The sequence below is a fragment of the Pseudorasbora parva genome, chromosome 1 (genome assembly GCF_024679245.1).
Source record: "Pseudorasbora parva isolate DD20220531a chromosome 1, ASM2467924v1, whole genome shotgun sequence".
Classification (NCBI taxonomy): Eukaryota; Metazoa; Chordata; class Actinopteri; order Cypriniformes; family Gobionidae; genus Pseudorasbora; species Pseudorasbora parva.
In genome coordinates, this window is record NC_090172.1 from 5476946 (window position 1) to 5540695 (window position 63750).

The 63750-nt window shown below is 38.8% G+C and overlaps 2 protein-coding genes across 2 annotated transcripts; one reads left to right on the top strand and one right to left on the bottom strand.

The window, feature by feature from the left end:
- Positions 1-11244: 11244 nt before the first annotated feature.
- Positions 11245-19601, top strand: LOC137082534 (uncharacterized). Its single transcript, XM_067447780.1, has 8 exons — positions 11245-11308; positions 12657-12864; positions 13476-13641; positions 13728-14996; positions 15144-15209; positions 17053-17123; positions 19175-19218; positions 19464-19601. Exons 2-8 carry the CDS (start codon positions 12661-12663, stop codon positions 19516-19518), a joined length of 1875 nt encoding a protein of 624 aa, XP_067303881.1. The 5' UTR covers positions 11245-11308; positions 12657-12660; the 3' UTR covers positions 19519-19601.
- Positions 19602-23375: 3774 nt separating this feature from the next.
- LOC137082846 (uncharacterized) lies at positions 23376-29972 on the bottom strand. The gene is made up of 13 exons (XM_067448381.1): positions 29631-29972; positions 29438-29540; positions 29114-29345; positions 28558-28736; positions 28381-28477; positions 26703-27059; positions 26498-26615; positions 26323-26414; positions 25844-25958; positions 25657-25761; positions 25343-25519; positions 24309-24476; positions 23376-24229 (listed from the first exon to the last, which is right to left on the bottom strand). The coding sequence occupies exons 1-13, from the start codon at positions 29917-29919 to the stop codon at positions 23994-23996; spliced, it is 2268 nt and encodes a 755-aa protein (XP_067304482.1). The 5' UTR covers positions 29920-29972; the 3' UTR covers positions 23376-23993.
- Positions 29973-63750: the final 33778 nt, after the last annotated feature.

Here is a 63750-nt window from a genome sequence, read left to right on the forward strand (position 1 = left end):
GTTCTCACTGAAGCTCAAACGTGCTGCGTAACACGAGAATGAACCTCATTGGTTCTCACTGAAGCTCAAACGTGCTGCGTAACACGAGAATGAACCTCATTGGTTCTCACTGAAGCTCAAACGTGCTGCGTAACACGAGAATGAACCTCATTGGTTCTCACTGAAGCTCAAACGTGCTGCGTAACACGAGAATGAACCTCATTGGTTTTCCCTGTAGGCTAAACGTGCTGCGTAACACGAGAATGAACCTCATTGGTTCTCACTGAAGCTCAAACATGATGCGTAACATGACAATGAACCTCATTGGTTTTCCCTGTAGGCTAAACGTGCTGCGTAACACGAGAATGAACCTCATTGGTTCTCACTGAAGCTCAAACGTGCTGCGTAACACGAGAATGAACCTCATTGGTTCTCACTGAAGCTCAAACGTGCTGCGTAACACGAGAATGAACCTCATTGGTTTTCCCTGTAGGCTAAACGTGCTGCGTAACACGAGAATGAACCTCATTGGTTCTCACTGAAGCTCAAACGTGCTGCGTAACACGAGAATGAACCTCATTGGTTCTCGCTGAAGCTCAAACGTGATGCGTAACACGAGAAAGAACCTCATTGGTTCTCGCTGAAGCTCAAACGTGATGCGTAACACGAGAAAGAACCTCATTGGTTCTCGCTGAAGCTCAAACGTGCTGCGTAACACGAGAATGAACCTCATTGGTTCTCACTGAAGGTTAAACGTGCTGCGTAACACGAGAAAGAACCTCATTGGTTCTCACTGAAGGTCAAACGTGCTGCGTAACTCGAGAATGAACCTCATTGGTTCTCCCTGTAGGCTAAATGTGATGCGTAACACGAGAATGAACCTCATTGGTTCTCGCTGAAGCTCAAACGTGCTGCGTAACACGAGAATGAACCTCATTGGTTCTCCCTGTAGGCTAAACGTGATGCGTAACACGAGAATGAACCTCATTGGTTCTCACTGTAGGCTAAATGTGCTGCGTAACACGAGAATGAACCTCATTGGTTCTCACTGAAGCTCAAATGTGATGCGTAACATGAGAATGAACCTCATTGGTTCTCACTGAAGCTCAAACGTGCTGCGTAACACGAGAATGAACCTCATTGGTTCTCACTGAAGCTCAAATGTGATGCGTAACATGAGAATGAACCTCATTGGTTCTCGCTGAAGCTCAAACGTGCTGCGGAACACGAGAATGAACCTCATTGGTTCTCACTGTAGGCTAAATGTGCTGCGTAACACGAGAATGAACCTCATTGGCTCTCACTGAAGCTCAAATGTGCTGCGTAACACGAGAATGAACCTCATTGGTTCTCACTGAAGCTCAAATGTGCTGCGTAACACGAGAATGAACCTCATTGGTTCTCCCTGTAGGCTAAACGTGATGCGTAACACGAGAATGAACCTCATTGGTTCTCCCTGTAGGCTAAATGTGCTGCGTAACACGAGAATGAACCTCATTGGTTCTCACTGAAGCTCAAACGCGATGCGGAACACGAGAATGAACCTCATTGGTTCTCACTGAAGCTCAAACGTGATGCGGAACACGAGAATGAACCTCATTGGTTCTCACTGTAGGCTAAACGTGCTGCGTAACACGAGAATGAACCTCATTGGTTCTCCCTGTAGGCTAAACGTGATGCGTAACACGAGAATGAACCTCATTGGTTCTCCCTGTAGGCTAAATGTGCTGCGTAACACGAGAATGAACCTCATTGGTTCTCACTGAAGCTCAAACGCGATGCGGAACACGAGAATGAACCTCATTGGTTCTCCCTGTAGGCTAAACGTGATGCGTAACACGAGAATGAACCTCATTGGTTCTCCCTGTAGGCTAAATGTGCTGCGTAACACGAGAATGAACCTCATTGGTTCTCACTGAAGCTCAAACGTGATGCGGAACACGAGAATGAACCTCATTGGTTCTCACTGTAGGCTAAACGTGCTGCGTAACACGAGAATGAACCTCATTGGTTCTCCCTGTAGGCTAAACGTGATGCGTAACACGAGAATGAACCTCATTGGTTCTCCCTGTAGGCTAAATGTGCTGCGTAACACGAGAATGAACCTCATTGGTTCTCACTGAACCTTAAACGCGATGCGGAACACGAGAATGAACCTCATTGGTTCTCCCTGTAGGCTAAACGTGATGCGTAACACGAGAATGAACCTCATTGGTTCTCCCTGTAGGCTAAATGTGCTGCGTAACACGAGAATGAACCTCATTGGTTCTCACTGAAGCTCAAACGCGATGCGGAACACGAGAATGAACCTCATTGGTTCTCACTGAAGCTCAAACGTGATGCGGAACACGAGAATGAACCTCATTGGTTCTCACTGTAGGCTAAACGTGATGCGTAACACGAGAATGAACCTCATTGGTTCTCCCTGTAGGCTAAATGTGCTGCGTAACACGAGAATGAACCTCATTGGTTCTCACTGAAGCTCAAACGCGATGCGGAACACGAGAATGAACCTCATTGGTTCTCACTGAAGCTTAAACGCGATGCGGAACACGAGAATGAACCTCATTGGTTCTCACTGTAGGCTAAACGTGCTGCGTAACACGAGAATGAACCTCATTGGTTCTCACTGAAGCTCAAATGTGCTGCGTAACACGAGAATGAACCTCATTGGTTCAAGCAAGCACGAATGAGATTCCATTTACTCGTGTCTGATGAATTGATTGTGTCATGGTGGTAGAATGTCAATAGAGGGACCAAAATCTCTTCGATTTCATTCAAATTTCTTAATATGTTCTGTTTTACACTCCTAGTAATCACATATAGAAATGTATTCTAAGGCTGCTCATTTGCATACTATGTGTGATATGCACATGAAGCTAATGTCCTGGGATGATGTTCTTACCTCGGTTAAGTTTTGGAATAACGTTTCCTTTCTCATCCTCATCACTGCACACAAAATGTGGGAATTAAAAGCTTTACTGTCGTTCCATCTCTCTGGGTTTCAGTGGAGTATTTTTATTGCTGTAAAATGTGATCCGCCTGAGAATCCCACAGTTGCTATTGTGGTATCTCGGAGTGTGTTTACTGTAGTTACAGTACCTCTATTAAAAACTATAAGCCATTGGGAGATGAGAGGAGCGGATGTGTCTTTGTGTACTGACCAGTGCTGAGTAACTGCCAATGTGATGCTTAGTTTGCTCAAATCCTGGCAGCAAGTTTGTTGTAACCAGGACAGTCAGGGCCACACATATCCTAACAAGCCTAATCTGTGCCATAATGACCAGCGAAGAGGTTCTTAAGACAAAGAAGCGATGGAAATGGACTGCAGGGTGGAGATGCAGTTATTAATGTTGCGATGGAAACCATCAGCGGGAGGAGGCTTTCTGTCTGTCACCTCTGTGTGCCCGGCTTTCACTGTCTCCATGATGATCTGTGTTCCCCTCATTCAGCTGCATATAATCCTTTAGAAAGGATTGCTCACTCAGCTCTTTCCACATAATCTTAAACAGTGGGTTTAATTTCATGGGACCAACCAGAAATGATTTCAAGCTGTGTGTGACAGCTGAGTATGATTTGGTCACTCCAAAATGTCCAGGGACAGCGGAAGGTCACTTTGATTGTGGTTTCAATGAAACTGCACATGTTAGCGGTGCTATCGCAGAAGACTAGTTGAAAAAATAGCTAAAAATGTCAAAGTGAACATGACCTTATGACATGAGCTTTATGAAGCATCATAAAATAACTGTCAGGCTTGATGCAAGTTCCACATGCAGTGATAGGGACGTAGCATTTTTTCAGATCAAGCAAGTTTGGTTGCGCTTCTGTTTATGTCTGTTGATCAGTGTTTATATGTGACTAAAAACTTAAATTAGGTGATCAAGCCTACGATGGCTTTATGTAATGGCTTTAAGATTGAAAATTTTGGTTTGATGTGTTATTTTATTTGACTTTATAACTCGCAATATCAAGTAAAAAAATAAAATAAAATCTGAGAACAATTTGATGGGAACTGAAATCTTATTAGTAATTAGTTACCGTACACTACTAGTTACTGCAATACATAATATTACTGTAATGTGTTGCTAGTAACACATTACTGCCCAACACTGGGCAAGATTATGTTACATACAGTATATTATTGCAGGTAAATAATTTTTTTTATGATTTTAGTTACACAAAGTAGCGCTGTTTCAAAGTTAAACAAAGACAAAATTATGACAGAATACATTAAAAAAAATAAACAATTAGATAGGATAGAATAAAAATAGTCATGTAAAACTAAATGATGACTCTTCTTTGAGCAAGAAACTTTGACTTATTATAAGTAGACTTTGTTTGATATGGAAGCATGTTTCCGCTGCTAAATAAAAAAAGCTTTATTTCTCACAATTGCAAGTTTATATCTCAGAATTCTGAGAAAAGAACAATTGTGAGATATAAATTTGCAATTGCAAGAAAAATAGTCAGCATTGCGAGAAAGGAGGCACAATTGTAAGATAAAAAAAAGTCATAATTGTGTGATGTAAAAAACAAATCATGCAAAATCATACAACTTCATCAAAATGTAAAATACAGTAATTTAATTTCAATTTAATTGGTTATCCAAGCGCTCATACCACAGGGTTTTCCCCTTTATCTCACAATTGCACGTTTATATATCGCAATTCTGGCTTCCTTCTCGCAATTCTGAATTGTTTCTTCAATCTTGAGTCTAACTCTTGCATTTCTTCTTTTCTCAGAATTGTGAGATGCGTCTCATCACAAGATATAAGTCGTCATCTGATTGGTTGAATTCTACAGGATGTCCACGAGACGTGTGTCGCAGCCCACCTGGAAACAAATGTTGTGATGCCAAACTCTCTCATGGAAGAAGAATGCTGTTGTGTTGACAACTGTGACGATGAACCCTTACCAGGATCAACTAAACAATGGATTTTCAAAAAGCATGTGAAGTTCCCAGCTCCATTGTTGCAGTAAACTTGAAGAACGTTCATGAATTAATCATTTGTAGATGCATGCTGCTATAACAGGGTCATCGATTTTACATTTCCTACCCACGGAACTAAACAAACTTTGATTGGTTGCTTTACATGTCACTCAAACGTCCCCTTGGGCAGTCCTTGGCCAATGAAAGCTGTGATGGAGTCCAGAACTTCTGCCGCGTGAGACCAAATAGGCCTTCAGCCTTAGTTTAATGTCAGAATTTGGTATTTTGTTACATTTATAAGCAGACATTGCATATAACTTTACAGTTTGATGATATTTTTACTTGACACATTAATTCTAAAAGTTCTTCACGGGGTGGTTCTCTGGGGAAAAAATGGTGTTTGGGGGGTAAAATGTGTGTTATTTTGGCAAGGTTGCCTGCTAAAATTCGCACTCATGGGTCTATATATCACATAATAGTCGCTTCAACCCGCGGACATAGAAAACAACCTGCATAAAAAAACGCGGACTTGGCAACACAGTGCAGTTGAGCTCTGTGACAATGCGTCGCTTCATTGCTCTGATTGGTTGTAGGTCTGTCCAATTGAGGTCTTTCCTGGTTGGGTTGAAACACGCCCCATAATCACAGCCCAATGGAGCATCAGACTCATATTCTGACTAGAGCTGAGTATGACCCTGTCAGGCTAATAAAAACATGAAAAGCATGGCATTTAGAGCAAAATTATCCATGGAACTGAACTGAACTGAATTTAATTTAATTTAATTGAACTGAGTTGTAGCTATGAAGCCATTTTGTGAGCTCGTTCTCCTTATGAAGCTGAGGGCAGCGTCTAATGTGTAATTTCAAAGCTGCATGCACCAACCGAGCATCTGCCATTGAAGATGAATGGGAATGCTAACAGATAGCTTTCTCCAGGTATCGCACTTATAGGGGTGGGATTTGTGTGTTCTCATCTCATTCTGAAATAACGGCAGCATATGCGTAATGAAATATTTTACATTCGATGCACAGTATAGAAATAGTAGTATGGTACTATATTAAACACAGCTCAATCTCAGCTAACTCTCTCAATTCCTCTCTGATCTAGCACGTTTGATAAGTTAGCAGAGAGCAAAGGCTGATAAATGTGAATGGATTCCCACAATGCACTGGAGCAGAGCAGAGGGGGAGGGGAAGGTGCTCAGACCACACGGCTCCATTAGCTTGATGGAGTTTTTATGAAATTAGCTAAGGCAGTCCATGGATGCCTCCTCCTTCAGCCGAACACGAGAGAGATAGTGCGAGTGAGAGAGAAAGAGAAAGCGGCTCACTCAATCACATTAGAGTCCTTATTTCATTTGTGAAAGCAGATGGGGAGGGTCACTCCGCCACGGGCGAGAAAAGACAAGGCCTCATAAATAGGGACATATAGAGGAGATGAAGAAAAGCACTGAAGGGACGGGTGGCAAGGACGGCAATTTATCGCCGTGTGGCAGAGTGACAGCATGCTACAGTTTGCTGCCTGCCAAAAGGAATTTCTAAATTGGATGAATTGATTCTGACCTCCATATTGTTGTCAGCAGGTGTGAGTTGTGAGTTGGCTTTGTTTGTAGAATAGCATACACTCTTATGGTGTGTTTACTCCCTTGGTTCATTTGTTCCTGACTAAAAAAAAAAAAGTCCTGGTTCGCTTAGCATTCACACTGCCATTTTTAACACCAAACCTAAAGAGACAAAACCAAAAAAACAGCCTTTTAGAACATATATTTTGTGACAGAACTTACCAAACATCCAAAACAATGCTGTGTGCTGGGTTAAATACACTCGTTGCATGTGCTTAGCCAACACATGATGGTATTTTTACCCGCCGAGATCTCGTGAAGAGCTTACATGTGTCAAAACAGCTAGTGGCAAGAATCATGAACGAAGATCTTCTGACACCTGTACTGAACTGTAATGGGCATCATGTCCTGTTTTTGGTTCGTTTAGATGTCTTTGGTCCGTGTTGTGCCCATAGTGGACCAATGTTTCCACAGGCCACAATCAACAACCTGATTAACTCTATGCAAAGGAGTACTGCGTGATGCAAATGGTGGTCACACCCGATAGGTACTGACAGGTTTTACCGAAGAAGAAACCTTGTGTGTGTGAGTGGGCTGTTTTTATGAGAGCCCTTCTGCACTAACTCGTGCATGCTACTCAGCGACCCAGTTATTTAAAGATGTTGTTTTGAAACGAGATGCTCAACCGGGAAAACCAATATAATGAACATTTTGTAAGCAGAGAGCAAGTAAAGGAGAGACAATTAGTCTGAGAGAAAATGGCTGGCTCAGACACAGGGGCTCTGGAATGTAAGGTTACTTCAGGTAAATCAGGAGACTTTTGACAAGAATTCACCCTATTATTATCATCAGTGTGGTTTACATGAGGCTGTGTAATTCAGGAGAATGAAGTTAGTCTGTGTATCAGACCTCTTCTGGATGACACTATTTCATTAGAGCAGACAACAAAGCAGCAGCAGGAAGAGTAACTTCAGACTAATAATGACACCCAGCTCTCAGACAGTCTGATGTCGGCGTCTGTGGCTGTAAAAGACAAACTTTCTAAACTTCTGTCCAAGTTCACATGGCACATAAAGCCTTATTTACAGACTGCATGCATCATTTTAATATCTCCGCTGATTTTCCTAGACAGCTAAAAGATAAAGACTCTTAAATGCAGCCGTTAGATATTTTAATGAACACCGTTAATGTATGTCTATGTATGTGTACAGATAGTTTTTTTTTTTGAATTGTGATATTGTATCCTGTCATCTTAATTAGATATTAATAGTTTCTTATTTTATCTGTGTTAACTGTGTGTTGATTTTGATGGTTGTATTGTCGAAGTTGGTGGCAAATCAGGTTTCCTAATTGGATTAATAAAGTTTTCCAATAAATGTCCAAAAAGTGGACTTAATTGTATTAAATTAAAAAATGTTGTGTACTTCAAATCTTAATATATATATATATATACACACACACACACACACACACACACATATATACACATTCTCATGTTAACAAATTATTTCAAGGCTATTATTTTTTTCTTCTAAGACAAGACATATCTTTGGCATAAAAGATATTAGCAACCTTTATTCTGTAATTGACTACATTTTGTCAGTTTATGTAGGCTACATTATAATCACTGTATCATTTCAAAAACAGGGAAAAACTGGGTGAGGACTCAAGTGCCGAATATGATGGTGTAATGAAGTTCGTTGATCGTAGGAAGGAGGCGGGAACCGGCAAACGTTCACCAACTTTTTAATTCCAAAATAAATAAACAAAACAAAAGTAAACCGCGGGCAGCCCCTCACGGACGACTGCCCAAACACACATCAATAAAACGTAAACAAAACATAAAAGTCCAGGCCTGGTCCTCTCTTGTCTTCCGCTGCCTTCGCTCCTCCTTTTATCCTCCCGTCCCTTGGCCGCGAGACGAGACCGGTGTGTCACGCAGCTGGCACTCATAACCACTCGCCCCGCTGCTTGCCACACCACAGATGGACATAATACAAAACACTACAAAACAAAAACCCATGAGGGGGAAAAAAATAAAACATGAAATAACAAAACTAACTGCATACACAAAACAAGGATCATGGGGAAAACAGACGAAGGACAACGAACCAACAATGACTACAAAACACAAGGAGACTATAAAGAGGACAAATCAGGCAGGTGATGAGGGAGAACAGGAGGGGCAAATTAATCAATACGAGAAGGCGGGATCAGACAGAAGACAAGAGCACATTGGCCAACAAAACAAATCTTGTGCTGACACAAGACAGGACATACGTGACATACTGCATGAAAAGTAACTTGCGTTACGTAATCAGATTACTTTTTCAAGTAACTAGTAAATTTCTAGTTTACTTTTACAAATTTGCAACACATTTTTACTTTTCAAATAAGTAATGCAGTTTACTTTGTTTTCCAATTTCCCATAAGTGTGCAGTTGCAGTTGCGTGTAAACATGAGGGTTATTGTAGTTCTAGAATAAATGTGAGCATTCATTTACTCATCTCACTTGCACAAAAACAGTTTCAGTACTCCTCAAAATAAATAGAATCAGTGAAATGCAAAATCAGAATACAATGTAAATCTCCAATATGTTAAATAAAAAAAATAAAAAATATATGCATTTAATTTCACTTTATTGACCAATGTCTTGCTGCTGACCTTCGATCATTCAGTTAAACCATAAGCAAAAATGAGCCCAGCCCAAAAGCAACGCAAAAGTAACGTAATAGGCTACATTACTTTCCTTAAAAGTAACAGTTTACTTTTTAAGGAAGTAACGCAATATTGTAATGCAAAGTAACTTTCCCCAACACTGATTATTACAATACAATTGTGATGAGTAATGCGTGTGTCTTAGGTGTTGAGGACTAGTGCATCTTTGAGCCTTTACAGTATGAGTAAAATACTGTGGCAAGGGGGGCGTGGTTCAGCGAGGTCTGCAGCGGGAGAGAGAGCCGCGGGACGAGCATAGACAGTAAAAGAAATGGACCGAGCTATCCCATTGCCTTCTACGGCGTTAAGTGATGTCAGTATAGGAGCACTCACTTCCTGATGGCTGAGCGAACTGCGACGGCTCAGACTGAGCTTGACGACGTAGATGTGACGTGAGCCTCCTGTCTGACAGCTGTAGGTCTTCTAGTAGATGTGGAAAGTGAAATCTGAATCCCGTTGTTTAAATATTTTCTCCCGTTGCTTTTGGCTCACTATGGGCTTCTCCCCATTCTTCTCCCTTGACTTTATCAGACTCTATGTCTCCACGTCCCCCCGACTGTCTCATAGACAGTAAAAGATTGCCTGCGAGCGTCTCCTCAGGTCTATACGGTAATTTCTCAACTGTGCGACAGAGTCGCGTTGGTTATGACGCAATAGTTAGCCTATTTTTACAAAAACAGCTTCTGCGGGGCGATAGTGTAAGATACACGGTAATGGAGCCTTTTATGCATTGTCGTGTTTCTTTAGAAATAAACAGTAGATAAATGGAGTCTTTAAACGCCTCAGATGTAAAGTTATTCACTGTCAAAGTGACTCAAAAATGAATGGGAGTCAATGGGATGCTAACAGCAGGTGATGGCTTGGTTAGCAATGGCAGCCCCTAGGGGTGGAACGCTTTCCGAGCGCTAGATTACAACCCATTCTCACTCCCAGGGCGTCAAAAACCGAAGCATGGTCAAGTGCTTTCCGCGTCCAGATGAAGACGTGAAAAGCACCCCTAGGCGTCACTATATTGACGCCCCGGGAACTCCATTGATTTCAACGGACACCGTTAGGCGTCACTATATTGACGCCCCGGGAACTCCATTGATTTCAACGGACACCGTTAGGCGTCACTATATTGACGCCCCGGGAACTCCATTGATTTCAACGGACACCGTTAGGCGTCACTATATTGACGCCCCGGGAGCTCCATTGATTTCAACGGACACCGTTAGGCGTCAGATTAAGACGCATACGGCAAACGAGCCTATAGTATAGCCTATACGTCATCGCAATTTTCCAAAGCTCTGGTAATAAATAAATATTAAATAGATACATTTTTATAGCTAAGTTTCTAGACATAAATGTATTTATTTTTGTCTATAAATTCCCAATTTAATATTTTCTGTAAAGACTTTTATCTGGATATGTAGGCTACCTTTAGTAACTCCAAAGCTTTAAAATCCATAACATATATGTGTTATATATATCTTTGTGTTTTTTATTTATAATGCATAATTAAATGATTATGTAGGCCTACTGTATACGGCCTGTTTCTTATTGTAAAACTGTTTCAAATTATATTTGTAGATTGGAGATGCCCAAAACGCATGTCTATTATTTTATATGCTTAATGTATTATTTTTTATTTATTTATGACTTCTAGGCTAGTTTTGCATTAGATGCCAGGATCATTAATAAATTAATTATCAGCACGCTATTAATGTAATCTGTAGAATATTACCACGTGTTTTATCAATATTAACTGATGTGGTTCTTATGTTGGCCAATGAAAACACAACATAGCATACACTTACAAAAAAATCAAAAGGATATTTATACGAAGTAAAATTATAAATGTTTGTTTATAATTAAGAAATGTAAAATAGTGTGTTATTAAAAAAAACTAAAATGAAATGAAAAAGCAATGCCACAATAATAAATAAATAAAAAATATCCTTGGCATTTCGCGGTAAATCTTGTCTCGCTTTTGAGAGTCGACACCGCGTGTCGATTCCTGTGCTGGAGTCGACCCCAACTCTGAGGCCATTCAGAGTCAAGGAATCGATTCTTTTGAGTCACTACACACTGCTCTACCCCGCCCCATCACTACACTGCTATTGCTCATCTTTGCACGGTAGGTGGTACAGAAATTAAATAAAATCAGATTCTACACTGGAATCACTGTACTTTTGTTATATAAATAAATATAGCCATACCCCCAAACTGACTGGTGCCAATGATACCTGACACGTGATGCATGCTATAACGTTAAATGTTATATGTTGCTAATAATGGCATGTGGCACCAATATGTCATGGTCAAGTGTTAGCATGTTAGCTAATACTTTATAATTTGGAGTTTATCAGACACTTTATTATGAACTGTTATTTGTGTCAAAATGCCATAATAGACAAGTTCGATAATGTTTTTTTGTTGTTGTTGTTATTTTAAATCGAATATCGACTAAATATACCATTTATAAAAGTTTATGTTCTCTACCAATCAAAAGTTTGAAAAACTACTATTTTTTTTTTAATAAGTCTCTTCTGCTCACCAAGGCTGCATTTGTTATTTTAAATAAAATACAAAATAAAAACTTAATATTATTAAATATTATTAAAAGTAAAATAATTTTCTATTTGAATATATTTTGAAATGTAGCATTATTATACTACTCCATGTTTAGAGTCACATGATCCTTCGGGGGGGGGGGGGGGGGTATTTATTCAGCTAGGATGCATTAAATTGATAGTATAGACACGTATAATGTTGCAAAACCTTTATATTTCAGATAAATGCTGCAAATCATTATATTAGAATGATTAGTGAAGGATCATATGACTCTAAAGATTGGAGTAATGATGATAAATTTAGCTTTGTTCACAGGAATAGCTTGCATTTTAAAATGTATTAAAAAGAAGATTATTTTACATTTAATAATATTTCACAATATTACAGTTTTTTGTATTTTAAATAGCATAAATGCAGCCTTTGGGAGCACAAGATACTTTCAAAAACAAATCAAAATAGTAGTTTCCAAACCTTTGACTGGTAGTGTATATGTAATTTTTTTAGGCCTATACATAATACGTGAATTATATGTGCTTATATGTTACATGCATTTATACACATACTGTAATGTTAAGTAAAAAAAAAAAAAAATACCCGTTTGAATGAATTGTCATTTAAACGATTTATTTCACATGATCTACAATCTGTCATGCATTCAAATAAATATAATTAATTATCTAACTGTCTGTCAACACCACTACAGCACCAAACATCCTCCCTTTTTCTTCTACTGTATATAGCATTCAAACAGAAAGAGTCAGGTAGAAAACTCAAATTGTGCTCTACCAAACGATTGAAAGATCTATTAATAGGTTAAGAGCTTAACATGTTATAAACTGTAGCATTTGCCTGCACTTGTTTTGTTTGCATTTCCAATCTTGCTTAAATTTTGTTTTTCCTTTTTTTTATAGCAAAATGTCAAAACCAAAACAGAAACCATGTCCCCACTGCCAGGCACTCAACAATGCCAGCTGCAAAACATGTAAAACATGTTTTGCTAGTTTAACCCTCAAAGATAAAGTAAAAAAAAAACTAAAGACTATCGAGGAGAGTGCATGGAATTCCCATACAAAAAAACACCGAAATGCTGCTCGTGTGGTGGATTCTGCCCGCATTGCTGTAAGTCTTGTTCTGCAAATGTAGTATTAGTATATATATTTTTCTGTTCATTGTATAACAATTCTTACATTTTGAGAAATGTATTACATTATAAAATCATTCAAAGCATGTCATATTTTAATTTTTATTACAGCTTTTAAAACATAAAATATATTAGTATTCCCTTATAGAACATTTTAAAAAAATCTAAATCCAGTCTTGAACTAACAGCCTAAATTTAAATATTCATGCAATAATGCATAATACTTACTTTTAAGGTTTAAAAGCTATTACAAGAATGAGAATATGTTTTTGTGAGTTTATAATGTAATAATTTTATCATAATGTACATTTTTTTGACATATGAGCTGAAGATTTTATTACATTTTGAGAATAGTATTACATTATGAACATTTTATTTCAATAATGATGTATTATTTATTAAATTATGTGCAGTTTTTTCACATTATGTGCAGTTATTGAGTTGCTACATTACAATTAAACATTTAGTCACCTTTCTTTTTGCTTTGATAATCCAGTTGATTTGCAACATAATTGTCTGCTAAATCCCTGCTTACCATTATGCATAGAGTGATATTTATTTGTCTATCTGTCCATTTCTTTTTTTACAGGTTAAGAAATTGGAGGTACTTGGCTATAAGCCAGTTCTCTTCATTTCGAAAGGGAAAAAAAATGGGTTTGTGGCTGAAGTCATCACTTCAATGGGTCCATTTGCAGCTGGACCACTTCAGAATATCTTTGGAAGGATGACTAGCCTTTATGAATTTTTTATTAAAAGTAAGTATTTTGTTCACATGATCTATATTTCCTCTCATGCATTCAAAGCAATATTTTCTCATTTTATTTCCAAAATGTTCTCATAGATTACCAGAGGATTCAAAACGCTAGTGCAAATGAAACTGTCTGCCAGGACCAGACTTCCCCTCTTCCTACTCCATCTTCTTCCTCCAGCACCCCTCCTTCTTCTTCCACTTTTGACACCCTTCCTCCTCCTCCTCTTCCTCCTCCTCCTCCTCCTCCTCCTTCATCTTTTTCCTCCAGCCTCCCTCCTCCTTCCTCTGGTGACATCCTTCCTCCATCTTCTTTCTCCAGCCTCCCCCCTTCTTCCTCCTCTTTTGAAACCCTTCCTCCTCCTTCTCCTCCTCCTCCTCCTCCTCCTCCTCCTCCTCCTCCTCCTCCTTCATCTTTTTCCTCCAGCCTCCCTCCTCCTTCCTCCTCTTTCTACACCCTTCTTCCTCCTCCTCCTCCTCCTCCTCCATCTTTTTCCTCCATCCTCCCTCCTTCTTCCTCCTCTTTTGAAACCCTTCCTCCTCCTCCTCCTCCATCTTTTTCCTCCAGCCTCCCTCCTCCTTCCTCCTCTTTCTACACCCTTCTTCCTCCTCCTCCTCCATCTTTTTCCTCCATCCTCCCTCCTTCTTCCTCCTCTTTTGAAACCCTTCCTCCTCCTCCTCCTCCATCTTTTTCCTCCAGCCTCCCTCCTCCTTCCTCCTCTTTCTACACCCTTCTTCCTCCTCCTCATCCATCTCCTTCCTCCAGCCTCCCTCCTTCATCCTCCTCTTTTGAAACCCTTCCTCCTCCATCTTCTTCCTCCAGCCTCTCTCCTCCTTCCTCCTCTTTCTACACCCTTCTTCCTCCTCCTCCTCCTCCATCTCCTTCCTCCAGCCTCTTTCCTTCATCCTCCTCTTTTGAAACCCTTCCTCCTCCATCTTCTTCCTCAAGCCTCTCTCCCCCTTCCTCCTCTTTCTACACCCTTCCTCCTCCTCCTCCTCCTCCATCTCCTTCCTCCAGCCTCCATCCTCCTTCCTCTTTTGACATCCATCCTCCATCTTCTTACACCAGCCTCCCTTCTCATTCATCCTCTTTTTACACCCTTCTTCCTCCTCCCTCTTCTTCTTCCAGCATTCCTCTTCCCACCTCCTCTTACATGACCCTTCTTTCTCCTAACTCTTCTGTCTGCACTTATCCTCCTCCACCACCTTCTTTCCCCACTCCTCCTCCTACACAATTTCCCCCCTTCCCTACTCCTACCTCCTCTTGCATCACCCTTCCTCAAATCCCTTTAAATCAGTCTACAAACCCTTCTGTCTCCTGCCAAAACAGCCATGCTGCCCCATCTAACCCCAAAGATGCAGGTGATTTTTTTCACTTCAGAAAAAAAAAACTTCACAACATGCATAACATTCTATTTCAATTTGAACAAAGGTCTATTCCCAAATTTTATAGTGTGTGTGTGTGTGTGTGTGTGTGTGTGTGTGTGTGTGTGTGTGTGTGTTTTACAGATAATTCATCCACAGTAGTCCCAAAGACAGGAGGCAAGCAAGGGAAATGGACGTATAAACAAGAAGGTATTGCATATTAGTACTTTTAATGAAAACTGACTAACTGCAGAGTAGAACACTGCAGAGTGTTCTTTTTTTCAAAGTCTTTTTTTTTTTTAAAAATGCAGTCCGTAATTTTTTGTGCTCTAGCGGTTAATAAACATAACTGCATGCGTCTCGCTGTTTATGTCTATGGCGAGTCACGCAGAGACTGCTCCTCCGCAGCGGTCACTACTGCTGTTAAAAAAAAAGTTACGGATAGCAGCTTTAAAGTTGTAAAATATTGTTAAATTACATAACTAATAATATACAATAATGTCTATGAAGCGGAATGTATGTATGCATGCAACTGAATAGACATAAACTGGAATGATCCCTTTCAATGTTCGACGTTGCATCTTCTTGAATTTAATACAGTGTTTAAAAGCGTACAGGCGTCATAATATTCCCGTGTGCATAGTTGCTGTAAGTATACCGATCTACACATGCTCGTTGCCATTCCAAATATTGACCCACAATTCCACAATGTGCATCTTCTATCAGTGGATCTTCTATCAGTGGATTTTCCAAAGAAGGTGTTTAACATGCAACAAATTTCAGATTAAAACAGGCCTATTCCAGGGGTGTGAATCAAAATTGTATTGAATTATTAATGGCAACATTGGTGTTTACATGACTTATTAGTAATTGGAATATTTCCAAATTCTGATTAATATTAATATGCATGTATTCTGGTGCATACATATTACGTATTTACATGTATGTTCTGCACAGTTTTGGAATGCTTTAAGTAAATGCTATTAAATAATGGGATACAAATTTCAAGTATTCTATTAATGGAACTTATATTTAAGCATTGTTTGAATTCTTGATCGAAACAAACGTGCTATGGGGCCTTGACGATAACAAAAAAGTTATAAAGTTATTGTTTAAACCATTGAACTGATATGGAGAAGGTTGCTGGTTCGATCCCAGCAGACACCACCAATATGTCCTTAGTATGAGCAAGACACTTTACTCCATGTTGCTCCAGGGGGATTGTCCCTGTTATACGGGCACTGTAAGCCGCTTTGGCGACTTAATGTAAAATTATCAAAGGGACAGTTCTACCAAAAATGAAAATTCTGTCATCATTTACTCACCCTCAAGTTGTTCCAAGCCTGTATGAGTTTCTTTGTTCTGCTGAACACAAAAGAAGATATTTTGAAGAATGTTTGTTACCAAGCAGATATAGCAACCATTTGATAAAAAAAATACTATGCTAGTCAATGGTTGCTCTGCTTGATTACAATCATTCTTTAAAATATCTTCTTTTTTGTTCAGCAGAATAAAGAAACTCATACAGGTTTGGAACAACTTGAGGGTGAGTAAATGATGACAAAATTTTCATTTTGGGGTGAACTATCCCTTCAAGAGACCAGTAAGACAAAAGAGAAAACTTTAAATTTGCATGCCACTTAACTGTCAGAATGTGATCTGGGTTAAATAAGATCTTTAGTAAGCGTAGAGTATCTGGTATGCTCTCCATAGTGTATTGACCATACAAAATAAGCAGCTCCTAAAGACTTATTACAGTGCCTTTAATGTTAAAATAAAATATTTGGCATTATGCAAATGTATGAATCATGTCATCCATGCGTGTTTTGGGTTCATAATGTGGACTATTACCAAACCACAGCACCAATTTAAAGCAAACTATACTTCAGATGGCCTAATTTCAGTTCACTTTTAGGGTTTCAGGTGCAAGGACACCCAGTTAAGCTGGAACTTGGAACAGAGATATTATGCATTCTATTTATTAAGAATTGATTACTGAACTACTATATCATGAGTGTAAATATTTCCTAATTGTTATATTTCTCTATTATAGAATGCCAAGTTCATCCAAGATTAAAAACATTTCCCTATGATAAGATCGTAAGGAGGAGGACGTCAAAGGAAGTAAGATTGAACTCATATTTTGTTAATGTTGATCAGAAATGTATTCCTTGGTAAAAATGTTAACATGTAAGAACATTTTTAAGCAGGGTTGCCAACTCTCACGAATTTGGCGTGAGACACATGCTTTCAGGCTCTGTCTCATGGTCTCGCTCTGCCCAACCTAATCTCACGCCATAATGCCAAACCTGCTTTTGGTATTCAAGAAAGTCTAAGGTGTTAGTTTTAATGCAAAATTCAAATGATAAATAACGTTTTGGCGCACTTAATGTCGCATAACAGTTAAAGCCAGAGGGTTGCGACATGCTTTCATTTCCCGGCGACGCGCACGGTCACGTGGTTTATGGAGAGCTCAATACTTCTAGCGCTGTGTCAATTCATTTGAAAGGCTTAAGCGGATACACAACAGCTTCACTATACTAGTATTTGCAGCAAGTTTTGGTAAAAAGTACAGCATAGTGTGCATTGCCATTGATTATTATGTCAAACATATTTACAGTATCATTTTATTATGCAGAGTGGTAGAGATGCAGCATTGTTAACATTAATGTTAATGTTTTTCTTGTATTTAGCCCTCAGGTATTCCTTACTAATTGCTCACACTCATACTCATTGATGACAAATGTGACCAAACACCTGAACTATTTTTCAATTAAATGGTCTATATTTTAGTTCAATAATATTTATTAAATATTTTCAGGAGATATTTTGGTACTATACTATACTTTTGTTACAAATACTATTTGTGCAATAATTATTTAAAAGATTAATGACCACTTAAAATATTTTTCTTCTAATATTTATATTATTTATATTACAGTTAGTGTAGTAATTAAGGTTAAATAGAAAATTCTAATTTAAAGAGGCAAATTAGAGTCATTTTGTGGCTAGAAAAATAAACATTTTGTGTATATTCATTTGTAATGCTATTACCCACTAGGTGCTGTATGGCTCTTTAGTAAATATACATGTATCTAGTCTAGTTGTTCGAAAAATTATTGTAGATCATAACTACTTATTTTTAGGTTTTGCATTTTAATAAATATTTAGATATGATCAAACACAAAATTTCTTTAAATGTGAAATGTTAAAACTAGGGCCGGGACTCGATTAAAAAAAATAATCTAATTAATTAGAGGCTTTGTAATTAATTAATCGAAATTAATCGCATTTTAATCGCATATAAATATTTGACCTGAGAACAATGAGAAGTAATTTTTCACATGTATTTTTAGTAAACCATTGAATAATGACTGAATACATAAGCTTAATCAACAAAATATTGTTTATTTATTTCAGTCCAGCAGACCAGCGCAATGTTTGCCATTAAGTGTAGCAAAAGCGTATTTGTGATATTTGAGGCTCGATGTGCTGCGGTGATACGCTAACTCCTTGTTGTATAGCTTGCACACAACCCTGCTCTTGACGACGCTTCCATTCTTTCGTTTTTTAAAACAAAATTTCCCATCCACGGGGCCGAGCAGAGCGTTCTCATCAGCTTCTTCGTTTATGTTCACTCATGCCCTGCATCTCAATCAGCTCCCTAGTTCACTAGTCAGGGCACTGTCACTGATCAGGACATAAGTCAATGGGCTGACTCCCTGATCAGTGCCCTGACAACTGAACTAAGGAGCTGATTGAGACGCACCCATGGTTTGTTGTTGTCGTGACTCCGGAGCGCTAGTTGGTGTTCCAGTATAATCGGTCCGTCGAAACTGATTCATTGAAAAACGTTCCGCGGTGCAAAAATAAATGCGGTTAATTTTTTTCTTTTTTTTGCGTAATTAATTAACGCGTTAAAGTCACGTAATTAATTAATCTTAATTAACGCGTTAAAGTCCCGGCCCTAGTTAAAACGTTAAAAACTTACATCCAAATTTTTTAATGATACTTCACATTAATTTGTATTAAAAATTTAAGCATGATTTTCTAAGTTGGTGTGTGCGTGTGTGCGTATGGATGGGTTGGTTGGTTGGTTGGTTGTGTGTGTGTGTGTGTGTGTGTGTGTGTGTCTATTTAATACTACCAGTTAATGTTGCTTATGTTTCTTAAAGGGTGTCAAAGAGGTCAAAGTGCGATGGAAGCCGTGTTCAGGATGGTATGTATCGCATATAAACTGTATAAGAATGCACTACGATAATGTTACAAATGAGGTAAACCTGTTGTCCAAATCTAGGTTATTTGTGTTACTTGTATTATAATAAATCTTGCTTACATTTTTGTGCCATTACATTCTTAACTGAATGCAAATCCATTCTATGTTTAACACATGTCACAGCCTGTTCTGTAATTTTGTATATGATCAAATTAATATTTTTTTGTATTTTTGTTACTGATTTGCAGTGGGATGAAATGGGCGGACACCTGGGAGCCAAACAATCTTTTCTTCCCAGAATAGTTCTTGATTGAATGCTGAGTGTAAAATCTATGTACGTGTTCTTGATTAAGTGATTGTTTTTTTTTATTATTATTATTATTTTCTTTTTTTTTAAATCTACTTGTTTGAATATTAATAAATATGTTTAATAAATGATCAATCATTGGTCCCGTGAGTGTCTTTTTTCCCCTGGAATTCCATTTTGTAGTTATATTTTCATCTGGGTGTTAATGGAACAAAGTCTGAAAATTATTGAAACCTTGCATGATGATCTGGTAAATGTTATTGAATTGATAAGTATGGTAACTGGGGCAAAATGGTTGTTCTTGTCTAGTTGTAGGTACACAGCAAAGATAAAGAGGTTATCCACAGATCTCTTGACATAACAGATTGTTTTTGTTTTTTGCCCCGAAGTGGGGCATTGATTGGTAATGGGACCCGAAAATTATATAATATTTTAAACATGTTAATGACTTTTTGCTATTTTAACAATTAGAGAGTTCCCCCGAAAATATTTGATTTCCATAGAGTGATGTGTTTAACGTAAAAACCTCTCATTGGCCATTCCAGCAATGAGCTGAACATGTCTGATTGGCTACACAAAACGCTGTAAAATTACCATGCACGTAGTAAGGTGCGGGAGTCTATCCCATCATCTTGGTTTGAATGAATGGAAACAACCCGACGGGTGGCCAGTAGGACTTTGCAACACAGAAAGACAAGCATTCACTCTATCATTTACGTGGACAATTTGTGTCAGTGTCAAATATTCTACCGACATGTAGAATATGCCTTTGACGTTTTACCCACAGGTCATTGGTCTTTTAAGCCGTAGCCTATTAAAACTGATTCATGGTACAAAATATGTTTTATTGTTATTATTACGTCAGTAATACAATAAGTTATCAATGAGGTGTTGCAATGTTGAGAGAAATTACTAATTTACCGAGATAACCCTAAGCATATGACTACACACTTCAATGAACTACAAATAGCAGCGCCTGTTCCACCGATAGAATCATAAAGGCTTATGGGTAATGAAGTTTAATAAAGAAATTAAATAAATACTATCTTTAATGAACAAAGGGATGTCTAAATAGGTTCATTGTGCAAACCTCGGAAATATTTGAGAGGCAGGCTAAAAGTAGCTGCTTTACTGTGAGCACTGTTTAAAACGCATTTATACCACATTTCAAAGTCTGAAAACTTTGTCCAACATTATTTAGTAAACATAGCGTAATTAGTTAATTAGTTTGCTCTTTCCGGAAGAGCTATGGGTTTCTAGAGGTGTAAAGACAGTAAAAGATATACATACACAAACATCCCCCTTTTACTGCCAAAACAGCCCTGACCCGTCGAGGCATGCACTCCAGACCCCTGAAGGCGTGCTGTGGTATCTGACACCAAGATGTTAGCAGCAGATCCCTAAAGTCCTGTAAGTTGCAAGGTTGGGCTTCCATGGATCGGACTTGTTTGTTCAGCACATCCCACAGATGCTCGATTGAATTGAGATCTGGGGAATTTGGAGGCCGAGTCGACGCCTCAAACTCGTTGTTGTGCTCCTCAAACCATTCCTGAAGCATTTGTGCTTTGTGTCAGGAGCATTATCCTGCTGGAAGAGCCACAGCCACCAGAATACCGTTTCCATGAAAGGCTGAACATGGTCTCAGCAATGCTTAGGTAGGTGGAGCGTGTCAAAGTAACATCCACATGGATGGAGGACCCAAGGTTTCCCAGCAGAACATTGCTCAAAGCATCACACTGCTCTTTCCATAATACATCCTGGGGCCATGTGTTCCCCAGGTAAGCCATGCACACACACCCGGCCATCCACATAATGTAAAAGAACACATGATTCATCAGAGCAGGCCACCTTCTTCCATTGCTCCATGGTCCAGTTCTGATGCTCACGTGCCCACTGTTGGTGCGTTCGGCGGGGTCAGGGGTCAGCATGGGCACCCTGACTGGTCTGTGTCTATTCCGCCCCATACACAACAAACTGAGATGCTTTGTGTATTCTGACACCTTTCTATCAGAAATAGCATTAACTTCTTGGGCAATTTGAGCTCCAGTAGTTCGTCTGTTTGATCGGACCACACGGGCCACACTCAAAAAAAATGATTCTAGCTGTTTGCTGAGTTTATTTAAATAAAATAAGCTGAAACAACACAAATCTTTAGTTTTTTACTTAAGTGTCATTTTAATTGATTTTATTAGGTTAAATGAAATAAAATTTGTTAAATGTTAAGTTAACCTAAAACATTTGTGTTGAGACTACATGAATCATTTATGTTGCGCTGACTGAACTGGGCAGTGTATTTCTATTCCCCCAGCATGCTTTGCATTGGGATGCCTCAGGAGAGTAAATGTTGAAATGAAGTGCTGTTTAATGTGTTTTTTAGTGAAGGGAAAGACCTGTTAATGTTTTGTGATATTTGACAGTTATATTTGACATTTAAAAGTTGTTATGTTGTGTTAATTTTTTTGAGGTTACCATTATCGTGAAGTGTAGATCTTGTGGTTAAGCTATGCTGTTCTGAAACTGTTCTAATGCCAGTGATGAGAGATGCTTAACTTGATTATATACTTGCATGTTACAATTAGCAATTGATCAAGTGTTGTTGACTAATAGTTTTTATAGAAATAAAGAAAACTAATTCATGTGACGCAGCTCCCATAAAATACATATGGGCATCAGTTCTATCCCTCTCTATCCTACTTTATCTAAATGGGTTGACATAAAATAATTTAGTCAAAACTACTAAAAAAAATTAAGTTAATACAACGAGATTACAACAAATGTGTGTAGTTGAGCTGACACTATTAAATTAAGCTGTGCCCAACCATAGTAAATAAGTTGAATCAACCTTAATAAATTAAGTTGACCCAACGTAAGTACATTAAATTGGATTAACAGATTTGCATAATGCTGAAATAAAGCAAGTTAATCATGTGGAAATACTTTCCATGATTTTTTTTATGTTCATTCAAAGAGTCATTTTTTTTGAGTGCAGCCTTCGCTTCCCACGTGCATCATTGAGCCTTGGCTTATGGGTAATGACCCTGTTGTTGGTTCACCACTGACCCAGTTATAGAAGAGTTATATTTAAAATAAAAAATAAAACAAACAACAACAGCAATACCCATTTGGACTGAGCTTCTCAGTTTATTTGTTTAAGGATTTTGGCCTGTGGAACAAGAACATAATGTTCTCCTCAAGTGTTAGGCATCTGTACTGTGCATAATCTTGCTAATAATTGAGTAAAAGATCTATGTTGATTTTCGATGGTTAATCTTCCTAAAAAGTGTCCTGTGTCTTTTTTTATAGAAATATAGCCCACTTAAGCCTCTTGTAATCCACTTTTCAGTCTTTCCTTCATGTTACTGAAATTTGGCATATTTACTCAATTTGTGTAACATTTCTGTAACACATCACTTAATATTTGCAATGATAATATTTTTGCATTATTGTCCCAAATGCCATTAATCTGATTAAAAAAAACAATAGTCTCAGTAAGAGTCATGGTAAGAAATGATATGTAGTTTTTTATTTAATCAATGATTAATAAAAAAAAGAGCTCAGTCAATCAATCAATCAATCAATCCACATTTATTTATATAGCACATTTAAAAACGTGTTGGCCAAAGTGCTTTCCATACATACCAGGACACATTCATACAATATAGAAATATAAAACCATGTATACAGAGAGTTGCACAAAATTAAGTCAAAACGCATGCAAGAAAATAGTTTTTAAAAGGGATATGAAAATGTGTTTATCTGCTAAGTAGAACACAAATTAAGATTTTTAACTCCAACCGTTGCTCGTATAATGCATGTCAAAATGGAGTCTAATTCTAATTAGACTCCATTGACATGCATTATACGAGCAACGGTTGGTGTTAAAAATCTTAATTTGTGTTCTACTGAAAAAACAAACACACCTACATCTTGGATGCCCTGGGGGGAAGCAGATAAACACATTTTCATTTTAAGGTGAACTATCCCTTTAACAGTTTATTGTTTCAGTGACACACTGGCATCAAGCAGTTACAGAATAGTTGACTCAATGAACACCAACAGACAACAAACAAGCCTTCTAATCTTATTGCTTTACGTGACATTTAAAGTCAAAGTCTGTTTCACATTCCCATTCATATGAAAATATTTTTGTGTTTTCCGTTTACAGAATTGTGTAATTTCTTCAAAAGCCGGGTGCACACTGTATGATTTATAATAGTCCTTCATGATTGTTGCTTATCAGAGTTTAAGCCATGTCACACTGTAGGATCTCAGTTGTCATTAATGTCAGACAAACTAAGAAAAACAAAGACAATTTGATGGTCGTCATCAGACGTAGGAGAAGTCACACTGCAGGACTGTGAGTCAAACCTTCTGACACTATCAGAATTTCTTTCAAGGTAAAATTTGATTGCAACTCACACAGACAAATCGTGGCCAAAATCATATAGTGTGCACCTGGCTTGAATGTGCCTTAAGGAAAATCATTGTCATCATCATCTGAGCTGTTGTCGCTTTCTGAGAGCCCTTCATCTTGCACATCGTCTTCCTGTTCAAGCTTCTCTTCTTCAGACATCAAATCTTGTTGGCTGAAAATTTTCACATAGCCTGCCTTTACTAACTGCATTAAATGCTTAAGTTCATAATGTTTCTTTCGAACAATGCAGAGGAGACCTTTGCATGCATTGTCAGACAATGTTGGAAAAAGAGCTGAAAAACAAAGGATACATTAAGAAAAAATGAAATGTTATATGCAAGCGTAAATAAATGAATGTTTAAAGACTCTTACATTTTGAACTTATCTCATTCATCAGGGCTTCGAATTTGGACAGCTTGTGTGTCAGAACTGTCCAGTGCTGTTTCATCTCCTTACAAATTAGACATCTCTCTTCCTGAAGGCGTCTCACTGCCATCACCTTGTCGAACACCTTCCTCTTGGTGAGAAATGGAGCCGATTCTGAAATAAGGTTAACAAAAGATTATATTAAATTATATTATATACAGTGTCTGGTCATAAAAAAACAGTAACACACAGACTTAGTCTTACGGCCGTTTCACACCGTAAGCGTGAGTGGCGCGTGAGCAGCGCATATTTTTTTGGCGCCCATGTTAATCAATGAGTGCATTAACACCGGCAGCAGGAGCAGCACGTTAACGTCAAGCAGGAGAGTTTTTGCTGCGCTGCTGACACTTAATTAAAGTGAAAGCATACTTGCAGACAAGAAGCACGTGTAGTGTGTTTGAACAAGAACTGGAGTATGTCAGAAAAGAAGATAAAGAATAACAAATATTTGTAGAAGATTTACCCATTTAAACTCTTAATTATTTAGTTTGGGTGAAAGTATATATATATATATATATATATATATATATATATATATATATATATATATATATATATATATATGCGTTTTGCAGAGTTTGCTGTCTTGTAAACATATCGAAGTATGAATGAAACCACATGATTGGAGCTGTTTTCATGGTTGTGTTTTTGTCGTTTACCATTTACATGCAAATGCTGTAGTCTAGACCTACCCATGTTAACAAAGTTTCAAGACTATCAAGTTTATAAATGACCAACTTCTAAAAAGCTAGTGTGAATACTCTCGCAGCCACAGTGTAGTTATGCTTACGTGAAGCTTACGCACTGCTCACGCTTGCAGTGTAAAACAACCGTTACAAACTATAGTCTTAAATAATAGGGCTATTACATATTTTGCCTGGACAAGGTCTTCAGGATTGTTTAATTAGGGTTGGAACTGAACTCTGCTGATTGTGGCCCTCAGTGAACATAATTAAATTGTTCTGTTATGTAGAACATACCAGTATTACTAGGGATTTGCCAAGGCCAAGCAACAGTCTCAGCTGTAAAGATGGTTTCGACTGAGCCTAGCTGCTGGGATGGATCTGCAATGCTGTTGTATTCTTCCACTGCAGCAGCTAGCTTCTTCTTCTCCTCAGTCCTTCTGAGACGCAAAGAATGGCGCCGCTTGTTGCTATCTGATTGAAATATATATATATATATATATATATATAGATTTTTTTTTTTTACATTACAGCACTTTTTTAGCAACAAAAAATAAATGCATATACAATGTGACATCTAATGACTAAATAGTTAAAATAACATGTTTCACCTGTTTGACTGTACAGACGCTGTGTACGCCTTTTGATGCTGACTGTTAGACCCTCTATTTCTTCTTGTAACCTTCTCATTTCACCACTCCCATGCAGGTCCCTTTCTACACAAGAAAATGCATAAAAGCAACTTTAAATATTACCTGCTAATTATAAGAATAATAACAAAGCAAATCAAAACATTACCTTCTGCCCATTGCTGTACATCTGACACCCATTGACAAACACCATCATCATGAATTGATAGCTCTGTCTTCAGTGCCTCCAAGATGTGTTGCTGCTCTTGAAGAGCCTTCTGAGTCTGCAAAATTATGAGTCTTAATGAGTCTTGCATTTAAAGGTGCAGTAAGTGATTTCTGAGAAACACTGGATATTTAAAATCAACCTAGCCAAACACACCCGTCCCTTCATTGTTTTTTTTATTTATATATATATTTACCAGTGATATTCACTTTTTTTCTAATTTCTCCCTCCCTCTTCTCCCCCATCATGAGTGGACACACCCCCTACTGCTGACTGACTGAAAGAGTGTTGTGGTGCTCGGTCCAATCCACTTTAATCTGTTTTTTTCAGAAATTGCTTACTACACCTTTAATTTAGATTGGAATCAATTAGTAAAACCTACAAATCCCAACTGCAATATGTGACTAAGAAGAAAGTTATACCTTTGTATATCTGTTTACTAAGGCTTGTCCCAAATTGAGAACCTTCCGCTTATTCCAGGACATGGCTTGCATTGTAATCATGTCTGTTCGGCCTATAACATAAATAAGAACATTTTATGAGAGGCATGTATATAACAAAAGTCATTCTGTATTAATCATACCTACTTCAACAAACCTGATTTTGACATGTATTTGCTTGTAACTGCAATTCTAGATAGGAAGCTGTTAACCTGCTCCACTTCCTCACCAATAGTTGACCCAGCTCCCTCCTGGTAGGCCCCACTATATTTGATCTAACAAGTTTTCAAATCCAACAACATCAATGCACTCAAAATGTATGCGTTTCTTCTTCTTATTACTTTAAACTCATGATAATATACCTCACATTTCCAAGAGTGTGCTTTGGCATGCATCACAGACAGAAAAGGACGCATGTCCAGTAAAGGCTGCAGCTCGGGGCATTGCTTAGACACACGTTGGAGATATGGGAAGTATTTACAGGCTACATCCGAGCAGAAGAATTTGATGCTCCCTTGTGACATATCTGCAAGTTTTTTCTGAAGAAAAAGGGGGTAAGCATAAATTTCCCCTCTAAACATATTTAAGGCCATAAGGAGAACACCATGGCGACAGACAGCAATCTCTAATCCCTCCTCATCCAGTTTGCTGCTTGATTTCTTGGCCAATTCTTTTGCTGCAGTCCAGTGTGATGCACCACACAATCCTCTTCCCGACACCTAGATCATATAAATTATACACATTTTAAAAAAAGCTTAAAAGAGATGGTCACCGCTTAATAGACCACTCTAAATGTGACAGAACTTTACACCTGATCAACAAAAAAGATTAAATATTTTCAGAACATTCACATTAGTTTTTGTATAATGAGTTTAATTTCTCAAAAAATAATTCTCAAAAATTCTTAATCTGTCAAACAAACAAATCCATCACACCATGTATTGTACAAACCAAACCGAAAAACTGTGATACACAACCCACGGTTCGAACCGCAATCCTCTCATGTTGAACCGAGCGTGCCCCACCCCCTGCTGCTCCAGCCCAGCTCTCACTTTACCTTGTACCACAAAATTATTATTTTTCTTCCTTGACATTAGATTAAATAGTAATTAGTATACTTTGAACAACTAATAAGAGTTTTATTTTCACTAAATATTATAACAATAGTATTATTAACTAAATATTCAATAACTTTTGTCTTCCAAGTGCATGTCACATGACTAGGGTAATTGCTCAAGTTGCATGGAGGAAGTACAAATAGAGCCAGTTTCCCCAAAATGCTACCTTGGAGTCCCAGCAGCATTGTCATTTTCGTAGCTTGTTATGACATAAAAATCTCTCTCACCTCAGAAAACCTCTTTCCTGTCCTGTTAGCTGTTCTACAGTGCCGCACACTCTTTAGTTATATCCCTCCATATATAAAGCGCAAGCGAAACTACGAACATGCAACGTTACAATGTCAATTTATAAGTCATGAAATAAAAGTAACGTGCCAATAAATCACATAACTGGTTTCGACATGTGTGAGCTGGGAAGGCATGCAGGTGTTCATTTGGTTCATCAGGAGTAGTTTTCTTGTTTTATTAAAAGTTTGCATGAAGCCAATGTATAAAGTTAATAAAGATAAAGTTAATAAGTTAAATTATTTTTGTTGTTGTTGTTATTATTTTAAGTTAAAGGGGAATCTAGTGTGATTATTTCTGGTGCCCTGCCATGAACCCTGCCTCCACAGCAAACATAACCGAACCAAACGTGGCTTCAAAACCGTGATATAAACCGAACCGTGGTAACACCCCTATTAATTATATTATGTTCTTAAAAAAACTACACAATTTCCAACTGCTTCAATTCAAGCTAATTTAAAAACAATGAACACAATATCTTAAGTAGTATCTAAAATGCACATAGCATGTTGTCAGAGTATCATATTTTATCTTCTGGATCTGTTTTAATCAGTTTAAGGAATGTGTAAAAAAAATTGAGAAAAGCTGTAAATCAAATTATCCAGTAATATCTGCCGACATAAATCATAATACTTACGTGATCATTATTTTTGCGGACAAAGTCCACAAAGTCAGACACCTCCACATCACTCTGTATAAAAAGTTGGTCAAGTAACCCCCTTTTCTCTGTGCTACTGAGAAACACATTCAGAAAGCACATTAACACATCATTCAAAATTAAGAAAATCACTTTAAATTAAAAAAAGAAATGCACCTTGCTGTGTTTTTAAAACGATAGTGTTTGCGATTCCCATCAACACATACAGCTAGCATGTCTGGAGTGCATGCTGGACAAGAGAAAAACTCCTCCTGGCACATATTTTCCACTGCATATCTGGCTGCAACCCATTCATTAAAACTGCAGCTGAAGACATTGGCTGATATTTTTCCAGTCTGCAAAATAAAGCACATGCAATACTGCTGTTTTACTGGGTAGAACTAGTTTGATTATAAGTAGTATTGAAAGTACTCATATTCTTTTAAATGAATCTCCAAAAAGTTAAAAGGATAGTCAGAAAGGATAGTCTGTTTAACATATCAGTAAAGGCTAGTGTAAAGACCATTGCCATATAATGTCAACATAGTCTACAAAGACGCTATCATTTTCATATAGAAAAAGAAACAATTTTCTTGGTTATAGATGAATTTAGAATCACACTGTATAAAATGTTCACTGTATTAAATATCTTAGTAGTTAAATCAATCTAAATCAAAGAAAATAGTAATTTTACTTGGCAGTGGTTAATTATAAAAACAAATAAAATACTTACTCTACCAAAGATAATCGTTTTCTCATCAAGCATTTTAACAAATGCATGAAAAGACATTCCTGGTGATGCCATTTTCATCTCTCGAAATGAGATAAGTACATCAGTTGAGAACAGGACACTTGCAGGAATGTTGCCAGGCCAGTAACCACTCCTCTGAAGTTCAGGCAAAGATGTCTCCCGTGAATGCCCACATGAAGCACAGGAAAAGTGAGGCATGCTAAGGTTGTAACGGCCTAAAGAAGTAAAACCAGCTACATTAAATTAGAAGATAACAAGGAAATGGTAATAAATATTAGAAAAAATATGATGCAAAAATCTTCCTTTCCATTCATAGTGATGAGGATCATGGGCCTGCCTGAAGAAACAAGGACTGTCCCATTGCTACAATCACAAATATTGGCTGGTACTTCTACAGGCAGCAGTCGAACTGTGCAACAAAGAAGTTATATTTAAAAATATGATATATTAAGAGGAGAATGAAACTACAATAATACAACTAAGTAAAACATTATCTTACCAAGTTGTTTAACAGAAATGTGACCAGCTGCCTGGCAGAATCCTGTGGTTGGAGGTAAAGGTTGTAGAAAACCTGAGATGAGGGAATCCCTATTATGAAGAACAAAGAAGCTACCATGCCTTTTCTCATCACAGCCTGCACAGAGGAAAGGGTAAGGGAGGCAGTCTCTACAGCACACAATGGCTGCACTTGATCTGCACTGTTGACAGGATGAGGATCTTGCATCCTCTCCTTTCAAAATGTTTTCAACAAGTGAAGATCGAGCTTCTTTCCACCTCTCCTCCCTCATTTCACTTCTAATGGCCCAGTCATTGGATGCAGACCGGGGTTGATGATCTTGAATTGGCATACAATCCCCTTCATCACTTTCCTTTGTGTCCAACAGCCTCTTTAGCTCTTCAAGAATGGTATCTAAGTCAAATTAATAAACATGAACATACATAGAAATCATTCACATTTATATAAAAAAGACAATTTAAATATTAACCACAAAGCAATATTTTGTTTCAGTGTTTACCAGCTGCCTCAGAGGCATTTGCAGGGCCACCATTTAAGTCATCGTCCATGACTACTGGACCTGCTAAAAAATTGTGAGAAAGAAATAAGAAATAAACACATAAAGAGATACTCATACACCCAACATAATTTTAATATAGCTAAACATTACCAGAAATGTTGCTATCGTCTCTTCTTAGTCCTATTTACAAAACAGAAGCACAATTTTACAATTATATATATATATATATATATATATATATATATATATATATATATATATATATATATATATATATATATATATATATATAGTGTACAAGTATGGATTCTGGACTCAAATTTTGGGCTGCCACATATGGAGCATTATTAATTTCTTTCATTTTTATTCGCCTATACGTACAGTGAGTACTTTATACTTACGTTCTACAGTTGCCCTTCTGGCTCTTGGGAATTTGTAAAGTATTTCCCCTTGGCTGTCCGTTTTTCTCCATTCAACAGTAGGGGGTGAGGGTAGGGGCTGCGCATTGCTTTTGTCCAGTCTTCCCTAAGGGGGAAAACAATGACTAGCCAACAATTCAAGAAATATCTCTTAATGTCTTGTTAGGGTTAATAACTGCATACTATCGACCAATAAAGTAACAGTCATGGTGAAATTAATACTGATTGTGACTTATAAAACCAACAGGATTTTTTTTTTTTTTTTGAAATATACTGAACTCAACTTTATTTTACCTCTCGAGCTTGCAAGATTTCAAGGAGCTCATCTGTGTTTCTCAGCTCTTCTTCTAACTCTAAGTCCATCTTAGAATGTATACAAACACTCGACAGATAGAAAAATAATGTTACACAGACCAAAAAAAGAGGATGGATGGATGGATGGATGGATGGATATAGATAGATAGATAGATAGATAGATAGATAGATAGATAGATAGATAGATAGATAGATAGATAGATAGATAGATAGATAGATAGATAGATAGATAGATAGACAAGCTCTTAAAAGAGCTGTTGGGTTCGTTATATAGCCTATGGGAAAACAAAGAAAAAAGATATTACAAAAATAGCATTATTTATAACATTGAATGTAATATTACTGATACATTAGGTTATTTAATTGAATAAAATATTTGAAAGAAAAATTAGTTTTAACCCTAATTATGTTCAGTTTAGGGTTAAATAACAGTAAGTTATTTATATGGGTGAATGTTTATAACATTCTTATTCAGATTAATAAACTTGTCTATTATGGCATTTTGACACAAATAACAGTTCATAATAAAGTGTCTGATAAACTCCAAATTATAAAGTATTAGCTAACATGCTAACACTTGACCATGACATATTGGTGCCACATGCCATTATTAGCAACATATAACATTTAACGTTATAGCATGCATCACGTGTCAGGTATCATTGGCACCAGTCAGTTTGGGGGTATGGCTATATTTATTTATATAACAAAAGTACAGTGATTCCAGTGTAGAATCTGATTTTATTTAATTTCTGTACCACCTACCGTGCAAAGATGAGCAATAGCAGTGTAGTGATGGGGCGGGGTAGAGCAGTGTGTAGTGACTCAAAAGAATCGATTCCTTGACTCTGAATGGCCTCAGAGTTGGGGTCGACTCCAGCACAGGAATCGACACGCGGTGTCGACTCTCAAAAGCGAGACAAGATTTACCGCGAAATGCCAAGGATATTTTTTATTTATTTATTATTGTGGCATTGCTTTTTCATTTCATTTTAGTTTTTTTTAATAACACACTATTTTACATTTCTTAATTATAAACAAACATTTATAATTTTACTTCGTATAAATATCCTTTTGATTTTTTTGTAAGTGTATGCTATGTTGTGTTTTCATTGGCCAACATAAGAACCACATCAGTTAATATTGATAAAACACGTGGTAATATTCTACAGATTACATTAATAGCGTGCTGATAATTAATTTATTAATGATCCTGGCATCTAATGCAAAACTAGCCTAGAAGTCATAAATAAATAAAAAATAATACATTAAGCATATAAAATAATAGACATGCGTTTTGGGCATCTCCAATCTACAAATATAATTTGAAACAGTTTTACAATAAGAAACAGGCCGTATACAGTAGGCCTACATAATCATTTAATTATGCATTATAAATAAAAAACACAAAGATATATATAACACATATATGTTATGGATTTTAAAGCTTTGGAGTTACTAAAGGTAGCCTACATATCCAGATAAAAGTCTTTACAGAAAATATTAAATTGGGAATTTATAGACAAAAATAAATACATTTATGTCTAGAAACTTAGCTATAAAAATGTATCTATTTAATATTTATTTATTACCAGAGCTTTGGAAAATTGCGATGACGTATAGGCTATACTATAGGCTCGTTTGCCGTATGCGTCTTAATCTGACGCCTAACGGTGTCCGTTGAAATCAATGGAGCTCCCGGGGCGTCAATATAGTGACGCCTAACGGTGTCCGTTGAAATCAATGGAGTTCCCGGGGCGTCAATATAGTGACGCCTAACGGTGTCCGTTGAAATCAATGGAGTTCCCGGGGCGTCAATATAGTGACGCCTAACGGTGTCCGTTGAAATCAATGGAGTTCCCGGGGCGTCAATATAGTGACGCCTAGGGGTGCTTTTCACGTCTTCATCTGGACGCGGAAAGCACTTGACCATGCTTCGGTTTTTGACGCCCTGGGAGTGAGAATGGGTTGTAGATTACCCCCTTGGGGACGAGCGGTAAGTGAGTGGGTTGGAAGCAGATTGATAACACCTGTATCTTGTTCCAGTAATGGGCGTGGGGAGAGGATAAAACGCCAGTGGAACCGGAAGCAGGGGAGAGAGAGAGAGGGACTGCTGACGCGACACCCACGTGACACTGAGTAACCCGGAAACGCAAAGTGAGGCCGGAACCCGGAAGTGATCTGAGACTGAGAAAGATACACGTTTATGTGTACATTTGTTTTGAGTTTATTGAATAATAAAGAGAACGCGTCAGCAGTCACGCCGACCCCTTGTCCTCTTCCTTCCTTACCTAAAGAACTTGTTACAAATACGTTTTCCAGTTTCACAGACAAGGCTTAAGCTAGTCACAGACTAAAATGCATGTTTGAGCTGTTTGAGCTGAAAGCAACTTGCACTGACATATCTTAAAATCAACACAATCTCACGAAATGCATATCTATAACACACATTGTATTTATTGTGGAATTTATACACAGAGATGGCTTTTTACGTGTCTATGATACAGATTGTAAGCTCTTGGGTAGGATTAGTGGTGTGGATTATTTGCGTAATACACTGTAAACCAAATTCAGGTCTCCAATGAAAATGTTCTAGTGAATAATCACATCTAAATTTTTCAGTTGGCCGAACTGAATTTCTGTGAATTAAATTGCATTAATTCACAGAATTTCAATTCAGCAACTGAAAAATTTAGATGTGATTTTTCACTAGAACATTTTCATTGGAGACGTTTTTTACAGTGTACACGCCATAAAGTGCTTATTATATCCATGTGAAAACTGTTTATCACATGCACGTAAAAACTAGATCCTGCATATAAATTACACAATAAATACAATTCGTGCTACATATACTGTAAAAAGTATGTGTAGTTTTCAGGTGCTCACAGGTACTAGGGACATCTAAAGCTGTTACTGAAATGAAATGAGACTTCAATTAAGTCTCTTGAGCAATGACAGAGCAAACACTGAGCAATAAAAGTCTCCTCTGGGAATACTGCTGAATGAATTTATAGGAGAGGCCAATTCAAGATTTATAGGTTGTATCTCACATTTGGGTGTGCACACAAGAAAAAACTATTCATCTTCTCGTACATGCAAGATCTGTCTTGAGCCCCCTGGAATATCATCAATATCTGTGCTCAAATCCACAGAGAACCACAGAGAACCGAGAGGAAGGGAGGGACATCATGATGTATCTAAAGGGGATCAGCGCTTTGAGAGCTGTCACCTACCTCTGAACCGCTCTCCCACACTTCTGATCCTTTAATCTTTTCATTTTATGATACATTATGGGAAAACTTGCCCCATTCATGGTCACTGCGAGAAGTGTAGAAGCATGTAAACAAAACCAGAGCCAGTTCATGCAAACAGAGCATGCCATCGCAACGGGGGCTCTTGGGTTATTCATTAAACGCCAGGTGAATTTTGCTTTTCAACATGGGCGTTTAACGATGGGAGGGTTAGCTTTAGCTTCTAGTGATAGGGATCTTAGGGAGGACTGACCTTTTTGAAGGCAGGATCAGAGACAGGGACACAGCAGGCCTGAATGAAGCCATTAAGATCTATTGCAATGGCCCTGACCTCATAGGCAAAGCATGGAATCTGTGTTATTGCTCCATCCCGGCACACGGGCGTTCACACGCAAGCTGTGACTGCCGGCAGGCCGAAGGTCAAAAACACTCGCGGTAGAGACAAAGTGTTCTTCTCACCTCTGTCTTTATAGTTTACAACATCCCTCTGAGAAAGAAAACAAGAGGATGGCAGCTTTATTAAGTAGTGATTTGGGGTCAAATATGGACAAACCCTAATCGTTGGGTTTAAAATGTTAATATAAAAATTCTAATCAAAGTTTGGATTTGTCCATAGTTTATTTGTTTGGGTAAAATATGGACAAAGCCAACCTTTGGGTTTAAAATTTTAATGAAAAAATTCAAACCAAAGCTTGTATTCATCCATAGTGTTTATTTGTTTAGGTCAATTATGGACAAAACCAACCTTTGGGTTTAAAATTGTAACTGTTGGTTAATTTTTTTAAAAATTAAAATTATACACTCAATGGTTGTTTTTTTCCATATTTGATCTAAACAAATAAACACTATGGACGAATCCAACCGTCGGTAAAAAATGTAACTCTTAGTTTACATTTTTTAATAACAATTTTAAATGCAACGGTTGGTTTTGTCCATAATATTTATCTGTTTGGGTCAAATATGGACAAAACCAACTGTTGGGTTTATAATTTTGATTAAATTTTTTTAAACCAACGGTTGGTTTTGTTCATATTTGACCCAAACATGGGTTGAAACAACTCAGCATTTATCAGAGTGATGCATGAAGATTTTCTCACGGATGTGAACAAGATTAAATGAAGAGAACATTTAGTTTTTATGGCATTTTCCAGAGTAAAAAAATAAGTAATTCCGACGTTATTTCTCGTGAGTGTGACACATATTATAATTGCTACTTTCAATGTGCCTTCAAGGGATAGTTCACCCACAAATGAAACTTGAACAAATGAGTTGTTCCAAACCTGTATAAATTACTTTCTTCTGCTGGACACAATGCTACTATATAGGGTTAAAAATTATAGGACTCATTAATTACATGAGCTATGCTATTTTGAGAACTTTGATTGTGTGAACAGGAAAGAATACTAAAATGCTTTAAAATAATCATTTTACATTTCAGAAAAGTAACTCTCTTGGGCGCACTACCATCTCACACCCAGGCTGCTACACCAGAAGTGATGTCATCTGCAAGTCTTCCGCCAGGAAATGCGAATCTGTCGATTGTTATCCCCTTTCCTCTCCCCCTTCCCAGAGGGCATGAGATGAGTGACCATTCTAACAGGCACAGGAAGTCCATTGTTCTGACTGCTTCACACACTTAAGCCAAATGACCCTAGTAACCAAAGTATTGATGTCAGTAAACACACCCAACCCTGACCCCCTCAAAGCCTGTGTACACAAATGCCAAACACACCTTTGTTATCTAGCCATTTATCTATTAATTGAGTTTTCAGTAGTCTCAGCCTCAAGGGCCGCTGGCTGAACGTCTGATGCATAAGGCACACTAAATGGGAGCCTAAAGATCAGAGCTGGGATATACATAAACCTACCAACATACGTGGCATCATTTTTTGAATGACTCATCACAAGAGGAAAAAAAAAAGTTTTAGTCGCATAACATCAATTAATGGAAAAGCCGTCATAATAGTTTTTATTGAGATTTAGAAAATATTGCAATCTGTTGTGCAAATCTGTAATGGAAACGCGGCTAGCGACAATAATATTTGATTGCGTTTACTGCAGGCCCTGCAGTAAATCGCTGAGACATTTCAAGCTTTGCTGATGGTACTTCTTATTTTATTGTTTTCTGCCTGCTGTAACTATGAGTGAAACGTCACTTCATCATTGTGTATCATTGTGGATTGATGTCCTGGGGCCCGTTTCAATAAGGAGGTTCAACCAACTCTGAGTTTTAACTTGAAATCTGAGGTGACGTACCCTGCTTTCTCGGGTTTGACATACTTCCCATTACCAAACAGAACCCAGAGTTTCCCTCATTTCAGGGTTAACATACTCAAAGTTTTCACTTTAAGGGTTAAATAAGAAAGCTGTCGTATTTACAACTGCAACAATGAGCACTTGTCAGGATCAACTAAACTCTGAATTTTCAAAAGTATGTTAAGTTTGCGCTGCCATTATGGCATAATGTTCTTGAATGAATAATGAATAATGAATTAGTTGCATGCCGGTCTGTTATTAAAGGGACATCAACGTGTAAATTTCTGGTAAACACGACGTTGAACAAAACAAATTGTGATTGATTGGATCTTGGGCGATCCTGGGCCAATGAAAGCTGCCATGGAGTCCCGAAAATCTGCCATCAATCAAAGTTTTCAGTGTCCTTCCAGTCGGAAAAGAATTACACTTTAGCATTACAGATCAGCGCGCAACGCAATTTGATAACGTTCTGTTGGCTAAGAAAAAGCTGCTGGATGTGCATGACCTTTGACCCTTTCTTTATAAGTAATCAATAATTATTGATGTGTTCTTCAATTATTAACACTGGCTCTAGAAAAGGTTTTCTAAACATTTCTAAACAAACAAAACAACAACAACAAAAACATTTTCAAGCAGCACAGAGATTCTGAAGTGTGTATGAGATGGACACTACTATCCCATGAGGCCATTTGAGAGGATTTGTGAATGGAGGTGAAGCAGTAAAACTGACAATGACAGCATGGCAGATGTAATATGTTCAAATTTCATTCACACTATACACATTCATACTATATAGAACGTATTTTCTAACAGTTGTATTACCTACTATACGGAATGGGATTTCCAACACAGCACTAATATTTTCAGGTTTCCTTATAGCCTAGATGTCAGCCGAACTTAGCCCCGCCCCCACAACATTTGAGGTCGGAAAGTTCGGTCCGGACTTGATCCGTTGTGGAGCAACTCTGGCCAAATTGAACGGACAATAAATTTGATTGTCCTTTATGGACAATCAAATTGTCAGGACGGGCTTTATACGATGATGGACAGAAAATACAATGTAATCGTCCACGTCACCAAAGAGCGCTTGGGTTGAATTCGTTCTAACCCTAACTGAGAACTTGTTCATATATGCATTCACATATACTATTCCTCTCAAAAATGGTGATTGTGTTGGTTAGTACTCCATGTATCCTTAAATTCTTTTTACAACACCGGCAAAGATTGTTTACACTCATCTTCTTCTTCTACTTCCTCCATCGTGCGTGCAGTTGAGTTCTGTTGACGACTATGCGTCGCTCAACATACGTCTCTTACTCCGTTGCTCTGATTGGTTGTAGGTCTATCTAGTGCAGAGGTATTTTCTTTTCTGGTTTAGTTAAAACACCTCCCATAATCACAGCCTAATGGAGCAGAATCAGACTCATATTCTGACTAGAATCTGAGTGTGACAACCTCAGACTACCAATCTTACATTAGCCAGTGAAACAGAAAGTCCCAGCCCAAATGAACACCGTTAGTTGAGCCAAAGTTGCTGTGTCAGGACAATCTGGATGGTCAGCAAGTTACGCCAAGGTAGCATAAAGTATTTTAACATTGAAAAACTAATATTGAAAACTCCCAAAAAGATAGATGTTTCACCCAATTTTTATCAATGTTAACAAGTATTTTTTAATTTTTTTTAATTTTTACTAAGTCAGCAAAGCAACTTTGTCTGTAACTTTGTAAGTGAAAAATTATCTAAAGCCATTAAAACACTGTATTCTCAGAAACACTTGCCAGGACATGTTGAAGCACTATATTGCAAGTCACTTTACTAAAAATGTGTTTGCTAAGAGTATAAATGCATATGAATAATGAATGTATATGAATAAATGACAACTGCGAAGGAATGCCAATCCACCATGATAACCATATCTTTGTGACCAGATATTGCATGTGACTAAATAAGATGTCTATGCAAGAAGTAGGGTACTTAAAGAAATAGTCTTAGCTCAGTAATGGTCATATTCATCTGTCACAGCTGTATGCAAGACTGTTCTCTGCTTTATATCTGTTCCCTTCCGTCGATCCGGCTTTGCTCACCATTTGAGTTTTGTCAGAAAGACAAGAGGGGCTTTTGTAGTCTGTGATAGTGACCCCCACAGCCAGCTGACACTCCAATAAAGTCCATTCATTTTTCTGGAACTCCTACATACTGTTCATTCCTACATACATGCATGGATTAGATGCAAACCACACAAGTCAAACACTGGACAAGACACCAGAACGTTACCAGAAATACCCTTTTGTTTAATACTTAAAGGCGACATATTATGCAAAATTCACTTTTATAAGAACACTGATGTAGGTCTACAACCAGCCTATAATAGTAAAAATCCAAACAATACTTTTTCATATTCCCCATCAATCATTATCAATCTCCAGATTTCCCCCTACTCCTATGTAAGTGTAGTTTGGTCTGGAAACTCACCATTGACAGGTCAATCCGAGGGGCGGGATGAACGTTTGTCTTTCAAACTCCCTCTGCACGGCGTGCACGCAATTGGATAGTGCTACAACCAGAGCTAGTTGAAAGATTAAACTATCGCCGTATCCGGTCGGCAAAACTCATAACACATCTTCCCTTCTTAAGAATGACTTCAGTGCCATTCTTTGTTCTTTTCTCAGAGAAAAGCTTAAAGGGGGGGTGAAATGCTGTTTCATGCATACTGAGCTTTTTACACCTTTAAAGACTTGGATTCCCATCCTAAACATAGACAAAGTTTCAAAAACTAATGTTGGGCGTTTGATGGAGTATTTCTGTGTTAAAAATACTCCTTCCGGTTTCTCACAAGTTTCGGCGAGTTTTTTTCGAGTATGGGTCTACTTGACGTTAAATAGATCGGAAGGTCCTTGTATGGGCTGTACGGGCTCTTCTCCCGGTAGGGTGCGCGCGCGCGTAACTAGAGGGAGAGAGAGGAAATGCACGCCGTAAACAGTCTCTCAGGTGCAGATCCAGTCGTCCGTGAACACTTCTGTCGCGCCGCGCTCCACTTTATTCCTATGGGTGACGTCGAGCGACTTCAACGCTTCAGCACAGCATTCCGGGAAGGCAGCGCTGCATTTGAACCGATTTGAACGCAGAAATGACGGGAAGCTTCAAGGCATCGCTTCAGTCGCGTCGCAAAGTGGATTTCCACGGTCACTGCTGTCACAGGACTTCACCAAATCATACCAAAGAAGTGTGTTTTTGACAGAGCGGTCCCAGCGATAAAGATTCGGTACTGCTTTGGAAGCAGCCGGTGAGTATACTTCAAATGTCTGTGCTGTTGGCTACCGTCGCATGAGTAAACATCAGTAAACGATACGATCGCGTGCTTCGTCATTCAAATGCGCTAACGGTTACTCCATTGTTGTTCTGTATAACACTAGTCTGACTCTGACGTGCAAAACCGTTTTGCTTGCTACCTCTAAGTCACATACAATAGTCCATAAACCGAATCATGTCCTCATAAACTGCGCGTAAAGACACACAAAGGCCCCTAAATACAGTCCATACCACAGAGACGGACGTCCTGATGTTGCCGTTTCTCCTGTTCAATTTATTTCAGCCTCAGATTTGATTGTGGATCATTATCTGTACTAGCTGAGATAGCCATGGGTTTCTCCACGCTTGAGGACGTCACCGCTTTGTGCACATTTGTCATTCTTTAGCTCCGCCCACACGATACGCCTCCAGGCGCTCGGTTTTTTCCGGAAAGACTCGGTACAGCCCATATTTCTTTTATAAATATGATAAAACTAAAGACTTTTCGGAGATATGAAGGATGCAATACTACTCTATAGGTACTCAAGATTGACATGAGATTGACTGAAACTGAGTGTTTCACCCCCCCTTTAACTCCAAGTCTTCCAGAGTAGCGGTCAAAGCTGATTCGAAAGACCGCCGTTCAACTGTGTTTCTGTGTTTACTAGAAGCACGCAAGCGCAACTCTGCCTTCATTATGTTAAGCCCCGCCCACTGACTCGTGATTGGCCCGACCAGAGTTTGGTCTTTACAGCTCAGAACTGTTATGAGAGTTGCTAGACGACACTCGTGGGTAGATTAGATTTGCTGCCGCTAGGGTGCGTCTAGATTTTTAGGCTAAGAGTATTACAATGTCACCAAAAAACATTACTAATACTCTGTTGATGGATGTACCAATGAACCAACCTGGTCTCATTGTCAAAGACGAGTTCAAAACACAAGCTAAAAATGTTATTTCTGTCACATTTGCTTTTGTGAACACTATCGGGTAGGTTTAGGGTTTAGTGTGGGTGTACGTTAAAAAACCAACGTAACCAGATTCACGCACATCTGTTCCGGAAAAAAACTAAGCTTTTAGCGCCACCCAGTGGACATTTCACTTTGAAACTGTCGCAATATGTACCTATTGGTACGTATTTTGAGGTTTGCAAAAACGTTGCCACAGGTACGTTTTTCCAATGAGACCAGGCTGCAATGAACATACAAGTCTCCATAGATTCCCGGCATTCGAGCCTCTAAGGACACCGTGGTTGAATTTTATTTCTTGAAGGGAATATGCAGAAGAATGTGAGTAAAATGTATTTGCGCAAATCATTTTGGGCATGATATTTGCATTTAAAGGAACACACACACATACATGAATGGTGCGTTTTTGCTCACCCAAAATAGTGTCAATTAAAAAAAATATTATAATAATAAATATTAATAAATTATGTGATTTTAAACTAAAACTTCACAGACACATTCTGGGGACACACAAGATTTACATTACATCTTGTGAAAAGGGGCATAATATGTCCACTTTAAAAGAGATGTTCTTTAAAATATCTGCGCTTGTGTTTGGAACAACCCATATTGCATAGGCAAAAAGCAGACAGGGTGGTCAGCATTTACAGAGCTGCTGACAAAATGAGCTGTGTAACATGGAGCTGGACTTTTGATTTAGTTGTAAACTTGCCTGGAAAACACTCTGTCACTGTAAAACTAAGGCCATCTGGTGTCAATGTAGCATGGAAATTTAATCAAAGCATGAACATTTCCTCAGTCTGTCAGTGTCAAGCTAAATCTGACTGACCAGTGGGGAAAAACTACTCTGATGTGAAACATGAGGTCACAACACAGTGACAGGGTCAATAGTGTAGCTTTAGGTTTAATACTTCATTACAGTTCCCTGAAGACAGGCAGGGCGTTCTGGCACCTATGATAATCTGGCACCTTTGTTTTTCAATCCTTTTTTTTGCAATAAACCTCTCTCTGGTGCTTTCTATAACTATGAAATATGTAACAAAATAAATGTAAACTTAACACCGTTTCTGACATCCAGTGATATGCAGTAGCCATTTTTGAACCAGACTGATGTCAAACATAATCCATAATGCCAAAAAAAACACACCCAAAACCTCACAGCACAATGAAATATAATGAGCACAGCTCAATGATTATTTTTTTAATTTTCAAATTGAAAATATATTTTGTTTTACAGTCTTTCTCAATTGCTCTGGCTCAATTCTCAAATGAGAATTTGTTTCTTGAAACAATGAATTTAGATGTCTGATCAATTGGTTTCTTTTTCATGTCAGATTTGAATTGAAGCAAATTTTATGTATTTTGGCACATATGTGCAAAAGAGTAAGTGCAATTATGTAGTACAAAACTGATGAGTTGATTCTCAACTTCTAATGTCACAAACACAAAGGCTTTGTAGTAGAAACTCACACGACAAAGATGAATAAACCTGAAATTACTTTACTCAAAGATAACAACGACTCCTTAACGTGTAACCGCAACGTGCAATGACAGCAGAATAAACATAATGGGATATTTATACATAGAGTAAATGAGGAACTAAATAATGAACACCTGAACGTGATTAACAAATTAGTTGCCATATAAACAAACAAGAAATGATATAGATATGACAGAAACTGAACTAAACTGAACCTAACCTGACACCACATGCTAAATTATGCATTTAGTTATTAAAATCTATCAGACACGCATGTATATTCCGTAAATATCTGACATGGAATGTTTGCAATGTCTGTTAAAATGGTATGGCATGGCATGGCATGGCATGGCATGGCATGGTATGGTATGGCATGGCATGGTACGGTACGGTACGGTACGGTACGGCACGGCACGGCACGGCACGGCACGGCACGGTACGGTACGGTACGGTATGGTATGGTAGATAGGTGGGTAGTTAGTATAGGGTAGGTAAGTGGGTGAGGTAGGGTAGGTAGGTAGGGTAGGTGGGTAGGATAGGTTGGCAGGTTGGGGTAGGGTAGGGTAGGGTAGGGGTGTAGGTATGTTGGTTAGGGTAGGTAGGTAGGTGGGTAGGGTAGAGTAGGGTAGGGGTGTAGGTATGTTGGGTAGGGTAGAGTAGGGTAGGGGTGTAGGTATGTTGGGTAGGGTAGGTTGGTAGGTGGGTAGAGTTGGGTAGGGTATGGTATGGTAGGGTAGGGTAGGGTAGGGTAGGTATTGGGTGTGATGAGACACTAATCTCACGAGACAAGACGAGATGAGACGAGACACGAGATTGAGTTCACAAGAACAAGACGTTTTATTTTCAACCCAGGAAACAAACATTTTCATAGCATCTATCTAAATTCATCTCCTTATGATGGGACCTGCTGACCCATAAATGAACCCTCAAGCTGGCCTTCTGCAGAACAGACTTATCTGCTGAAATCTGTCAACTCTCCAAGCGGACATTAAGCTCAAAGTTCAGCCATAATGGCTAAGGTCATGTGTGTAGCTCTGAAGACATGAGCATAGAATCATACATGTGTTTGCATTACAATCAAAGAAATGTTAAGAGCGCCTATGCTGGCATTTCTCATGTCGAATGTTGGTATTTGACATGATTGGAGGGATGTAAGTTGGATTTGAGAGGATTTGTGTATTGTCTCTGAGGAGTTTTCTGATGCTGATGAGTATAATTGCAGGAAGCACACCCCACAGCAAGGATGTTGGGCTGATAGGGATGGGCGAGGAATGTTGCACATGCTAGACCTCTCCAAGCAGGAATGCAGCTTTACTTCCAGATAAAACACCTATGTGGTCTGACTTGCCTTACTTCTTACGGAATTGACTTTTTAGGTCACAAATACATTTTTTTCGGTGTGTGTTAGCATGTGTTTTCCAATAAATATTTATTTTATTTGCAGTCAAAGAGACAAAGTGTTGAAATTTTGATTTCTGTAAAGCAGCTCTCCAGTGTTTTTACCTGGACCTTTTCATTTTTGCCTTATTTTGTTAGATATTAAATCACACCATTCATTATATTTGAAGTATATCAATGTATTGCCCCATAAGCTTAAAGTCAATTATTCTTTTTCATTAATTATTACAGTATTTGTTATAAATGATTTATCCATGCACATCTTTAAAAACATACAAAATAAAAAGGTTCCCTCATAATCTTGAATCAAAATAACTTCCCCTCCCTCTTACAGTGACATCTCTTCTCTGATGCAAGGGCGGAAAAACTTCTCACTCACATGAGATCCACCAATAACAAACCACAACCATTCAATCAATCAATACCCATTGGACAAAATCATGTCCCATCCTGCATTTGTTCTTGTTCGAACAGCCATTTCACACAGAGGTCACAATAGAGAAGAAAAGACTATTACAATTATGTATTTACTTGTGGTGTGACAAGCAGCGGGGCGAGGGACCGTGAGAGCAGGCCGGTGACGAGTGTTAATGAGTGCCAGCTGCTCGTCTCGCGGCTATGTGATGGGAGCATAAAAGGAGGAGCAAAGGCAGCGGAAGACGAGAGAGGACCAGGCCTGGATTTTATGTTGAGTTTTGTTTTTAATATGTTTGTGTGGGCAGTCTTCCGTAAAGGGGCTGCCCACGTTTTATTTTGTGGGTATTTGAATTAGTATTTTGAATTAAAGTTTTGAACATTCGCCGGTTCCCGCCTCCTTCCATCCAATCTAATAACTTTGTTACATTACTATACTATCATGTAATATTACTTTTAAGTTAAATTTCCTGTTTTTGAGAAATACATCATTACCCACTTAGGATTTTTTGAAGCTGCGAACAGAGTTCCTACTGGCAGTGTGAATGCAACCAGGAATGGGGAACTTTTAGTTATAACTAGCCAGTGCAAAAGACCCTAGTGATGACATCAGTGGCTTGTCTCCTCAACCAATCACCATTGCAATCCTGACATCAGCCCACTGTCCTTTCTCCTCTTAATGAGGACTCCATATTAGGGTACAGCTCTCAGATTTGCTTCTGCAGATCTAGGCCATAGACCATAAAAGAAATATGTACGATGAGCCTTCACCTATCTTCCACTGAAGAAAATGTGAAGCCGCCAAGACCCTGAATATGGAGCTGACATCTTGCACTGATTTGGGACCCGGGTCTGCACAGAAGAGAGCAGGAAGTAGAGCCACGATATTGAGACCCTGCTCAGACACCCGCAGTATCTGTTAGCGCAAAACAACTCATAATGGTGGTGTGAAATAAACAGTAATGGAAATTAAAAATTAAAGTTAAAGGTCCTGTCTCTACCTAAAAAAAAAAACGTCTGTCTGCCTCAGTGACTATTTCACTCAGAGAAGCTGTCGATCACAGCTGTCAATCATGACAACATGATTCCCTTTTTTGGACTCGTGTGGCATGCTTGATCTAGGTAGGTGGAGCTGGGGGAGGTGGAGGGTTTCAGAGGAACTCTGAAGGACTAGCTTACAACAACAATGAACCAGACTATTTAAATGTAGCAATCCTGACGTCAGCCCACTGCCCTTTCTCCTCTTAATAAGGACTGACTCCATCAATGTATCATCAGCATGTTTCAGTTTTATTAGTGTCTCTGTGATGCTGACATAATTTGCCATGTCGCCTTTGCTCTGAGGTCATTCTCCAGTGCCAGGTCGTTTGGCACAATTAACCTAAATATTGTCAGAATATCCTTGTGTGCCATGTGGTCAGTGACATCATCTCTCGGTGCCCAGTTCCCTCCACCCAAGATCTAACCACAAGGCTCGATGGATGACCTAACCTCCACTGGGTTTTCCCCCATTCTCTGCCCTCACATCCTGACAGCAAGTGTTGAAACTGTATCTGCAGTCATGAGTGGCAAGGTTAGAGAATATATGCTTCCTGTGCGGAAAGATTAGCTCATGCCAGGTGATGAAGATGGGCTTTGGAACATGCGAGCTGGTTGCTCTATAGTCTTCCAGCCCTAACCAATTTGATCAAGATAGATTTCCAGGTTAAAAACATGGGCTGCATTCATGACAATCGTCTTTAAAAAGAAGTTATAAAAGACCTAAAGATACAACTCTTAAGAAATTCTTGAATATTTTCTTAAGAACCCATGATAGCACATTTACATCACAGAGACGTCTATTTTATGCAACTGCAAAATGTATTTTTAGAGTGTTTGCTCATCTGCAATATGACATTCCCTGTCAGATGTTAAATAGACATTTAGAAAATGTCTTTAAGATGTGTATGATGTAAAAATAATTGTTCTAAAATGTTTATGAAATGCTCATACACAACATATGTGTTCCAGATTAAGCAGAGATCTTAGAGACGTACCTGTGCTAACTTCTTTTTTTTCTTAAGCAGAAAATGTCAGGCTTTGGTGTTATCTGAATGTATAGTGGGCCTTGGCAAAGGCTTGCTGATCAACTCAATGATCACGTTCTTAACCCAATTAAGCTTAATTAGTCGACAATGCATGTGGTCATGTAAACGTATTAACCAGAGGTGGACAGTATTGAAGTAATTTTACTTACCAAGTAATATTGCTTTTCAAGTATATGCACTTTATCAGTAGCCCGACAAGCCAGACCCACATCAAGATGTTTGGTCTGGAAACTCACCATTGACGGCTCAATACGAGGGGCGGGATAAACGGTTGTCTTTCAAACTCCCTCTGCATGGCATGCACGCAATTGGATAGCACTACAACCAACCAGAGCAACGAAGGTGAAGCGGATCTCGTTGAAAAATTTAACTTTCGTCGTATACGGTCGGCAAAACTCCGAACACATCTTCCCTTCTTAAGAATGACTTCAGTGCCGTTCTTTGTTCTTTTCTCAGAGAAAAGCTTAACTCCAAGTCTTCCAGAGTTGCGGTCAAAGCTGATTAGAAAGACCGCCGTTCGCCAGCTTCTGTGTTTACTAGCAGCACGCAAACGCAACTCGGCCGTCGTCATTATGGCCCCGCCCACCGACTCTATACACGATGTGATTGGCCCGACCAGAGTTTGGCGTTTAGAGCTCAGAAGTGTATTGAGAGTTGCTAGACGTGTTACGGTACAAAACTGCAGAGACAAAGGTGTTATATGAAATGGTTTATAGAGCGGACCAGTAATGTGAGCAGAGTGGAGAGTTGTGCAGAGTGAGGTCCTGGGATGATGACAGCAGGTGAGAGATGGGTAGAGACTCAGAATGACGATGGAGACAGACAATGGATGATGAGGAACACTTAGCCACAGGACGTTGGAGATCGAAGGGCGAGGAGACACAGGACGATGGAGACGAAGGAGGCACAGGGTAGTCGCTGGAGACTTGGTCAGAGTAGCGAGGTGAGTCCGTTGTTAGTAGCTTGGTTGAGTACCTTGCATAAACGAGACCGGACAATGAGTGACTGTGACTGTGGTGCTTATGTGCTAGTGTTGATGAGGTGCAGGTGGAGGTGATCAAAACTCAGGAGAGGGTGTGCGTTGGGATACCGTGACGTGGGAGCCTGGCGTTTCTTTGACAAGACGACACTCGTGGCAGATTAGATTTGCTGCCGATAGGGTGTGTCTAGATTTCTAGGCTACTTTATCAGTGTTCATCTTTGGAAAACTTTTACTTTTACCAAAGAAACGTTTACCAAAGAAAAACACTGATAAAGTATACTTAAAAATTTACCTGAGTAGAAAGTAAAAATACTCCACTACTGTCTGCCTCTGGCGTTAACCCATTTTCCTTTAGTGGAGTAAAGTCAAATGGCATAAACTGATTGACACATAGATGTTGCCCTTTGCCCTGATTTCTCCCGGCATGTAAACACATGAACCTGTGTTCTGTGGACATATTGAAGTGATGATATGTGAGAGGAAAGTGTAGATTACATAATAATTATAATAAGCGTGCACAATTCATTCTGCAGCTGAATTGAGAGGAGGTAAAAATGCATCCCAAAAAATTATGCTGTAATTATAAATTAGAGGTCCCTATTTGACTATTTTTGTAATGTGTTATTTAATTTAGAATTAAGCAAAAATTCACGTCAAGCATCATTTGTTTGCATATTGATCAATGGTGTCCATACTTGTACACATTCCTTGGTAGACAGTAGTATGTATTATATGTAGCTAGTATTATGTTGTAATGTAATGCTTAATATTTAAAACAACCCAATAAACTAATTAAACATCTGCCCTTTGGGGATTTAAGAGAATTTGGAGGTTTTTCTAACTTTAAGAGGTTATTTACATTAAGAACATTATTAAGTTGATTATTGAAGGGGTACTTCAGCGCTGGGAAGATGAATCTGTATTTAAACTGGGTCATCAATGCAGTAGAAATGTGAAATTATTTTTGAATTTGGTGCCTTCTAAACTGAGAAAAGACAGAAAATGTATTTTTGTCCCATGGGGATGAAAGACTACAATTCCCAGAATGCTTCGCTGCCCTGTGAGGCCATTCCCAACACCACCAACTACATTACTGTGACTGAGTTAGAGAAGACACTACAATTAAAAACTGAACGTGTCTGTTCAATATAATGAGTGAGTCACCGTGCGAGTATCACAGCCCTGAGCACTAACTGCACGAATGATGAGAGCTGAGGTAATCGCGACTACATTCGCAGCATACATTCACAAAGCGAGTTCAGTCTGGCGCCTTTCAGTTCATGCCTTTGCAAGCTTAACTTTCATAGAAATTAATTTGAGAAGTTAAAAGACTTACATTGCTCACCATAGCTCCGTTTAAATGATCCTGTCTGCTAGCTGAGCTCTCCCTGCGAGCTGAGTGTTATCTCCCATCCCCCATGCGCAGATTCAAAACATGCGGAAATAGCTCCCTCTGCTGGCTGTAGTCTTTAGCCTCTGGGCAAACATTCCTCCTATGATGCAAAAATCGTCATTTTGCATCATAGGAGGAATTTTTCCAGAAATAAAATGCATAAATCTTTCGTCTCAGGGAGATATGAGGGGGGAAAGCACAATAATTTGAATATTCTCCAGGGGTTCTACTGATACAAAGCCATATGCTAATCGCTGAAGTAACCCTTTAAGATTATTAAGAACATTCTTCTGGGGAACTCAAATAATTTTTCTTTATTCAGAAACTTTATTCTTAGTTCTGTCAGGTCTATTATGTCAAGAAAAAATACAAATTTAATTTTTGAATAAATTGCAATTCAAGTTGATAATTCTGAATGAATGTTTTGGCGGTATGGCTCTGTTCAGGGAGTCCTCTGACCTTTCATGAGCACCATGAAATAGTTGAGAGTCAGAGGACACAGCAGAATTAGGGAACGCTCACACAGTTTAGGGCTGTGAGAGCTGAACTATTCCCCCTATGAACAGAGCAGCAACGATGACAAAGTAAAATGCCACGTTATACATGACATGGAGGAGCTGGGGAGGTGGTGGGCAGCAAAGAGCAAGCAACAGCAGTTTAGAAGCGAACTGAATCTGTTTGAAGATGCGCGCTGTTATATCATGGCCATTAGGAGCGAGGGGAGTTTGAACAGCTGATGCACTGATGTAAATCAGCTGATGCATCTCAGCTGAGCAGAACCAGCTGATGAGACCAAATAGCGTTAGCAGCATCTTGACTACCTAGCCTGCCTACGTAGAACTGACGCTTATGCTCAATGTTTGAAAATAAGAAGAAAATAGCAAAAATGTTAGTCTTGAAATGAATCCAGCTCCAGGTCCAAATGATCCAGTTGATGAGTCCGCTAACATAAATGAGCAATATAGGCCAGTTTTAGTTGGTTTTCCTTTTTAAAAACAAATGATACCTGCTTAAAGATTGTTTTTCGGAACATGCCAGCTGTTTATTCGCTGGTCGAATGTGTTCTACAAGCTCAGCTTTGTTTGATCAAGTCATTCTTATACTGATTGTTTGAACAGGGTTTGAAATCCACCTTCATTATTAAGACAGCACATTTTATTCATTATACATACAGAACATTCTTTCTCTTGTCCAGCTATGCATTCCACTATCCTTCAAATCCCAAATCAAAGACGTTACAGAGTCACCCCTCCATCCCATCACTTCATTACCAACCCTCCCCTACACTAAAAGCAAAAATGCAATATCTCAGTCGGCACAATCAAACAGCACTTAGACACTTTACAGTCGGGCGGTAAATTACCATACTGCCCTAGGTTAACAAGACCTTTAATGGAAGGGTTGCCATAATCTCCTCCTCCCATCTTTTTATTTGGGAATTAGTCTGGGAATAACTGTGTCTTGCTATTGTCTAGTAGTGTCCTCACTGTCATGTGATTCAGGGTCTCCTGAGAGCAATTTCCTGTCTGCTGCGTCAGCACACCATGCTCACATTACCTTTATAGACAGGAGGGCTTTTTTCTGATCTCCTGCTTTGTTGAACCGGCTGTGATGACACACCATGCTTGAATTGCATCAAAGAGTTCTTGGGGGTCCAAAGTCTTACTTTTCTCCTAGAATGTGAAGAAGAGAATCAGTAGTTGTCAATCTGTAAGTAGGTCAATGGCAATATGCTAATTCATACATATAATGACATGAACACACACAAAGATATATACATAGATTTCACCAAGCTGATTGCTCACTAAAAAACCCCACAGTCATCATGTTTTCAGGCCATTTTAAGTTTGATTTTGTACAAAGCTCTGATATCTTGTGATTGAGTTGTTTACTTACTTTTTAATTAGTCTTCGCGCAATCTCTTCTCTATGCAGGCCTCCACTGTCACTGTAGCTTGCATGCATTCCGGTCAATTCTGTTTATGCAGTTTTTCTTCTTCTACCTTGTGAATCGATGCCCCCAGGGCATGGTTACCACCTTATGGATAAAGTAATTACTGCAACAACAAAACATTTTTTTTAAATGTGCATGTGCGACCTGTGCGTACAAAGTACACTCTAAAAAATGCTGGGTTATTTTTTTAACCCAACCGCTGGGTTAGTCCATATTTAACCCAGCGTTGGGTTGCCATTATAACCCAAATTGGGTTGTTTTAACCCAGCATTTTTTTAGAGTTACACACAGTTACAAAAATATGGCAGTCCACAAAGACTACAGCATACACGTACACTTCTGATGATGGATTTTAAGTCACCCTTACCCTTGCGTACATGTAAAAAGTTAAAGAATACTTCGGCCTTTAGTGGGTCTGTTAAAAAGTCAATGAGCTCAGGGGAGGCAAAAAAGACCCGGACTCCTACTGTAACTTCACCTGCAAGTGTCACTGTTGGACAGTGTTACTTTATAAAAATGCTGTTTTATTTTTGTAATATTGATTATTTTCGAATCCAGATATTTTTTTTAATTAGTTTTGTTTTCCTTCCCTTTGTGAGGAAACGCCACCTGTGCAATAAGTCCATTCGTGAAATTTCCTCACTACTAAATATTCCAAAGTCAACTGTTAGTGGTTTTATAACAACATGGAAGCAATTTGGAACAACAGCATCTGCATAAAAGCATAAAACAGCAAAAAAAAATCACAGAGCGGGGTCAGCACATGTTGAGGGTCAAAGTGTGCAGAAGTCGTCAACTTTTTGCAGAGTCAGTAGCTACAGACCTCCAAACTTCTAGTGGCCTTCAGATTAGCTCAAGAGCAGTGCAGAGAGCTTCAGGGAATGGGTTTCCATGGCCGAGCAGCTCATCCAAGCCTTACATCACCAAGTGCAATGCAAAGCATGAGATGCAGTGGAGAAAAACACGCCGCCACTGGACTCTAGAGCAGTGAGACGTGTTCTCTGGAGTGACCAATCACACTTCTCTGTCTGGCAATCCCATAGACGAGTCTCAGTTTAGCTGTTACCAGGAGAACAGTACTTTCCTGAATGCATTGTGCCAAGTGTAAAGTTGAGCTTGGCCATGTAGTTCCAGTGAAAGGAACTCTTAATGCTTGAGCATACCAATACATTTAGGACAATTTCACGCTCCCAACTTTGTAGGAACACTTTGGGAATGACCCCTTCCTGAACCAACATGACTGGGCACCAGTGCACAAAGCAAGGTCCGTAAAGACATGGATGAGCGAGTTTGGTGTGGAGAAACCTGACTGGCCTTCGCAGAGTCCTGACCTCAACCCGATAAAACACCTTTGGCATGAAAGTTGCACATACAGTGGTTTACATACAAAACAGCAGAATAATTTATACAGTCACAGTAAAAAAAAATGTTGGCATCCATTGCTCCAAAACAGAAGAGCTCACCTGATGCCCTTTTATGCTAAAGCTCTGTTTGCTAATTGTAAAACTGTGCACCCTTGTGATGAGTCAGTGTGCATATTCGAATGGGAGTGTGTTCCTTGTGAAAACAATAGATATTCTGCATGAAAATTGTGCCAAATGCAGATAATTGTGTGTAGTGTTTTGAAAATAGTGTGTTTTAGAACTCGAGCGTAAAACAGGAATTGTGCTTGTAGTTTACCAGAATTGGTTCAGGGGGTTGGTGCTACATGTTGGAGTCGCATGTTGTGGTCATTGTGTCACAAGTACCATTATTTGTGTGTAAACAATTGAGAAAAACTGTAAATGTGTCTGGAAAATGCTAACATGACAGTCACTGAAATGTAACTCTCCTTTGAAAACCATTTGAAAACAACATAAATACATAGGATACATTTCCATACAATTGCCACATATGTTTTAAACTCAATTTTATGGAAGCTTTTCCTTATTTTCACCCTCTTCATTCTTATTTGTCATTGGCCAAAGAGTTTTGCAAAATGGAGAGTAATACGCTTCTGAAAGAAAATCAATGTGAAATCATTGATCTTTTTTTTAAACAATCACAAATCCCGAGTTTATTTACTCTTATGGGTGGTCCAGGAGCCACCACCACCCCTTCACTTTAAACACTCATGGCAAAGGGAAGAAGGAGAAAAACAGAGTGGTTGGGTAGGTTCTCACATTTGTGATCAACATAATTCAGACGGTTGAGGAGATAAAGTGACCCGCAGGTCAGCAGACGCCTAGATGCACAAGGCTCTCAGTTTCTGACAGCGCATCATTCTCACACAGCTCTCTTAAACTGCCCGCATCAGATAACTCTGTGGATTATCACAGAAAAGTCCTAATACGTTTCTCCAGGCACGCAACAGACCTAAATATCAGTTTCACAGCAATCACACCCATTTTCATCATGTAACGTGGGAATGTTTGATGTCAGCACCTGTTGAGATTTCTGTGGGAAGAGGGAAAAATGTAACAACCCTTCAAAGGAATGAAAGAGTACGTGTCTCTGTCTTTCGTCCAGATATGTTGTGTGGTTGAAAAGACTGTCAGTACTTAAAGTGTTTTTCACATGCGAACACACTCACAGTGCTTCATTCTCACACAAATGTCCTCCTTTTTTAGCTCAATGCTTGACTGGCTTATTTGAAAGAATCTATGACAGCTCAACTGGTGAGAAAATCAAGTCAGTTATAGAAGTGTCTTTTTACAAATAAAATCTGTTTATCTACAGGGTCGGTAAAATACATGAAATTCACCATGAGTTCTTATGATATTTCCCTAGCACACAAATCACAAATAACTATGAACTGAAAAGGTGACATTTAGCAGAACACCCAAAAATTTAAGCAGAAGAGAAGGTTAAGCTGCCAAAAAAGTACCACAAAATAGTTCTTACAACATAATGTACGTTATATTCCACATCTTTAAAGCTAATCGAAAGCTGTGTATGAGGAACAAACTGAGAGTTTAGTCCAAGTTAACTTAATTAGTTAAATTAAGGCTGTCACAATATCAGATTTATCATGAGAAGAATTCATGAAAATATGATCGCGATATCTACAGAAATATATATTAATAATACTGCTATCAGTCACACTCATACTTAAAATAGTATAGTGAGGTGGATAGAGAGTTTGTAACCATAACTGTAAAAGCGTTTGCTGTTTATTTGCACCTCCTGCAAACTGGAGTTTGTGGTAGGAATGTTTTACTCAAGTCATGAGTTTATATATTTAGATATCTGCCTAGTTTCATTTCCCCTTTTTGATAAATTCAAACATGATTCAGGCACACAGATTTTTGCCCAAGTTGGGGACATTTAGGTTTCAAAAGCATATAAAGAAAATACATTTTTGTTATGATTAATTAAAAAAAATTCCATAACAGGTTGCTAATGTTATTCTGTGTATCCTAACTATCTTTAATTTATCTGTAAACTTTTAGTTTCTGTCAGGTTCCATTGTGTTTGCATGTCCTTTGTTTGCATGTCCTTTGCATGAAACCTTTTCCTGTGTTTGACTATAGTTACTGATCTGTCTCACTTTCAGTCATCTTCTGTCTAAGTCTCTATATTTACTGTCTGTTTCTTTCAGTTCATGTTGGCTCTTGTTTTATTGCAGCCATCGTTGTACTGGCAAGTTAAGCTGTATTGTTTTGTATTTAAAAAATAAAATCTTCTGGTTAACTTCAATCAATCTTGTATATTCTTCACATTTTATTAAAGCTGCGATAGATCTTGTGGCAAGCAGCGGGGTGAGGGACCGTGAGAGCGGGCCGGTGACTACTAATGAGTGCCAGCTGCGCGACACACCGCTCTCGTCTCGCCAGCCGAGTGACGGGAGCATAAAAGGAGGAGCGAAGGCAGTGGAAGACGAGAGAGGTCCAGGCCTGGATTTTATGATATGTTTTGTTTACGGTTTGTTGTGTGTGTGTGTGTGTGTGTGTGTGTGTGTGTGTGTGTGTGTGTGTGTGTGTGTGTGTGTGCGAGCAGTCATCCATGAAGCGCTGCCTGCTGTTGACTTTCGTTTTGTTTATTTATTTTGAAATTAAAGTTTGTTGAATGTTCGCCGGTTCCCGCCTCCTTCCTTCCCATTTAAGAACCTTGTTACAGATCTGTACAACAGTTCACTCTTTACCTTCAACAAACCCTTACAAGTGTGTGTGTGTGTGTGTGTGTGTGTGTGTGTGTGTGTGTGTGTGTGTGTGTGTGTGTGTGTGTGTGTGTGTGTGTGTGTGTGTGTGTGTGTGTGTGTGTGTGTGTAAATAGTGTCTTGCTTTTGTCTGTCTTTTCCGATGACATGATTTTGCACTGCATTAGCAACACACTAGCCAAATTTCAATTTCCAAAATGTTGCTTTTTTCTTTCGTCATCCAGAAATCATGGCGATGGATGCTGGTTGTTTTACTTATATTCCAGTCACCGCATTAGCCATTATTTTTAATCGCATTTAAGCATTAATGGCAAGGAAAACAACTTATACTTTTGAGCAGCCACGTGTAAGGTGTTTCTGTTGTTTCTCCCTCATATCTGCTTTAAGGTTTTGATAAATTGTGGCATTTCTTTGCTGTTTAGAATCCAGAATTCCCACGATTATTTTGTCTTTTATGGCATTTAAAAATAATCTTGTCTTCTGTCCAAACATACCATGCTATCTTTAAAGAATGATCATGTGACTTTTTTGTACGCAAGGTGACCTGAAAAATGTGAAATTTCCATTGCAGTTTTACAACATTTTCCTTTTTTTAACTGCAAAAACCAACTCATACCACCATAAAACTTTTTTGCAAAATTGACGTGTTTCCACTGGGCATATTTTCCATTTGTGAAAATTGAAGAGTAATGGAAACGCATCTACTGTTACCAGTAGTAGGTGAAAAACAGTATGTAAGCCAAATAGTATGTCTGAGTTCATAGTATTTAGGAAAATATATTATATGAATAACAGATTACATTTACTTCCCACAAAGTTAATGCATGTTTTCAGAATACCTGGAATATACTGTATCACTGAGTCATAATAACCATATTATGGTAAAGTGTGAAAATTAACTAAAAGACAAAGGAGAAGGCCTGTACCCAATATGCCAGGTCTGAATGTGCAGAAATGCGAGGTAATTTAAGAGATAGGGCTGAAGGCAAGGTTTGCAGTTGTAAATGTGTTTGTTTTTTATTTTTTATCCCTGATATTCAGAGGCAAATTGACTGGCCTGTCTGTTTAAAGCCACTTGGATGTGTCAGCACATCTGCAATGGCTTCATCACTGGAGGTCCAGTCATTGAGATATGTGAGGCTCATAATGGCTGTCAGCCATATACTTTTAAAGAGCTTCAGGCTTCAAAGCTTCAGCATAAAGCCTGATTTGGTGAAACACACCATCAAGGTCTCTGTGGGGTCTTATATCTACGAAACGAGGCAGATTGCCCTTGGTAATATGCAGGACACTACGAACCTACTAATGACAAGAGACAGGACTCTGGGAGAGAGTGTCAAGAGACAAGGGATGTTTCAGCATGCACTTTATATGGAAATGGATAATAAGTTCAACTTGATGAAAAGACCAGTGTGTTCCCCAAAAGCATTGGTAGCCCAACTATTGTCGCAAATTCCATCATAGATTAATAACAAATTAGATTTCTGAAAGTGTCAACAAACAAAAAAGCAAGTAATTTTTTTTTTAATTCAATAGGTCATTCATAAAAAGTCTTTACTATTTAAACACCAATCTATGTTAGTTTTATTTTGAACAACATGACACAATAATAGAAACATAGTTTTTTTGTGAATGTCAGCTGAGCTGAATGTGTCAGAATAAGAATGAAACACATGATCGCTGTCTTCAGTGAATCTGGCCAATCGTGAAAGCTGGCCTCATCACAGAGCTCACGTACAGTATCCGCTGTGGAGAAAGACTGACTGACTGAGCCAGCCGGTTGCTGAAAAGCTCAAATCACTTTTGCTTTATTTTGATGACATCACAGTCGCGTTGCGTTGCTGTCTCAAGTCAGAATTTCTAATCGGCATGCACTGCTTCAAGTCAGACAGTGATCAGTCTGTGCAGTCCGCATCAAGCCAAACTAACTATCATGTATGACAGATCATGATGTAAGCAAAAGCAAGCCTGTGTGATCTATCTCTTTCATTCCATATATAAAATTTCATTCTACATTTTTTAGCATATCAAGATTATGAAAGTGTCTTTTTTGAAGAATGTGCATGTGTTAGATTATGATGTAAGGCCCTGTTTACAGCTGGTATTAAGATGTGTTTTGGATGATCTGATCACAAGTAGACAAGGGAGACACATTCTTGCTTACACCTGGTGTTTTAATTTGTCTCTTTTGTCCACTTTCAAACACTTTTGTCCTGATTTCTTCAAAGGGATGGTCTATGGGCAGATAAATCTATGGGCAAACCAAAATTGTGCGACTCACATATGAATGTGCCCAGAAATGATGGAAAACATACAGAGAGCATCAGCTTTCGCTTCTGCTCTGACAGCAGCAAGACCGGACGAACGTTGTGAGTGTGTTTTAGAAATCAGGAATGGTGAGAACATTGCTTGGTAGCTTACGTTTGTCTTCAAACCAAACTTCGGTCTCCAGCTGTCAACGTTTTAATCCCGTCTTGCTAGCGCTCTTCCCTTAATGTTCACGCATTAGGTCAGTAGACGGAGAGAAGACTTTTGTGTTTTGTGGCTGTTTGAACGCATTCAACCGCATGAGTGTCTACACTGTGAAAACAGCCCAGTCCAATGTGTTTTCCACTACCTCTGGAAGTGATCAAAAGTGGACAAGCTCAAAATGTTTTAGACCCGTTTACACCTGTATTTAGTGTCATCCTCTTGTGATCTGATCAAACAAAACGCATCTTATAAACAGGACCTAAGAGAGGACCCATGATGAATGTAAGGGAAACGCACTACCAGCTTAGACCTGCGTAAATTCCTTGGTTTATGCTGGTTTTGTTCTGGTTTTGTTTTGTTCTCGAAGAAAACAACACCCTGAAGTTCAAGCTTAAGTTTTCCTGGTAAGGGATATCCCCACGGCAGAAATCTGATATGGAAATGTGCTAGGAATAAGTGCAGACACAGTTTTGAGAATGTAAACATGAAAGTCAATGTATAATCAACATAATTCCCTATTTGGCAACAGAAGCCTAATTTAGTGACAGTGTACAGGGACGCACGGCTCTTGGAATCTGGAAGGGGATTTGACAATTCACTCTTCTGGGCTGTTTATAGCCTGTGCTGCGTAACACTTCCAAAGAAAATCCAGCTTTAGCTTCGGTGTGCATGACAAGGGTGCATTAGTGAGCTTTAGAGAATAAACAGGCCCATAAATTAGACCGAACGCCCATCGCAGACAGAGGACCGGCGTCTTAGCCCCATGGGATGCGTTTGCGTGTTGTAGGAGATGTTTCTTGCGTATTCGTCTACAAAAAGTGAACAAGCTTATTAATGCGCGTCTGCAAAAAACAAAAACAACTCATTATTATGCTGTCTAACAAGCATTTCCTCTCTTAATTGTACACACTTTCCTGGATTAATGCAGTATAAGGCGTAAAGCAGCAGCAACAATCTGGGTTCACACAACATGATGAGTTCAATATAAGGGAAAAGTAATACTAAGAACACTGTGATTATGAGTTCAGAGATTATGCACACAGTGATTGTGACTTGATCCAGAAACACTTGACAAGATATTTTGTTGGCCTTGGATCAACATTCTTAGTCCTAACCCTTTCCCTCAAGTCTAATAACCTAACATTATATATTACGCTTAAAATCACAGGGCAGTGATAAGTTGCTTAGAATGTTGTTCAAGCCCCAAACCGTAAGCCAGACTGACATCAAAGAACTAGTGGCGATGAAAGCGATTGTCCTGTCGTCTGAGTCTTTTGGCCAAAAAAGTTGTGCTTGAATACACTGCAAAGACTACAGCCGACTGCCAACTGTGCCTGCGCCAGAGGAGATAACTCTCTGTACCAGCAGTAGTCTGTATTTGTCATTCAAAAAGGGAAAGCGAAAATAGGACTGCCGATATACAAGCCATAAAGCAGCACTTGCTTATCTTTTTGATTATGACATGTGTTGATCAGTTAGTTAGTCTTTACTTTGTTCATTCCAGACAGCCAGGTTATTATTAAAGAGGTGGTTGATTATGATTTCACTTTTTTAAACTTTAGTTAGTGTGTAATGTTACTGTTTAAGCATAAATAAAGTTCAAAGCAAAGGGAGATATTTTCTTTTAAGGAAATCACTGTTTAAGGATTACAACAAACAGCTAGTAGGAACTAAAATGAGCTTCTTCACGGGTTAGTGACATCACTAACCCTAAAATTGACATAAGTTGTTGTAGCCGAGCACATTTGTGTGTCTGCTCAATCTGTCGCAACTGTCTTTTCACATTTACTTCAGGTAACATTCTTATTTCAGTTACTTCAGATTAATGAATTCATTTCATCAGCTGATCACAACCTGGAAATCACTCGGTGTGTTTTGAAATAAAACTGCGCCGAATGGATAGATCAGTGTATGATATCAAACTACCGTGAAAGCGATTAAAGAGCAATCAGCTCATGCACCGATCAGTCAAGTTGAACACACATGGGGCCCTATTTTAACGATCTGAAACGCAAGTGTCAAAGCGTGGAGCGCAAGTAACTTTGCTGTTGCTATTTTCCCAGCGGGATAAATGGCTCTTGCGCCCGGCGCAAATCTAAAATGGGTTGGTCTGAAGTAGCTTCATTATTCATAGGTGTGGTTTGGGCGTTATGGATTGCTATTATTATGGCGTATTTACCAGGCGCACGCCAGGAGCGGTTCACAGCCGACGTGACTGATGTTCTTGTAAGAGCAGCCCTAACGAAACAAAAATATATTGCAGTATATTGGAAAATTTCATGCAATAAATTAGGAAATATATTAACATATATGGGAATTAATATTTATATCTTTCAATATATTGCAATACATTGAAAGCGGCAATCATTTGTATATTTTGCAATATATTACATGAATATATAATATATTTTATAATACCATCAATATATTATTCCATATATTTACAATATATTAAAATATATTTCAACTAATATATTGGTAAATATATTTTCCTTTCGTAAGGGAGTTAAAGACAGAGAAGTTGTGTTGTATGGGGATGGGAGAAACCCACCCAAAATAGCGTCGTTTAAACAGTTTTTTTTTTCAGTCGATTTTTTTTCCTGGATCTTGACGGACAAACCAATTTGTCAGATGTCCTTATATATATATATGTCTTGCCACTATTGGGCAAACAGGTCTAATCCTTAATTTTTAAGCTAGATTTATGCCTATTTTTTCACATCTTCGTGGCACACCACAATGTGTTAATATTTTTTTTTTTTGTGTACAAATTTATGATTTGCAAAAATAACTGTTGCATTTGTGTAGATTTCATGAGCAAAGTGTATGCTCGTTGTGCACGCTATACATTTTGGTCAAGCATGCGCCCTTAAAATAGCATAATGAACAACGCGCAGCGCACCACTGACTTTAGACTAGGTTTTTTCTGGTCAGTGGCGCAACTGTTTAATGGAACAGCAAAATAGCTCCAGGGATTGTTTGCGCCGGAACACGCCTCCTTTATTGCGCTGAACCGCCCAGGGAGCGCAAGTTCATTCACTAGTTTAGCGACGTGCTTCTGTGGAGGGAAAAGCGCGCTTTGCGCGGGTGCAAAATAGGAATGACACATGCGTCGGTGTACAAAGTCAATTGCGCTGGGTGCAAGATAGGGCCCCTAGTGTCTTTGCGTCTGCAACCCCCACACACTGAATGTGAAGCTTCCAATCAAAGCTTATGTGACTTTCCCCCATTCATTCTCAATTGCCCCCCCACTAAACCCAAAGCACATTTTTGCAGGATCTTATAAAAGTCAATGGGCTCAGGGGAGGCAAGAGAGACGCGTTCTCCTGCTCTAACTTCACCAGCGGATGTTGCTGTCGGGCAGTGTTACTTTATAAAAACAATTGACTTTTACACTTTTTAAACATCAAATTTCGTAATATTTGTTTTATTTTTTCTAATATTGATTATTTTCTCATCCAGTTTTTTGAGGAGGCACTGCTTCCCTTGCCCCCTCCGAGGACACGTCCCTGGTAAATGCCACACCCACAGCGAAATCTCACTGCTCTAAAATCATGCTCCACATGGCTGTATATATAAGCTGTGCTTCTGATGCTGTGTGCAAAATTTACACTTTTAATGCGGATATAAAGAAGGAGAAATAAAGTGATTATGGTAACATTCTTATTTCAGTTACTTCAGATTAATGAATTCATTTCATCAGCTGATCACAACCTGCTAATGACTCGGTGTGTTTGAGTTAAAGCTGCTCCACACGGACAGATCAGTGTATGATATCAAAGTACAGTGAAAGCGATTAAAGAGCAAACAGCTCATGCACCGATCATTCTAGTTGAACACACCTAGTGTCTTTGCGTCTGCAACCCCCACACACTGATGTTTCAGCAGCTCAACCAGCATATCTATGCCTCATCCTCTAATGGTCCACTGCTCCTCTCTCTGTTTATCGTCGGCTGCCTGAGGGTCAAAGAGAGCTGGAGGATGTGGTCTTATCTAGCTGCCTAAAACCCTTTCATCTCACTCCTATTCCTCCTCTGACTCTGTTTGAAGGGCATTTGTACTGTAGAATTCCCTCTGGAGGGAAAGAGCTGTTAACCCTCACATAGACTTTAATACATCAGGGACTTTTAAAAGCCTACTCACCCTTTTCGTGCTGCACCAATAGAGATTAGGAAGATACATATTTCAAAGAAAAATGTGTGCAATTTGTTCTGCATCATTGGCTTCTTTCAAATCCCATGAAAAGTCAATGGTAACGATTATACTGGACTAAGAGGACAAAAGGCAAAGACGAGAGATCATGGCTTTGGCTTCATCCCTCTCTTAAAGCTTTTTTTTGTTTTTGTTTGTTTAAATGAAGATAAGGTATTATAAACATTGGGGAATAAAGTGGTACTCAATATGTAGTTTTAGATCACATCCTCTGACCCCAAGAATTAAACAGAACTTTTTTTCTTTTGTAAACCCTTCTTATGTAAACTCTGTTGTTAAAGAATATGAAATTATCAATAAATCTCTTCTGTGCTCTCACAGGCGGAAAGTTTGCTATGGAGTCAGAAACTGTTGGCATCTCCCATACAAGATGGGAAAGAGTTTGACCTTAGTTTCAATTAAAGGACATTTTGGATTGGGGAGGAAATTTTGAACCATGAAAGTTAAATTATTTTTACATAGTACTTCTTTCAAAACTGAATTTGTCATTAAATGACCCTTATACCAAAAATCTTAGACACATATTTTTACGCCCTGAAAGTATTCTGGCCGCTTCATTTTCACCTATGGTTTTATCTGACAAAATCATGCTTTCTTCAGGCTGTGGCAGAGTCACACACACACACACACACACACACACACACACACACACACACACACACACACACACACACACACACACACACACACACACACACGTTTGTTTTTGTGAAATGTGGGGACATTCCATAGGTGTAATGGTTTTTATACCATACAAAATGTATTTTCTATCCCCCTATAAACTGCTACTGTCCCTAAACCTACCCATCACAGGAAACATTCTGCATTTCTTTCTAAAAAAAAACAAAAACCTAATCCTGTATGAATTATAAGCATTTTAAAAAGTGGGGACATGGGTAATGTCCTCATATTTCACCCTCTCCTTGTAATACCTCCTTCATACCCATGTCATTATACACATTTGTGTCCTCATATTTCACAAAAACATGCCCAGACACAGACACACACACACACAGACGCACACACACACACACACACACACACACACACACACACACACACACACACACACACACACACACACACACACACACACACACACACACACATGTTGGTCTATGTGGTTTACAGGGACTCTCCATAGGCGTAATGGTTTTTATACTGTACAAACCGTATTTTCTATCCCCTTACACTGCCCCTGCCCCTAAACCTACCCATCACAGGAAACATGCTGCATTTTTACTTTCTCAAAAAAACATAATTTAGTATGTTTTTAAGGCCATTTGAATTATGGGGACATTTGATATGTCCTCATAAACCACATTTATAGAGTAATACCAGTGTAATACCCATGTAGTTGTGTCCTCATAAACCACATAAACAGGCTCACACACACACACACACACACACACACACACACACACACACACACACACACACACACACACACACACACACACACACACACACACACACACACACACACACACACACACACACACACACACACACACACACATGTTTTATGGGGACTTTCCATAGGCGTAATGGATTTCATACTGTACATCCTATCCCCTTACACTGCCCCTGCCCCTAAACCTACCCATCACAAGAAACATTCTGCATTTTTACTTTCTCAAAAAAACTCCTTCTGTGTGATTTATAAGATGTTTTCTTCATGGGGACCTAAAAATGTCCCCACAAGGACAAGGATTTCGGATATTGCCATCTTTGTGGGGACATTTTATCCCCATAACGTAGGGATTACCAGGTCTCCCACACACACACACACACACACACACACACACACACACACACACACACACACACACACACACACACACACACACACACACACACACACACACACACACTTGTCCTTGTGCTGATTAACTCAGAACTTGAATTAAGTCTCCATGATCCTGACTCTCAACTCTATTCCCCTAATTAACATGCCACAGAGGAAGAGGAAGTGTCTTTCCGCCGGGTCTCCATCTCTCTAGTGTTTAAGTTGTTTATGTGAGTGATCTTATCTGGATGACAAGCCAACAAAAACCTGCATGATGGATGGAGTGCTGCAGTGAGCGAGCGGATGAGTGCAGCACAATGAAGCACTGGCAGAGAACAAAGGAGGAATGATCTTTCATGATGGTCATCTAAGGTGGACATCTAAGATGGGTGTATCTATAAGAGATGTGACTTTTAGAGAGTAGACAATCTATCTATGGGATCCTTCTGTTCTCTGTGTTCGGGTCAAATTCTGCATCCCTAATTCCCCACCTTTAATATCCGTTTGAAATCGAGGAGGAAATTTGATGGACTCCATATCCAGCAAGACTTCCCAGGGCTCTTTATGCTGCCTGACCTTTGGACACACCCTGAAATTAGGGTATGGAGTCCAGATGCTGAGCCCCCTGGTGGGGTCTCCACTGCACAGCTGCATGACCAGCAGACATCATGGGCCGGGAATGTCTGACTAATCGGCGAACAGGACCACGAGCAGATGTGCTGAGTCTGCTAAGTAATGTAACATACGTTTGTACACTTATACAAGCGCACACCTCCCAACACACAT

Coding starts and splice junctions, on each gene's coding strand:
- LOC137082534 (XM_067447780.1), top strand. CDS start 12,661: ATGTCAAAACCAAAACAGAAACCATGTCCCCACTGCCAGGCACTCAAC. Junction 17,124..19,174: donor GGAGGAGGACGTCAAAGGAA/GTAAGATTGAAC, acceptor TGTTTCTTAAAG/GGTGTCAAAGAGGTCAAAGT. Junction 19,219..19,463: donor TGGAAGCCGTGTTCAGGATG/GTATGTATCGCA, acceptor ACTGATTTGCAG/TGGGATGAAATGGGCGGACA.
- LOC137082846 (XM_067448381.1), bottom strand. CDS start 29,919: ATGAGGGAGGAGAGGTGGAAAGAAGCTCGATCTTCACTTGTTGAAAAC. Junction 29,346..29,437: donor ATCCTCATCACTATGAATGG/AAAGGAAGATTT, acceptor TACTTCTTTAGG/CCGTTACAACCTTAGCATGC. Junction 25,959..26,322: donor TAGTAAACAGATATACAAAG/GTATAACTTTCT, acceptor ATAATTTTGCAG/ACTCAGAAGGCTCTTCAAGA.